Raw genomic sequence first — 71,259 nt, 5'->3', positions numbered from 1 at the left:
CAGAATCCCATGTGTACCTGTGTGCAAGGCATCATCCCTGTGCTGTCTGCCTCCTCCTTCCCTTAGGGGGATGCACTCCAGGAGGAAGGATGGAGAGCAGAGGGAGGAAGGTGATGGAAAGGGTGGGTGTGGGCTGGCTGCACTGTGCTATCCTTATGAAGGGCTCAGAGACCCTCAGTTTATCCCAGAGATCTTGTCAGCCCTCCTGTACTCCCAGAATGCCAGCAGCACATGAGGATTTTTACTCCTTTGGCATTGCTGAGCTCAGTCTTGCTTTATTTCGGAGAGAAGTTTCTCTCTGAGGTTTTCAGAGGCTGGAACTTGAGACCTCTGTGCTGCAGGAGGCAGGAACCAGAGGCTGGATTCCATGGCAATGCCCAGAGACCAGAATGTACAACAGGACACAGGGAGAGGAGCAGGAGCATCACCCACTATGGCTCTGACAGTGATACCTGCAGGGCTGAAGAGCAGCTGCCACCTCTGTGGCACGTCCTGCAGGGGCTTGCAGTGGCATAAATCTGGGAATAAATTTTTCCCCCTTTGGCACAGCTCCCTCCTGGGGAATGCCACAATCTTGGTGCAGGAAGTTGGATTCTGTGCCTGTTGGAGGCTGTTCCAGAGCTCCACTGCTCAGATGGTGCTCAATTCCAAGATTGGACTGGTCTGTGGTCACTTAACCTCATCTGTTCCCCTGCCAAAATTGCTCTTAAATAACTCTTCTCTCTCACAGGCATTATCTTTCCAAATATTTATAGAAAGCAATCAATGTCCATTCTCACTTAGGTAGACTGAGGATGTCACTTCTCAAAATCTGTCTTTTAGGAACTCCCTAAGTGACGTGAGCAGTCAATAGTTCCTTTTTCTGCTGCTGTCTTGGTATTTCCCCTTTTCATGCAAAATTAATGTTTTCTCTTTAGCTAGGGAAATTATTTTATCAACACTTTTTTATTAATGACCCTTTCCCCCAGTTTCTTTGATTTTCCTGGTGATACCTAACCAGAGCCTTTACTGAAATCTTGGTGAGATCTACCACATTCCTGTTCTTTAGGAAATGAGATATCAAGGAAAGATTCTGAGAGTGTAATTGCTGCTGCCTTTGATAACTTGCAATAGACATTCATCCTCTTTTTCAAGATCTGAAAGTGAAATGAGACTTCAGGCACATTCAGGGGCTAAATGTATGGAATGCAGAGATTAAAGTTAGAGATTTGAAGGATATAGATGTGGGCATCTTCCAGAAGATAGATAAAGCATCAGGAAATGAGGTTTAAAGCAAAATGAAAGTGCTTTGGTTGTTAAATTTAAGAAAATCCTCCATTCTGTTGGGTTGTAAGCAAAAAAAATAAAAATCTATTTTTCTTCTTTTGGATTTTCTTTTCATGTAGGACACATGTCAAGACTTGACAGGGTGTATGTAAATCAGATAAAGGAGACCTTCCCCTAAAGGCCATTATTTCTGCCTTTTTCATATGCTCTGGTCACGTTTCCTTCCCCTCTCTAGTGAACTGCCAAGCTGGGGGGTTTGGTGCCAGCTGGTGGAGAGCAAGGAGGAGTGCTGCAGTGGAAAACATGAATGCTCACACTTCACAGCAGCAACATAAGCAGCAGGAGCCTCTGCCCATGTCTGATGAGCCTCTGGGAGTGGAAGGGATGTGATCTACCCATCTCTGGGCAGAGCTGCCTTGTGCCAAAGAGACAAGAGATTCAGAAAGCCCCAGGAACCAGGTTGGGCTCAATGTGGGACTTGGAGGGCTCAGCCCATTTTGCCAGCCTGGGGTAAGTGACAGGGGAGTGTGTTTTGTGTCTCTTGCATTCTGCTCTCTGTGCTGGCCACTCTGGAGATCCTCTGAAGCAAATCACTGTGTGAAGCATGACAGCCCCACACAGCCCAAACAGCTCCTTCTCTGCAGCTACAAACCAAGGTTTGCCCCTGTGTCCTCTTGTGAACATTTTAAGTGTAATAAAAAAACCAAATAATGTCCTATTACAATCCTGTACTTTATTGCTTAAAATCCCACAGCTGTAGGAATAAGTCCCCTCCCCACACCCTCAATACCCCAAACTGACTTAGTGATTCAAATATTCCTGTGCTATCAGCTCCCTTGATACTGCCACAGAATTTATGCCAAACTCCAGCCAGCAAGTGATCACTGAGGGAGGCTTGAACTGAGAAAACAAATAAACCCTGGTGCATTATGAAGCAATTCAGATTTTCACTGCATATGAGCCTTGACAACATACACTGTGTCTGCATTCAGCAACAAATCTGTTATCTCCTGGCCTCAAAAATATGCCACAGATGCATGTTACAGAAAAACAGCTGCTACAAAAAGGGGATGTGTAAGTAGTTACCATCAAAAAATTCACAAACCTAAACAAATGTGAACTACTATGATGTCTCACTGCTTACCACAACAGAGAAAGCAAGTCTGGTTTGGAGGGGAAATGATGCAAAGCACTGCTCTCCAAATCAGAAACATCCCAGCAAGACTTCCCATAGCAACAAAGGATTAAAAATAACAGGGAGAAAACAGGACAGGGCAGCCAGCACTACCTGGGCTGCTCACTGCCAAGCTGAAAATGTTTTCTGTTATGCTGAAAGCATTTTCTGCTTGACCTGCACCCAGGCACTGTCAGGAGTGGCACAGCAGCTGTGGTGCCTCCAGCATCACTGCTGTGCTTGTTGTGGGCTGATTGCATCCCACTGAAGGGGGTCTCCTAGATAATGTTCAGTGCACAACCCAATTACTAGAAACCCCAAATTCTAATCAACCATGTAGTTATGGTTTAGGAGAAGGAGCTAGATCTCAAGCAGAAAAGCTGTGGATTTTAATTTGGCTGCTAGGAATATTGCCTGCTGCAGGGGTTATGGGGTTACATGAGCTGCCATGAGAATGTGGGGCCAGAAATGAAGAGGACTCTCAAGCACACAGAAACTGGGCATTTCTCAATTACAGACTCACTCTTTGAGCAGATTCAATGGACGTGGTCAACTCTTGGCCATGAACTGTTGATGAAAAACAACTGCAGTGAATGAGCTTGTTTATTCTACCTGGTAAATGACAGATCTTCAAAGAGGGATAAGAACTGGACTGTACAGAAATTCTCTAAGAATCAACATACAACAAATGTATTCTGTGTATTCTGTGTCTTGGGTCTTAAAATCTTAAAATGTAGCCAGCTACTTGTACTCTTGGCTTTTATATTATCTTTAATTACTTCAAACCTTGTCTTTCAGTAGACATTTCTGTTGCAAGGTACTGCATGTACTCCCCAGCCCAATTCCTGGTGTGGCAGTAAGGTCTCAGACTATATTTGGATACTGGAATTTCAGGGTGGTAACTATTCACTAATTATTATTTTGGCCTCTGCAGTAGTGTATCAGGCTCCAACATCTTGGTTTCTTCCACTTCAGAAATCAGAGAGTGTCTGCCTCCCAGCCATGTAATGGTTGTGTGCTGAGGAGCTTTCTGCCCAAGACTTTGTGGGCACATGAAGTTTAAAAAATGTAAAGAATAAAATTCCATTTAGCATTTTCTCCTGCCTGTCTACCACACTGTGACTGTAATTGGTGAGCTCTTTGCCGTATAAAAATAAGAGCTTATGAAAATTCAGAGGAAACCTCCCCAATTCCCTAAAGAACCAAAAATGGGAACAACGTATTCTGAACGTTCATCCTCAGCAGCCAAACTCTGATCCAACACAGATGTAGTTGAATATTGTAGATGGAGAAGATTATCATTTTATATATTGTTTCTCTTGCTTTATCATTCTCTACATTTTTATGGGCTGGCCACATCTTGCTTCATACATAAACAGGAATGTGGATGAACTCTGCTGTGCAGAGATTTTCTGGTACCAGCAATGGGAATTTTTCATCCTGGGCTTACAGCACATGAACCTGCACGCTTCTGATTCCTGGGTATTACACTATTTCCTGATAATAAAAGAGTGTGCAACCCCTGTTTATTGCTCTCCATTTAACAAAGGAAATCAATGTTTATTTTGTGTGTCTGAAAAGTACAAACCCAATAGAAGGAATGACCGATGAAATACTGACTCAGGAGCTTGTACACATATTTAATCACACGTGTGGGAGAAACCCCCCTGGAAGGCTGATTGTGCTGCCCATCAAGAATGATGTCAAAATCCATTATCTTCAACAAGAACAAGAACTGGCTAAATCTCCAAGTGGCTCCCCAGGCTTAGAGCCGGCAAGAAAATTCCAGAATCTCCCACAGGATCCTGATTTCTGCACAGAAATGCTCTGCCTAGAAGAGCCCACATCTACAAGGAGCCCCTGCTGCAAAGGGCAGCTGGTTGGATCTGGGTACCCAGCAGAGCAGAGCTTGGATCCCACAAAGAATTCATCTATCCCTGTGGTATTAATTTTACTGTCCTTGAGCAATGTGCGAGCGTGGGCAAAGGTCACAGCTGGAAATGGCCAGTCCTGCCTTGTAACACTGAAAGGGGGATGGAAATTTGGTTGTGCATTTCTCATGCATAAATATGGCAAGTTACAAAACTCCCTAATGTCAGTTATTCAAAATATTACTGACAAATTTTAACCAGGCCTCACTCTAGCAGCCCTGTGCCTGATTTTTAACATGAAAAACAGAAGTTGTTTTTCTGGGAGGGTCTGCATTTTCAATATTGTCACTGGTAGAGCTGAAGTTGCTGACAAAATTTTTGAGTTGTGACATTTTCAGTGTCATTTAGGCACAGCTACTTTCTGATGAAAAAGACATTAGGAAGGGGAAAAAAAGCCACACTGGGCGTTGTAACCATGAGAGTGACCTGTTCACTTCCCTACTACAGATGACTTGTGTAATTTGATGGTCAAGCCTATTGAAACTACAAAATGTACTCTGTTTTTCAATTTCATGGACAGTGATGTAACTCCAAAACAAGCAATGATTAATGAAATATCATTCGTCCCACCCAAAGCAAGAAATGTCACACTACTCCAAGCTTTGCTATTACACTGAAAATGTTGAATAAAATGTCTCTAGAAGAGCTTCAGCAGTGCTGTTTCTCTCCCAGGCATGGCAGTTGGTCTTCTCTGCTACAGAAAATTCCATGTGATATGGTAGGGATGCTCTAGGTACATCTGGAGAATGGTTCAAGTGGTCACAATTGGGTAAATGGTTCCTTGCTCAATATCCTCAGTCATTATATCTGCTAGTTTTTATGTTTTCTTTAGAAACCAGTGGAACTGGGTTATCTCATGCAAGGCCACAGCTGAAAAGGAAGTGTCAGAAAAGAAAATATATGAATTTGGAAATGTCTTGTTTTGTGGAAAGGTGACTGTGTCATGTCTCATGCATCAAAAGCTTCCTTATGCCTGTCTGCTGTGGGAGGGGTGCATGAACCCCACACCAGGAATTCACACTGAAACCTCAGAATTTCAGATAGACTTGTTCACTGCTCAGCTTCATCATCTCTCATTCTCATTAAAGTAAAAATATCATATAAACCAGGAAATCAGTCAGTAAAACTTCCTCCACATTAGCACTGATGGAGTGAGAGATGAAGAAGAAAAAGAGAAGGCTAAAGAAAGGCACACCAAATGCAGAAGCAAAGTTGCCTTGTGAAATGTGTCTGCCTCCAGGGTCATGCAAATCAACAGCAGATGTTTGAGATAACCTCTTGTGGCTGGAACTTGACATGTCAGAGAGCAGTTCTGCCCTACAGACCTTCATTTCTTCCCCCCTTAGGAGGGTAACAGGAGATCTTTCTGTCATCCAGTGGAATTTCTCTTCTACCACCATGCTAACTCTGGTAATTCAATACATATCAGCCTCTGAAACTGAGATATATATCCAGGAGCTGCAGAGGTAGGAATCCCTCCAAGCTCTGATGCTATTTTGGGGATTTATTAGGACACTTCCATGGGACAAAAATACTGTGCTGAAATGTTCACAGCAACCCTGGGGTCTGCAGCAAGTGGTCTCCTGTGGGTGAGCTGCTGTTGTGCAGGAATGGGGAGTTGGGGTGAATGGGGTTCACATGCACAAGATTGATCTCTCTGCTGGTGTCCTGGCTCCTCTTGTAGGTAATATAACTACAAAAGTGTTTTTTTGAGCAGGCAGTTGGGCTCTAATCCCTCACAGCTCAGCAAATGTGATGTGAATGAAGCTGGCGAAAAAGCTTTGCAAAAGCTCAGTCACTCAGCAAGTAATATTTTTGTCACCAAAAAGTGGTAATTAATTTTTCAACCAGAGGATTTTTGTCCTCTCCTTCCCCAGGCAAAAAAAGTTCATGTTCTTATATTCCTGCAGAGTGCATTGCAGAGACATGGCAAAAACAAGAGAGGTACCTTGGATTTGATTAACCCTCATATAATGGAGGCATGGAAAAAATAAAGCCCAAATAGAGGTAAAACTGAAGAAGGATTTTGTCAATATCTTCATCTGTCCAGAAAAAGTTTATCATTTTCACACAGCTGCAAGGGGCAGCCCTGGGGTGGGGAATGTTCCCTTGGTAAAATCACCACTGAAAGAAACCCAAACAAATTCACCTGAACTACAGCAATGCCTGAGCACACCAAAGATCCTAATTGAGTCTTGATGTCTGTTCTAAACTAATCCTCATTGTGTCATTGCTGCACTACAGACACAGGATAAGGCTTCCATCACTCTCCATTATCACATCTTTAATACCACTGCACACATATGAGTCTAAAAGACCTTTATTGCCCACCCCCCCCCCAAATAATTTTAATCAATTTTTTCCTTCAGAGGTTGAGTTTCCTAGCTATCCTCCTCCCTGCATAATGAAAAATACTGCAGTAAGGAAGAAAATGCTCCTGCTTATAATGAAAACCACATTATGGCAGAGCCCTGGGGACTGGCTGGGGGGTGGAGGCAAGGGGGCTCCCTGGCTCTGCTCAAAGTATGATCCAATAAGTCATTTCCAGGGTAAACACATAAATCTGTCTATGTTGAACAGAATCCAAACAATCAGGAGTATTCCCCTTGCCTTATTCAAAACATTTCTGCTGCTACTGAGGAAATAAAAGGAGTGGATAAAAACAAACACCCTTTGGTGGAAGTTGAAAAAGAAAACATTCAGTGTAAATGTTCAGATGGCCACTGAGTAACTTTGCTCAGAGGTAAAGTTCTGGCTGCTGCTGATGTTCCCTGCCTCACTGGTGGTGTCATGCATGCCCTGATGCTCAGAGTGCTAGGATGAGATGTTAGGATGGATGCCCCAGAGAAAAGAAAAAGTGGGATGGGAATGAAAAAAAAAAAAATCAACAGTTCTTTCCCAGTAGCAAATATGGTTTAGCTAATATGTGAGTCTGGATTTGCACAGAAAGTAGAACCTCCAATAGCAGCCTGTTTTCATCAGTCTGCCCTGCTGGGGAAGTGTAGGACTGGCTCAACTGAATGGTAAAGATCAAGGAGAAAATTCTTTTTATGAGGGTCAAAACTGCTTGTAATCTGCAGTGTCAAATTAAAAACCCAACTCTGATAGGCTTTGCAGTGAAAATGGAAGCTACTGAGCTGTCATAATTCAAGCTCTCCCACCCCCAAAATCCAGCTCTGTGTGTAATGTCACTGAAGAAGTCCCAATCTGCTACAATTAGTGTCAGGTATGGCTCATTCAGCTATAAACCAGAGTCTCTCTGAGGAGCTTTTCAGATAGTGACTCCAACCTAGCTTTTAAAAATGGTGATACTTGAAATCACCTCTCTAGCTGTCTTCTAGGATTCATTTCTGCTGCAGAATCCTACAACTACCCAGTTTCCTACTGAGGTGATACAAACAATTCTAAGTTTTCTACTTTAGATCTTCATTAGGAGCACTGGGAACAAAACACAATGTTCAGCTTTAGCTCTTTCCCAAATTGTGCTATTCAGTTATTTTCCTTGGAGGCCCTGTCTTTAACCTCTACTGTTAGTTTAACCCAACTACACTTCCAGTTTGTTTGTTTAGACAGGTTTATGACCCAGTAAAAGGTGAGCCAGGTTCCCTGAATTATGGCACAAAGGCAATCAAGTCATGGCAGCAGAAGTCAGGAAGATGCCACCAGTCAGTTCATCCTTTCTGTGTGACCAGCTGGATCCTGCCCTGAGGTTCTACAGGGAGTTCAGCAGCACAACTACAGGTAATTCTCCAGCAAACACACGCAGGAGACAGAATATCTCTGTGGGTCTTTTACAACTCTTTGGTAGCTGCATGCTTGTATTTGGTCTACTTTCTGCTCATTCTACAATTCTACTCATCAGTCCAAATCTGTCAATTTTAGTTTGAATTTGTTAGCTAGACAATTATTTGGACTTTTTCTAGGTTACATTCTCCCTGCCTCTTGCTCAGTTGATGCCACTCTTGAGCTCTGTTTCTTGCTGGAGGTTATGAAATGTGGATCCCAAAGGTGCAAGGTCTGACGTTGCAGCATGGATGGCTCATTTCTGTCCTGGTCAGCCCCTTCCTGCATTAGCTCAGCTGGATTTGTCACAGGGACACACATGAGCCCGTCACTCCACTGCTTCTACGCACAGGGCAGACAGCAGAGTGAGTAGTAAGGAAGGAATTAAAATTTTTATGTCACTCCCTTCACTGGAGAGAACGTTTAGAGACATTACTGGCATAGTCATGTGGAGTGTTTTCCAGACTAGATTTCACCAAAAGACTTTAAAGCAGTTTAAGGACAGAACTTTAGTATTTAGACAATTTTGCAAGGAACAGATTCATTCAGCCTTGAATTAGAGCTGAAGAAGCTTCTAGCAAAAGTAGAATAGAGCCCATCTTGTGCAGATGGATCTTCATTATCTGAACTCATATGGCTCCTGCAGAAAGTGTCAGGGAAATGGTCACTGGTGGGGACCAGAAAGTTAAATCTGTTCTCCTACATCAAGAAGGAAAAAGACAGAGGATCCACAGAAAAAAGAGCTGGAGAGGAAGTGGGGACTAGAGGAGGGCATGGGGTGGGTTTGGCTGGTTATGTTGGCTATGTTATGTATACACATCTGGGAGAGGGCTCACAGCTGTTCTGGCAGAGGGAACTCTCAGATACACTTATCAGGTCAGGGAGATACATTGGACATCTGCTTTATCATCTGATCATCTTTCATATTAGGTCATTCATGGGCAGATTTGATGTTTCAGTGGGTTTATTTCCCAAGGACATCTTTTCCTCCTTAACTGTGCTCTTCCCATGTGTAACTTTAAATGTGGCTACCAAGGGATGGAAGAGATGCTGAGGTGCTTTTAGAGACTCAGGAGTTAAATTCCCAGGTAGACTAAACATAAAGCATTATAAAACCAAGGAAACTGGTAACTGAGTATTTTAATGGTCCAGACTTTAGTGACTTCCCTACATTTATTTTAAATAAAAATTATGGAGCATGAGATTTAAACAGGATCTGCTAAACCCCATTTAACCTTTGAACCATCTTCCCCTGGTCTAACTGGGGATTTAGAGCTAAAAGAAAATACCACAAGCTTAGTGCTAGGGTTCACCTTGGAGACACCAAAAAAGCAGACTCAATAGGTATTTCATGTCCCTGAAGGGGTACACTGTGCTTTCACAGCTCTTTGTGAAGGTCAGGAAATCAGCTGCTCAGAGCCTGTTCTGAACAGTTCACAGACTGGGAACTCCAACATCTGGGCTAGGGGGATTGTGCTTCAAAGGAAAGTCATGAAGAGTGGGGGGTCTCTTGTAAAATTGGGCTCCTACTCTGCATCCATTGATAATTCTTGTCTTTCTTGTCTCAGTGAAAATTGCTGCTGTATTTCTATGAGATGGCTGCTGAAACTCTGCATGCAGCTGCTAGCAGTGGGATGCTGGGGAATGGAATGCATGTGCTAAGCCGTTTTCTTGGAAGCTTTTTAGATATCTAAGTTCAGTCTGGAGAAGGAAATTATTTCCTCTGAAAATACCTCACTTTTGATACCTTCTCTCCCAACAGTGTCCTTCTGATGCCTCACTTTGTGGCAGGAAGCAGAAAGGCTGGTTGCAAACACTGAGGATCCTGCTTTACCACAAAAGAACTGGCAAAATGTCTTTTGGTTAAGTTTCATTTTGAGCAGGATTAAAACCCAAATTCTTTCTTTTCCTGAATCAAAACATGGAAAGCAGAGGAACCACAAATACTGGAAACAAATGTTTACATAAAATCACAGTCTGAAATTGGCCTTTTAGTGTTATTACTCTAACAATTTAGCCCAAATAAAACACAATCTAAAGGGCAAAAAATGCATCAACCTAACAGAGAAAATGTAACTAATATTGGTTGATAGTTTATTTTGTATCTGACTGCTCTACCAGAACCATTAAATCCTGGTTATCTTAGGATAGTTAATTTGGTTTTGAATGAAATCTCTATCTGTATAATGTATTTTGTTAAATCTAAGCCAAATTTAATAGAAAGAAATTGTATTTTTCAAATGAGAAAAGGACACATTTCCTGCTAATTTTGCAGATGTCCTTTTTCATTTTCTGCCCAGGAAAGAGTGCTCAGATCCATTAAAAGATGGACCATGCCAGTCATTAATGAAACCTCCTCTAGGTTGTCAGTAAATGATATTTATGAGAGGCAGTCTCTCAATACAAAGGGAACAAGAACTGGATGTAGCTTACTAGGAGATACTTTAGTTCTTTCTGTTGCCAAGAGGCCAAAGGTTTTACTGCATTTTGGCACTGCTTCACTAGCATGCACATTACAGCTCAGTAGGAACAGGTAAAGAAGGCATGGGTGCTGGAATTGCTCCTTTACTTTTGTTGGCTGCAAAAAAAAAAGCATTCAGTCTCCTCTTGGATGTGTTTTCTCAAGTGTAGAATAACACACCAGCAAGAATTGCAAGGTAAGAAGTCTTCAGAAGAAAAATTTTTAAAGGGCAAGTCCTACCTGATTAGATCATCTGAGAGAATTCTTGTATGGAAAAATGAAACATTTCATTACCTTTGGTTTTTGAGTGTGATCTGAGAGGTGAGTGAATGACTCTTGTGAGACACCACAGATGCTCCATCCTCAGCACCACACACTGCCTCTGGCCTTCTTTGGGACCTATGAGAATTCCTTTATCCCATGAGAAGGAATATCTATTTATCTCCTCAGCAGATGTTTTGCCTTTTTAAAACCAAATGCCAATGTTGCCTTGTAGGTGCAGTGAATAATCAGTTTTACATACAGCTCTGTTCATTAAATGCCACAGGCACAGATCTGAGATTGCAGCTGTAACAGGCAGCCCTTGCCCCAACCCCAAACTGCATTTACTGCCCCCAGCACTACCCTTCTGTGCTTGGGAAGTTCTAGCAATAAAGACTTGCTTTCTTAGGAATTCTAGCAGCTCATTGCTTATCTAAGGAAAAGTGACAGATATGAGCATCAGCAGACACACACAGGTATTGGATGCAAATGATCAGTGGGAAAAGATTCCCTGAGGCCAACAGCTAGGCTTGGATATAGCCAGTGACCACCTGGCCCAGAGCTGATAAGAAGCAGTTAAACCCAAGAATCCACCAGTCTGAATAAGAAAGGAAGAAATAGGGTCCATCTATTTATCCTCACTTGTGTTAACTCCAGGGATAATCCAGAGGGTAACCCTGGGGCCAGGATCAGGACCTGCTGCTCTTGAGCCCTCCCACCAGAGCTGCTCTGTTCTGAGACACTTTACAGAAAGGCCTGATGGATGCTACATTCACAAATACAGTTCATGCTTCCAAAGCTCAGATCTCATCCTAACTCCTCAAACCATCTCAGTGGCAAATAGAACTCAGGTTCCTGAAGCTGCTGTGTATTTGGGATCTTTCCTTGAAAAGCTGGCAGCTTCCACCTGTGAATTAACTCAGCTGCTGTAGATCAGGTAAATCACTCTGTTGTGTGGCTGCACTTCTCTTATTCATATGACCCTTAGATATATTTATATATTATTTATATACTATATTATTTATTGAGGTAGTCATCACCAATTTTACCTGACTGATTATGCCTATGAAAGAAATATTTATTTTGTTGTTGGTTTTGTGGGCTTTCTTTGTACATTTAAATCCATCAATTTAAAGGATAAAAAGAAGTTTGAGTTGGTTAAGTATTAGCAGATACCAGGTTGAAGGCAATGAAAAAGCTGTGGTTTACACCATTAACAGAGTACAGAGTGGAAGATTTAGTATTGGGGTTTTTATTTTGCTAGTCAGGAAAACAACCAAAATAATATTTATTTCTCTTCATGAAAATTTATAGGAGCTCTGTCCCTAAGAGGAAAGATGTGCTCTATTCAGAGTTGTGCTTTTTCCCAGCCTATCTGGAAAAAATATCTTCATGTAGGCTGCAACAATTGAAGCACAAGCTATTTATGCATTGATGGGTATTTCTGACTTGAAATATTTGACAGGCTCTATGTTAAATATCTGGTTTCAGTTTCTAAATGTCTATCTCAAAGCCTCTCCTTCCCCTGTGCCTTATTTAAAAAAAAAAAAAAGCTGTAAGAAAGGAAGTTAGGAAAGTTGAAAGTTAAAAACATTCTAGCAGCATGTAGGAAGCCTTCCTTGTATCAACTCTCCTTGACCTCTAACTAATAAATTGATTTTGCTGTATTAATTCTGTTGATCAATTAGTTTGTGTTTATTTTAAAATCGTAAATGCATCTACGACCTTTTCAGGAAAAAGATGGCATTAAGAATGGAGCTCTCAAAAATATCAGACTTACCTAAAACTTTATTTACTTCACAATATTTGCCTCTGCAGTTGATGAGGATGTGTTTAATGGGCTGAAGTTAAGAAGCAATTGCTTCAAATGTGTCTGTCTAAAGAAAATGTAGTTAGAGACCACCTTCCAAAGGCAAAAAACAAAGCCCTGAGATACTGAGGAGGAGCAGCAGGCTGCCTGTGTGGTTTGCAGTGGGAAGCTCTCTCACAGGAAGGGCTGGCTCAGGGTGGTGCCTTTGCTGTGGAGTGCCAGCGATGATGCCCAGTGTGTGAGCAGGATCCCTGTGCTGCTGGAGCTGCAGCCTCTGGTGTCTGCCACAGGAAGGTGGGTCTGAACCTCTCACAGCCACTCAAGTCCCTCAGTGTCTTCCCAAAGAGCACAGGGCTTTGTGCAGATGCTGTAATCAGGTTCTCCCCCTCAAATGCTGCCATGGGGGCCGAGGCTGGTGGCTGCTGTTTAGGCAGAGGATGCTCCAGGTGCCAGCAGCACCCCAGGCTGTGCCCTTGCACTCACACAGCCACGAGCAGGATTGGATGGCCCTGATGGCAGCAGAGCTGGACAAAACTGCCTTGTTTGCAGTGTTAATGCAATTAGTTCATTTGAGAGACACCATCAGCTCAATGGACCTTCTAATTGACACATTTACTGTCTCCTTGGAGCTGCTGGGCTGCCTGGACAGCAGGAGAAACTGAGCAGCTACTTAACATCAGTAATGTGCAGCATCCCAATCCCTGCTTCCCAGGCTGGATGCTGAAAGCCCTGGTAGTGCTTTGCCATCTCTTTACTGTAGAATTTTTTAAAACAATGAAAATGGTTTACCTATGTAATCTGTCTGTTTAATGTGACAAGGGTAATTCTGCTGATTTTTGCAAATTTAAAGGTAAAGATAAAACCTTACATTGGACCTGGTGGGTTTCTCTGCTGCTCCTCAACAGCCCTGCAAATCTGGGGGTGTAGAAACACAAGTAGTTGCAATATTTTGTTACCCTTCATACAGCTGTGCTTAGTTGTTGACAACATGACTTGGGAGAAAGCAGATGGTTTTGCAGTCCAAAAGTCTGGAATTCATTAGTGGAAATTTTCAGACGTGGGTTATTTTTCTGGGGTTTTTTCTTAATTATTTTTTGGCTGAGCTGCAAAAAGTCAAAACAAACAGAGCTGAAAATTCATCGTGAGGGGTGTTAAAGAGTTTCTTTGCTCTCTTTCAACTAAGAAGTGAGTGAACAGGAAAATCAGTTGAAAATTACTTTTTTCTGGTTTGCTTTATTTGTGTCAGCAAACCCTTTCTTGAGAAGAGGAGCTGTTAAGAGCTTCTCTGGAATTCAGGTTTATTTGTAGAACACCAACTAAAGCCTGCAGTTGCGCTAACCTCAGAAAGGAAAGGGGAGGAGATAGAGAAGTGATGTTAATTTATTCACTGAAGAGTTCAAACTGTGCATTTTTCCCCCTCCAAGGAACTTTTTCTCCTGCTCAGGAGTAGAAACTGCACAGCAAATGTTAACCTGGGACATCCTGACTTGAGAAAGGAGCAGACTGGTTTGAGTTTGTTTGCTGTGCACTTAGTGAGAGCAGACTACAGGCTTTCAATACTGCAACTGCCTTGAAGAAGATGGAGGTGGAATTTTTCTGGCAGGAGAGAAAAATTCTTTGCCTGAGTAAAAGCACAGGAGTGCTGAGCCCTCCCAAGGCAGGCACCAGCCCAGCTGCTGGTCTGGCAGTGCTCGTGGCCAGGCTCTGCCTTGAGCTCTCCCTTCTCAGAGTCCCATACCTGTTTCCTCCACTTTGTAGGTTTTTCCTCCATTCCCACCATCTAAATTTGTTGCTCTAGGCTCCCCCTTTTTAGGAGGACAATGGCAATGTCTCAGCTCCTGGCAGCTTCCTTCTGGAGTGTTTTCCAAGAGATCTTGTGCTCCAAGCCTGCCCCAGCATCCACCTTTCCCTGCTATTCTTCTTCCCATTATCCTTCAGACAACAAATATTTCCCATCTTGTTACACTCCTTGATGCTGAGCCCTGGGAGAACCTGGGCTCTGGTCCAGGGCCGGCAACTTTCTGACAAGCACAAGCAACACCGTAACAAATAACAACTTGGGAGAGCCGCCTTTCCATAAGGAAAGGGGAGGTGGGGAGACATAACAGGCTTGTGGAGCCTCTCCTGCTAAAATCCTTCAGCACACACTGTGGATCTGCAAAGGATGTTTCAACACCAGCTTCTGGAAGCTGGGCTGCTTGTGAATCACGAGGTGGTTTACACACACCTTAGTCTGGGAAAGCCTTTAAGCCTTAGGTAAATACAGGTTAACAAAAGTGGATTGCCTGGGACTTCAGAAGTGTTAGGTAGATTTCTCTAGAACTGGGGGAATTGGTTGTTTTAAAAAAATAAAATTAAAAAGTCCTGTTTCTACTTCTAATTTTTGGGCTTCTTGGTTTCCAGGCTGAGTTAGGAGTTGCCCTCCCGTGCAGATGGGGAAGGAGAGTTGGTGTGTCACAGCAGCCTCAACCAGAAGTGATGTCATAAGGAAGGTTTGCCCCATCCAGACAGGATGATGACTCTCTCCAGTCAGACTAAGGACTAGCTAAGCCCCTGGCAGCCCTCTTCTCAAATCTAATATGCAGAGAAGGTGCTGCAGCTGGTTATTCAACATCTGTGCTCCTTGTACTCAGCCATTAAACAATGTGACTAAGACACAACAAAACTGGATTTTTTTCTGTAAACTGTAATGTGTAATTATGGCAGATGATAATCCCCCATTTCTTGGAAAAGAGAAAGATCTCTATCTGGGATTTTCTTAGCATGACACAGTTCAGAAAGCAAATGACCTTTCACAGAATTCATTGCAATGCTGAAGGAGCAAATTTCTGGTCCTTGGTGCCAAGGATGTTGGTTCTTGTGAAATGACATGCTTCCTCTTCGTTTCCAACATGGAAATTTTTGTTGTAACTGCAGTGGCAGATGCAGGACAGACTGTGAAGCTGTTTTATGCTTGTTCTTGTAAATGAGCTCAGAAGATATGTTACATGAAATACAATGGTTCCTTATTTGAAATATTTTCATGAACTTATGATATTTTTAGATCATCCACGTTAAAACTGCATTCATTTAGGTTGCTTAGAAGTAATTTCAAATTTTCATGATAGGTGGATTCATGAATGTGCAGACTCATCCTAATGTTGGCCATTTAATTCAACGCCTATCTGTGTTAATTAAAATGTAATCAAAAAGTGTATTATAACAACATATCCAAACTTTGAGCCTGGACTGACTGTATTGTATTCAGATCTCTCTTGGACTGCAGCAATGCTGTGCCTGTAGCTGTACAAGCACCAGTTTGAGCATTGCTATGGTTAGAGAATTTTAGCAACACTTCCCTCCAGAACATGGGCAGAGCTGTAAGGACAGAGGAGGCTTGTGATCCTTCCATGTCCTGCTGCAGGACCCCCAGGTTACAGCCTTGGTGCAGGGTTGATGTCCTGCAACTCGATCATCTGAGGGGGGTGGAGGAGAGCCCAGTGCCTGCAGCTGTACAAATAAGAGATTTAGCTGCTTGGGTTTCAAGTTTGCCAGCCAGTTTTGGTCAACTGAGTTGAAAACTGACTGTCTTTGCTGTCAAAATGTACAGCACAAAAAAAGAAGGTTTCAGACTTAAATTGAAATCAGATGTTTTGACTAGGGGAGAATATCTTTAAGAGTAAATCCCTTCATTTTAAGATGTAACTAAAATATAGTAAACAGAAACATCTATTCCTCTTTAGTTTTCTAACAACTTCTCTTACTTACTTTCCTAACTCTGCCTTAAATTTTGTCCAAGTTACCATGAGTTAGTATTTTTCCTCTTTAAATTGCAGAAATAGTAGGAAACATTTAAGAAGTACATGCTCAGTTTCAGCACACAACTCAAAGAAGCACAATTAAAAGTGGAGAATCAAAACCATCATCTTGTCTCCCATTTGCCCAGTAAACTGTAGGTTTACTGAAAGCAGAAAACTCAGTTTTGAAGCAAAACATCATCCTCAACTTACCCCATCTGGTATGTTCACACCAAAGTACCCAGAGCCCAATGACAATACCACAGGAACTTCAGTTGCCAAAGGCAACTTTGCAGTGCAAGAGCAGAAACACCCCCACAGGGATGCCATCCTTTCATGCATCTCATGGGATACTCTAAACATGATGTTCTAAATCCATTTAGTAACTGGAGCTGTTAGGACTAGATAGAGTCCATCTGAGTGAGGGAAACCCAAAGAGGATTTCTAATTTTACTGCAATAAAAAATTCCTCTGCTTAATAGAGGAAAACTATATTTACAACCAAAAAAAAAAAAAAAAAAAAAGGAAAAAAAAGAGAAAATACATGGAATTTTTACTGGCAGTAAAACAGTGCAATTCATAGCTTGGTCATGAGGGCTGTTTCACTGCTCTCATGTTGGCAGAAGCTGTCAGGGACAGATTTGCTCTGCAGCCCCAGGGGCAGCAGCAGCAGCAGCAGAGGAGGTGCTGTGGGATGTGCACTCGAGGTGACACCATTGGGGAGCTGCCATTTCACTGCACAGCTTTTCCTCCAGTCCAGGCTAACTTAAGGATAACACCCTGCACACTTGCACAGGTTGTAGAGCAGTTTCTATTGATTATCAACTTGTGACTTCTACTCAGTGGTCTCTATCACCCTGTTCTGTAGCAATGCTGTGTGTGTAGTAAACAAACAGATGCTTTGCATTATTTTTTTTAGGTGTTTCCTAATCTCTAGTACAGAGAAACTGCACAAAAAACTGAACTGTTTTTGCATATGGCTGGTGATAGAAAAGTTATCTCAGAATCCCCTGTGTGTAATAACTTTATTTCTACCAATGTTGATGTGCCCAAACCTGATTTTGACAACTGATAGATTATGGCAGATCTAATAACCCCAAACCCCTGGAAACAGAGATGTAGATGAGTCATTAATTGTCAGTGAAAGAAAAGTACTGCTTCTATTTAAGCAGAGTTAATGCCATTTTTCTTTGAATAAGCTGCCAAAAGAACAAGATCACAAGCTGTTAGAAAAACAACTTGAAGAAGCTGTAGCTGTGATTTGTGTCAAGCTCAGAAGGAGGAATATACAATCTGTAGGCAAGAGCAGATATCATCAGAATAACTGTGACTCTGGGACAGAAAATAACTCACCTGTGAAAAGAGTTTTGTTCAATACTGTATCAGTTGCTAAACAACAGCATCATGTATCTATCATAACTGTTTTTTATTTATTAAAGCTGGGGAATTCTTGGCTACCTATGCTTGGACTTAAGGTCCTTTACTTTCACCCTCCTCTGAAATAAATAGTAACACTGAAGCTGCAGTGTTAAATACAGCAGTCCTAAAAATTACTGTTGTAGCTTCATCTGGCTCCCTTCCATTTATTTATTTTAATCACAAACAGGAGAAAAGGTGAAGAGATGTATATAGTCCTTTCATGCCTATCTCAACTAGAAGGAAGTGATAGGGACAGATCAGGATTTGGGGACAGGGACAGATTAGGGGACAGAGATAGATAAAACAAATAGATTTGAATGTGTGAGGTAAAACCAGATGCCTCTTGTTATATGGGCTGCTTTAGAAACTTGGATTTGTTTTCTTTCAGCCTAGAGCTGCTGATAACTGGAGCTGTTTGGAAGCAGCTCCCAGCACCTTGACTCCCTCCAGCTTCTTGCTGGACAGTGGTGACAGAAGCAATGTTAGGGGTGACACAGTGGAGAAAATTAAACTGTTATTCAGCTTGGCTTTCTGGAGAGCATAGGTATGTGTTCTGCAAAAGAACAGGTTTTTATTTTATATCAGCAGCTTCTTGCCAGAGAACTCTTTAAAGGGCAAACCAGAAGGCAGCCTGCAGCAAAATAATTTTCTAGTTTCAGAGGTGTTGTTCTCAAGGGCCAGCATAAATCTTTGAATCATTAAAGCTGTGAAAACAAATTGAGAGAAGAATGGAATGAAATTGTTCTTACCAAAACAGCAAGCCAGGTTCATAGGCTTAGAAATAAAATTACCCAGAGGAGTGAAGAGGTTGCACTTCACCCTGCCCTGCTCTGTGTGCTGAGTGAGCCAGTGCAGCTGGGGCAGAGCACAATTACTGCTCAGGGAGCTTGGCTGCTGCCAGGTGGGCTCTGCAGGGGGAGAAGGAGGTGATGCTGTGGCCTGAGTGGGGTGTGATGGAGCTGCATGAGCCATAGGGAGGAGCTGTAGCAGCTTTTTCGTGCTCTGACCAGTTCCTTGATCAAACACTTTCAGCCAAGCTGTGTTTTGATGCATTACTGGAGAGAATTATCTTCTTGCAATGCTTTTTTCTTCTTTGGGTTTTAAGCTTCTTGGCTTCTCACATGGACATGCTTTCTGCAACTATTCTAAGTAGCTAGCTTTGCTCCCTCCAACCCCATGAAAGCTGAGAGAATCCTGAATTTATGAAAAATACTGAGGAGAGGAACCTGATCCCCAGAAATGGGGCAGGAGAGGCCAAGTATGTGGATATCTGTGTTTGTCTATCAGCATTTCTCACTTCTGACCTGAAGGACCACACAATATGCTGAGAAAACTAAGCCAGCACTGAAAGCTGGCTTGCTTGAAAAATCTACAGACTTTTCCAAGAATTTATTTTTCTCTCTGACACTTACCATCAATTTATTTGCAGCTCCTGTTATGAGGAATTTACATCAAAACCTCAGGAAACCACTTAATGCTTTTCAAAACACAATGCCTTAGATGAATTATTACTAAATGTGCCTTAGTGTTTTTTAAAACATTTAAGATCTAGTTAATTATCTGGATTGGTTTTACATTACACATGCTCCTCACAACACTCAGCTGAAAAGTCACCAATGGATTAAATCATGGTTACTTAATCCTCAGTCATAGGTATGATGTTGATTCACATTTATATGTAACTCCTCCTACCACACATAATTTTTATAATTTCAAAATCAACTGTTCAACAGTGAGAAATGACAATTAACTCTACCCTCTTCTCAAATTAAAAGCTGTTAATTACTATTTTGTACTTTTAAACTGAAAATACCAATCCCTTAGCCCTATACAGATCCTAGGTGAGCAGCTAGTTGACACCTCCACTGAGAGAACCATCAAAATAACACTTTTTTCCTCTCTTTTGAACTTCTCAGCATAAGAAAGATGTTGCTGTTTCTATTTCAAAGGCGTTGCTGATTGTTTTCCAAACTTGCTGTGGAGCTAAGATGGATGCAGAGAGTGTCCTGAAGCTCAGCCTGACCTTCCAGCAAGGTCAGCACTTCATTTTTGTATTTTCTATAGCTGAAATTCAGCTTCACTGGAGTGACTCCTCGTTAAAGCAGTCATCGTTATCAGAAGAAATCAAAGAGATCCAGACCAAACTGTCAGCCCAAATATTCTTGAGAGCCTTAGTAAGGAATAACACTGTGCCATTTTGTTAAAATAAAAGTGATGGTGATGAGAATGTTCAGAATTTGTCCATGTTTTAAATACTTTTTATTCAGAGTAATGTATAAAAATTGCAAAAGTGCAGAAATTTAGTTGAGGGGAGTGATGTTCTGTAATGTACAATCTCTGCTTTTAGGCTCTCAACTTCCACATTTTGAAGCAAGAAACCTCTAAATAAATAATAGACAATTATATGTAATGTATAAATATATAATATAAACTGAAATAATGGATTTCATTGTTACTAAGAACTTTTGCTGTGTATTCTAGTATGAATGTTGAGACAGGCAAATAGTTCTCAGAAAACATTGTAGCCACTCAAACAGCAGTTCAAAAAGGCAATTTAAAAGGAGTTTTATAACCCAGCCATAATTATGGAAGTGCTGGAGTTGGAAGGCAGTGCCATTTGGTCCCCCCTTGTCCTTCACACACACACAGGTGGCTCAGTGGTGACTCCCAGGACAGGGTCTGTTCCAGTGGTATCCCCAGTGAGAGGACCATAACCCAGTTTCTGGGGTCTGTTCCATTGCATAACTGCTCCTCCTAATTTTTTCTTGATATTTATCACAATTCTTCCCTTTTGCACTTCACATCCAATACTTCTTTCCTGCTCCTGTTTACTAATGAAAGGGATTTGCTCCTTTCACTCCCTGGGACAAGGGAACTTACTGAAACTCCTGACCAGGGAATTCAGTCCCCATGGGTGCAAAGGAACAGAGCAGGGTATTCAGAGATGTATCTGGACCTCTTGAGCATGCAAATGCAGTTTGAAATAACTGCCCTTAAAATGCTGATGGCTGCTTTTCAGGGTAGATCATAAATGCTGTGAGAACTAGTACCTGGATTAGGCTCAGAGGGAGTCTAAACATAAATCTCTCCTCTTTCCAGCCATACGCTCAATGATTTTCCTTGCCCCTCACCTTTTCCTATTGGTGCCCCAGGCAAATTCCTCGTTACCTGACACTAAAAACAGTGGCACAGTGATCTCCATCCTGTACCCTACTGTTTCCTACTTCAATCACTTGTGTAAACACAGGAAAAAAAAAAAAAAAAAAAAAAAAAAGAGAGAAAGATGTAGTTGGGAAAAAATTCCTGATTTTTCAGGTGCCCCTTCAAGTATGGGTTCAGACCTTAGTGGGAAGTTGCACCACTTGACCTCCTTACTGCTCATCAGTTAGCTGTCTCTTATGACAGGATAATTGCAACCTTCAATTTACAAACTCTCTGTCAAAACTGCTCTGTTTTGTTTTGGATTTTTTAATGATCTTGTGAGAAGAGCTCTTTACCAAAGCATGGAAGAATTTCTGGATGCTTATTATGTTGAATACTTTCAAAAGTAGTAGGTAATAACTTTCAAATATTTGGCTTTTAGAATTTAGCACTCCCATCTGAGTGCAGTAAAATCTGTCCTTCAAACAAACCCACCAGCAAAAATAATTGGTGTACTCTCTAATGCAGTTCCAAAAAGTAATGAAAAAGCCAAATGGCATCAGACAGATGCGTCTGGGAAGTGTTGACTGATAAGTTATCAAGGTTATGCATTAACCACTAATTAATGCAGTTCTTACTAGCAGTTGAATCTCATTTTGTTTAGTTTTCTCCCTGGGAATGTCACATGGAAACATGAAATGTCTTGCATGAGTGGAATTTTGGGCTCTAACTCGTGATCTTTGGCAATTAGTATTGCAGTGATGTTAAAAAAAAATGTGTTTCCTACTGTGTACATCACTCATTAATTAAAATGTTCCACAAGGAGCAAATAAGAAGTTTTCCTTTATTGTATATAATTTAATATAAATAACAATGCTACTTAACACACAGAGCTGTGATTAGGAATGTTCCTTTTTCACTCAGGCTGGGCTGGGGGAAACAAGATCAGAAGTTAGTTTAGAGGAGGAGCAGTCACCTAAAGAGAGAATAAGAACTGGAATGGAGTGTCAAAATGACTTGCCTGATGTCATATGGCAGCTCAGAGGCAGAGCTGGGACTGCACTGGTGACAAATCATGTCCTGTTTGGTCTTATTCAGGGAGACTGGGGGAAGGAAAACAATATTGGTTTTTAAGGAGCACAGTGTGCATAACTATCCACACATTAAGTGAAAAATGCATTTAATTTATCCCTTTTTATAAACTTATTTAAAAGAGAATTTAAACGCTTCTATTTTATGACCTGAAAGTATTTTAAATCTATTTTTAACCTTTAAATTGAGACAAAGATTCTCTTTCTTAAAGTGGCACAAAAAGGAGATTTTTTTTGTAATTGAAATATTAATGTTCCAATCTTTATCTTTTATTCAACTTCTCCATCAAGACAGAAAGTGATAGAGTTTGAGGGAATCACTACTTTCGGTAAAAAATGACCTGAAGAATAAATGCAAGAAGAAACGAATAATTAAATTTTATCTTGAATAAGAAACCTTGCACTTGGATTTCAAGAACTCAATGAGATAACTAGGGTCATGTCTATAAAATATTTTGGTACTTTTTAACAAGAAAGAAGAAACTATTTCATGAAACTTTGCATATTTTTAAAAATCGTGTTTGTTCCAATAATGGCTTCAGCTGTTTTGTGAACACTGTGAGTCCAAGTGCTCTGCAAAGCATTCACTTTAAAAGCCACCATTCATTGGTTTTGTTAGCTGGAGGCTCTCTGAGATGAGATGACTTTCTTTAAGAGAAGACAAAGCTCGAGGCTGTGCATGTGTCTGCAGGTGTGACCCCATGCCAGGGGCTGTGTCCCTCCTCCCTGCAGTGCCTGTCCCCAGGAGAGAGCCTGGAGCAGGAGGTAGAGGCTGGACAAGGCTCCTGGAGCAGTTTCTGGTTTTCCAGGTACATGGAAGAGAGCGCAGGGGCTGAGCAGGAGTTTGGCTGCCCCTCAGGTGACCTGGTGGCCACTGGTGTCCCTCAGGTGCTCCTGTGCAGCCGCAGCTGGCTGCTGAGTGTTTCTGTCAATTCTTGAGGCTGGAGGATGGGGGACATTCCCAAGAGGGGCTGGTCTGACAGGATAGACCTGACCTGTTCCTTCACGGCACTGCGAGGTGGAAAAGCAGAATCAGTGCCCAAAACCTGCTCCTTGTGCTGCCCATGGCCCCACAGCCAGGTGTCTCTGGGGTTCTTGGCACCCCGAAAATCCCTGAGCCCATTTGAGACACCCAGGCATGAGTTGGACATGGGATTCATCCTGTCTTGACATGACTGGACAATGTAACCTAGAGCTGTGCCAGAGAAGTTGGACATCAGGTAGAATTTCCTCACGGAAAGGGTTGCCAAGTATTGGAACGGGCTGCCCAGGGAGGCGATGGAGTCCCCATCCCTGGAGGTGTTGTAGAAATGATTGGACGTGTCATGTAATGCTCTGTTTGACCAGGTGTGATCGGTCAAAGGCTGCACTGGGCGATCTGGGAGGTCCTTCCCAAGCTGAATGGCTGTGTGACTCCCAGGGCAGGCAGGGCGGGAGGCACTGCGGCCGCACCAGGCTCGGTCCCCGCCGGGCTCGGTCCCTCCCAGGCTCGGACACCGCCAGGACTCGGTCACCGCAGGATTCTGCCTCTGCCGGGCTCTGTCCCCGCCGGGCTCTGTCCCCGCCGGACTCTGTCCCCCCCGGGCTCTGTCCCCGCCGGACTCTGTCCCCCCAGTCTCTGTCCATTCCGGGCTCTGTCCCCCCAGTCTCTGTCCCCGCCGGCCTCAGTCACCCCCAGGCTCTGTCCCCCCCGGGCTCTGTCCCCTCCAGTCTCTGTCCCTTCCAGTCTCTATCCCCCCCGGGCTCTGTCCCCTCCAGTTTCTGTCCCCGCCGGGCTCTGTCCCCTCCAGTCTCTGTCCCCGCCGGGCTCTGCCCCCGCGGGGCCCCGGGCAGGGGGCGGGGGAGGCAGGCCCGCCCGGCCCGGCCCTATAACCGGAGCTATAAGAGCCGCAGGCGGCGGGGCTGGCCCCGCGTCAGCCGCGTTCTCCGGGAGCGGGAGGGACCGTGCGCTGCCACCATGTGCGGTGAGTGACGGCCAGCCCGGCCACCAAGGGACAAGGGCCGCTTTGTCCCCGAGCCCGGCGGTGTCGCTGCTGCGGGCTCGCTCGGGACGGACCCGCTGCATCCGTCTGGGGGGTGGGAAGGACGGGGAGCGCCTGGCAGGTGAAGATGAAGCCCCTCCGCCCGCCCCTCTCCAGAGAGCGGCGATCCCCGTTCCGTTCCTCCCTCCCCTTGCCCGGCGTGTCCCCGGCTCTCGGGACGGAATTCACCCCGTTCCCTCGGCCCCGCTGCCCCGGGGTGCCCGGGTCGGGGGTAACCTCTGCTCCTGGTGCCGCTGCCTCTGATGCGCGGGATGCGCGGGGCTCGCTTTCCTAATCCGGGACCAGGGATTGATTAATCGTGACTCACTTCCGAGTTGCGGCGATAAGGAAGAGTTTGTGGTTTTCAAACAAAGGCAGTCAAGGACCTCATTTCTTAGCTGTTGTGAGTTTATTCACCTCTTTTTATCTAATAAAGATGAGGTGGTAAAGATAATTCCTACAGCGTGTACGCAATTGATTAGATATGCTTCGGATCAGACAGAAATCCAAGTGTGGGTTCAGTAGCTGCTAGTGCGATTGTCTTTGGTTTTGGAAGAAAATTTAGTGAAACTTTGCCAATCTGTCCCTGAGGTCTGCTCTGAGGTCTGATGAAAGTAGAAAAATTTGCACTTGTCCTTCTTAGTCATCATTAACAGAACTTCTTTTGTGGTGATGCAGGCTGAAAGTGAGTTGAGTTACTGCTCTTAAAATTGTACTTTCTGAATTAGGTATCTTTTCCTTGCCTCCACATCCTTTTAAATTGTAACCTCAAAAAAAGCAAGGAGCTCAGGAATCTTCTTTCACTTGAATGGGAACACGAGGTGATATTGTTTCAGCTCGTATTGTTTGAGCTCCTACGTGACAGATCACTATCAATGAGACAAACTCGGTGCCCTCTAAACAAAACCCCTCCAGGTGAGAGACCTGGCTCAGTGCCTGAGCCACCCTCGGGGATTCACGGCAAGCCCTGAGACACGTCATGGTAATATCGAAAAAATTGCATGTGAGGTTGTGTATTGATTGGGAAGTGAAGGTGTTAACAGTGTTCAAGGAGTTCGGTAGAACTCGGGGTGGAGCAAGTGACTCAGTACGAAATGGCAAAGAGCAGCAGTTCATGAAGGGTGAGAGCAGAGCTGGTTTTTTCCCCATCAGAATTTAGAGACCTTTTATATTACATTTGTTTTCCTGAAAGATAACCCCAGCCTGCTATGCTGATCTCTGTAGGGAGTGTAGGAGTTCTTGTGACTGCAACTAGCAGTTTCAAAATTACTTTTTCGTTGTTGCTTTTAGTTTTTTCATATCTTTCCAGGTTTAAGTGTTGATAATATACCCCTATTGTGTTTTCCTTGGCTTCAGGTAGCACGTGAAGATTTATAGCCCTGGGTTTATGTTTTGAAAATACATAGGTCGTAAATACTGCTGTAAACATGCTCGTAAGGAAGCAAAGTTGAGATGTTATCATTCTCACATGTAGGACAGTATAGCAAAAGTATTCAGGGTTTAAAACCAGTCAAGATGGACTTAAACTGATGATCTCTTTTATTTAAAAGTTTCATCAGGATATGAAGTTGAGTCTTTTTCAAAGCTAAATTTCTGGCATCAATAATGTGCTTACCCCAATAGAGGTATCCTTTTATTTTTCAAAAAGTAAATAATTTTGTTCAAACTTCAAGTATAGGCTGCCCCCTTCTTGATTTTGGCGAAGTCTTGCAATTGCAAGAGTTCTTGTGGAATTTTCCCACAAAAAATAATCAAATTACTTGCCCTCCTTTTGATGCTCTGCTTGTAAATCCTGAAAGGGGAAGCTCTAAAGACTTGATAAGCATGTAAAGGGAGAGCCTTGCTTTCTGTGTCTGCCTGTGATTGAAGCTGGTTTTAGTAATTTAGTTTTACCAACCTTCTCTTTCCGTTTTCAGTATCTGCTTCTAAAGGTAAGCCATACATGATTTACCTGGTTCATCCTTTTAGGCAAATTCAGATTATGTAAAGTTATAAACTAGATTTAACATTCAGATCAAGAATGCAGTGTCCTAGTAAAACACTTCTTGGGTGCTTTTCTTGGATTTTATGTTTTTGAATCTTCTAAGGGAAGCAAGATCTGGAAATGGTATCTAACACCTTGGGGAGGCCATCCTACAGGAACTTGTTAGCATCACAAAACTCTTATCATAAGTATGATTCAACTGAGATTCAGTCATACTGGTGTGCTTCCAGAAAGAATTAAGATACAAGGAGTCTTTATCAGAAGTTGTTTCTACATGAGTTGAGTAATGTGCTTTAAATCTCGCCAAAATGATGACTGAGGAGGGAAAAAATATGCAAGTGGATAAATCATGAAACAGAAACATACTAGAGAAAGTGTTACTCTCAGTGTTTAGAGTAAGATTTATTTCCCTTAACTGAAAGAGTTTATAACATGTTCTTTGAAGTCAGGCTGCAGCCATTGTTTTAATTTTAAATGGCCTCTGGTGACTTCTGCATCTTCTAATGCACGTGTGTGGAAATGCAGCTCCAATTCCCTGGAAACAAGGATCTTTTTAACAATTGCAGCACACTGGCAGCATTGTAAGGATGGTCCCAGAGGAAACTTCTTCCTGGAGCTCTGTGAAGTAAAAGATGCCACATGGAACATACAAGGATGTTGAGGCTTAAATTCATTGTGAAATCTGGCCTAGAAAGTAGAGCTGGATCTGAAATGAGGTGTGTGGCAATGTTTTGGAATGATGTTGAGAAATTTGTATTGAAGAAATTGAAGAATGCTGCTCTTGAAGTTCGTGGTTAGTGCCAGCAAATGGTAAATATCTGTCTGGAAAAATGATCAACGGGCTCTCAGTCTAAAGTGGCTGCTGATGACCAGAGGCATTATTTTTCAAGGCATCCATGAAGAACAGTACTAAGTAGTTCAAATTCCCAAATACCTCCTTAAATGCAACTATTGTCTTAATGTCTCTGTTAATGCTGGATGTGCTAGAAATAATTAGGCTGAGCTCCTCATAAATCTCATTTCTGAAGCAGAAAAGTATTATCCACCCTTTAATCTTTCCTAAATAAATTCAGAGGCAAATGTAATACTCCCTTTGTCTCACTGTCAAGCCAACAGTATTAATGTCTTATAAACCAGTGGACTAACCAAATTCACAGTAATATTTATAAGGGAGGTTTATTGGTGTATTCTTATAACAGCTTCTTCACTGTGGCCATTTACAGTTCAAAAGCCTTAATGGAGGGGGAAGAGGGTGTTACATTTCAAACAAAGGCTTTCTCTATCTAAAACACTTGTCTGAACTACTTATCTGTTGAGCTCTTACAGTCTCGTTTTTTTCTGTGGTCTCCAGTCCTGACTTCTTGCTTGGAGAAACTGTTGAAACGGTGAAATCAGTTGTTCCTGTTGTATTGGGGCACATATTTGCAAGAGTTAAAGGGTCTAATGTATCCATATAAATACTGGAGTCCCAGGAGGAGCAGTAGGCAGAGTAAAAGAATGGCTGTTTTCCTTTGCAGGTGACTCTTTTATTTATCTAAAGATAAAACAACATCCCCAACATCCTTCTAATTAAAAAAATGCCCGTGTATTAAAAAAAAAATTGTTTTCTTCTCCATTCTCCTTCTGCTGAAGTGACTGTTGCATACAGGATTAAGCTGGAGCCTTTCAGAAATAGATGTTGTGCCTTGTACCTACCCATGGGTATTTAAGGCCATGACTTGGATTACAAAAGTCTCCTTGTGTTAGTACTGGTGAATATATTCCTTCTTTGAATGCCTGGATATGAAATAGATCACAATGTTCCCATTTTCAGCTGTGGTTTTCGTGAAAAGTAGAGTTTTTTAACCTCTCCTAACAGTTTAACTCTTGGTGGGTAACATGAGGAGGGTGAAACTCGCCAGTAAATTTTATGTGTTGTGTGTTGAAATGAAGCTTTTGAGTCCTTTATTGTATTTGAATTCTTTCCATTTAAAAATGCTTTAGAGGGAATTGTACTAAATGGGCAGTTGGGTGCTCCTAGGACTTCTCCCTGATGCTACTTTTAAGGAGTTTTAAATTGAGTCTGAAGTGATGCACATTTTAAAAATAACCCCCTTGTTTCTTTTCCCCCCTCCTTCCCCCTTTCTCTTTAAACAGGAATTTTTGCTTATCTAAACTACAGAGTGCCTCGCACTAGGAAGGAAATATATGAAACCCTGATAAAAGGATTACAGAGACTGGAATACAGAGGATATGACTCTGCAGGTATGTTAACCAACTCAATAAATTTATTTTAGCAACTAATAGCTCATTCAATGACTTTTTGATACTTTCAGTGTTTGGCCTCTTGGATTTTTCTTTCTTTATTCTACAGATTAACAGATCAGAAACTAATTAGCTTGATTCTAGGAGTGCTACAGCTTTCCTCAGGACTTAAAATTGAGTGCTTAGCTCTGTAATTAGATGGCTGAGGTTAGTACACGTAAGCAAAACAAACAGGGTGTGGAAGATGATCTCTATACAGGGCCATGTAGTTTGTGCCTCAGCCTTTTTTTTTTGTATGTGAATCCCAGTGAAAGATGGGGAAGATTAAACTTGTCTTAAATTTGAATTAAATTTGGCTCATTTCATTAGGCAAAATATTTCAGTCTGTTGTCAAATGCAATTTGAGATGGCTAGTGTATGTTTTAATCTGTGCAATGGATATAGACTTGGTGTAGTTTCATTTGAACACGCACAGGTCTAGCAACAGACTTCAAATATATCCCTTTAAAGGGTTATTTAAAAATCCTCATATTAGTGGTATGTGCTTGTGTATATTTTCTCAGCCTTTTCCTCATTCTAGTGTATTTCATGCTTGAAATAACACTTACGACTGTATCCTGTGCTGTAGGAGTGGCAATTGATGGAAATAATAATGAAGATAAAGAAAGATTCATCAAACTGGTTAAGAAAAGAGGAAAAGTAAAGGCTCTGGAAGAAGAGTTGTACAGTAAGTGTTAAAAATGACCCCTTTGCTTTGGCCTCCCAGTCAGATACCATCTGCATCTCAGCAGAAAGTCAGACCATAAAATTGCACTTATTATTTTTGCATCAGCAATAACTGCATTGGGAAATCCAAGCAGCCAAATTTTTTGTGCCACTCAAATCTGCACTTAAAAAGCAAGCTGATCTTCAGATCACTGTGAGATAGTCAGTCTATACTCTCTTCTTTTGGTTGCTCCTTTGTTCAAAACCTGGGCTCCTTTGGCACTTTTCTCATGTGATTTCTGTGCTGCATGGCTGAAATGCTGAAACATGCACTCTGACAGAATTTATGACCATTTAAGCAGCTGGCTGTCATCACAATCTGCTTTATGCAGTGCTTCCATCTGTGAAAGGCTGAAGTTGTGTTTTAATACGTTTACATTATAATTTGTAGTAATGGGGTCTCTTAGCTTGGCTGTTAGTATTGGCTAAAAATGCTCATGTCTTGGCAAACAAGGTTTTAATCACAGTAGCTTGAACTTTCTGAAATGTAATGTCAAGAAAGCAAGTGGTTTAAAAAACCCCCGGAAGATAGCTTTTAGATTATTGCCTGTAGGAATTGTCTTTGTTTTACTAATTGTGTGTGTGTGTGAGAGAGAGAGGAGGGGAGAGAGGCAATATTAGCTATTCAGTAAACTGAATTTCTCCTGTATAGAGCAAGATGATCTGGATTCAAAAACAGATTTTGAAACACATTTTGGAATTGCTCATACTCGCTGGGCAACCCATGGAGTACCAAGTGCAATAAACAGTCACCCTCAGAGATCAGATAAAGGGAATGGTAAGTAATCTCTGCAGCACCTGAACCACATAAATCTGAAATTACTCAATCCACAGAGCACACATGTTCTTACTATTGTTATGGTATCTATTTTTTATAGTGGGGCTAAGCTGTTGCCATTCTATTTAGCTCAGGCACTTTTAAAATTAAATAGCCTCTTCTCAGGCTAAAGTAACACTAAAAATTAATGAGATCTGTTCTCTGAAATTTGCAAGTTCATTGAAGTACAACATTCTTGTTTTGAAAGGTAAGACTGGAAATATGAATGTGTAAATATTGACTGGTCCAGAAAAGGGAGATTTCACATAATTCTTTACTTGAGATAGCTTGGTGCTCTACTAAGTGTAGTTTAGAATAATTTGGAACTGCTTTTGTATACTTTCAGAATTTGCAAGCTTCTTCAGTTGTCCATATTGTGATAAACTGTAGGTCTGAAAGCTATAGCAGGTGGTTTCATATGTACTTCTAAGCTTTTTTTCCCTTGTAATTTTGTGCTTTGAATTAAATATCTTATTTTTGTTGCCCATGGAAAAAAAAAAACAAAACAAAATTTTTTTTTTTCTCCTAGAATTTGTTGTCATCCATAATGGAATCATCACAAACTATAAGGACCTGAGAAAATTTCTGGTGAGTCTGTGGCAATTCAACTCTAAACTCAGAAAGTTAATACTCCCCCAAATTAGCATCAGATCTTTCATGACTTTGGTGGAACATGAATTCAAGTTTCTTGATGTCATCTATAAAAAAGCTGTGTGAAAGTGTCTGCCTAATAAAGATACTCAGGAGCTGGTGAAGTGCAATATGTTCCTGTAATCCTGAATGCCAAGTATTGATGAGTAGAGTAGCAGTTTGTGCTGAGATTCTCTGACAGGGTGTGTGGAGTGGGCTCCCTTCTGTCTCTTGGTGCTTGACAGATGCTAAATAAGTCTTAATATGTGTTACTCCAGTATTTCCCAAAGAGTATCTGTGAGATAAGTCCTTATTTTTTATTTGTACCCATATATGATATATATATCCAAATGATTCTATATCCACTGGTCCAATGTAATGCTCTGAGCTCTGGCTGCAGTTTCTGGTGGGAGGAAGCTGAGATGCTCTTCAGTGTTTCTTGCCTGAGGATGGACACAATTTTTACTCTTCTATATGATATTTCAGGAGAGCAAAGGATATGAATTTGAATCTGAAACAGATACAGAAACAATCCCCAAATTAATCAAATACATGTATGACAACAGAGAGAGTGAAGACACCAGTTTTTCAGCCTTGGTAGAGAGAGTTATTCAACAGTTGGTAAGTGGGAAATTATTTTTTTTCCCTGTAAAACAGTATAAGCTACTTGTGGGGGTTCCTTAGCATTCTGCCTTATACATTTATATCTTCTGCAGGAGTTCTTAGAAGGTGCTGCAAATAACACTTCTAAGCTTCTAAATAATGCTTAATAGACCAAGAAATGAGATTAAAATTTTGGAGGCTTCAAAGGCTCTTCACTGTTAAATCTTTAAATTGCAGTAGCAGTGGGTTTTGTTTGTTGAGATTTTGTTTTGTTTTTAGCAAGAAGTTAACACAGCTTTTTAATGAAGCAGTTTAATTAAAAAAAAAAAGAAAAAAAAAAAAAGTAATAGGAGCCTCTAGGGGTTAACATCTCTCATAAATGGCAGTGTGTTCCTAAAGGTTATTCTGATCATGTTGAAACACTGCTGTGATTCAAGTTTGGCCAATGCTTTGGCTCTCCTATTTGGAAATAGATCTAACAAGCTGGACTGGTTTCCAAACTGTGAAGTGGGAATCTACTGTTACTCAGTATGTGAATGCTTAAAAACTTTGATAGATGCATTGCAAACTTGGAGAAAGCTGGCTTTGTTTTCTCCCCCAGTCTCCAGGCAGATGTTTTTCCTCCCCTTCCTGCAGTTTCTTACACTCTTTTCACCTCCCTGTCTCCTCTTTAAAGCAGCTCTGTAGGATTCCTTGGAGCAGGGCTGGAATCCACACCAAGTCAAGGCTGTGTGGGTCAAGAGGGAGCAGCCACAGAGCTGAGGGGAAGGGAGGCTTCACCTCCAGAAGAGGGGCAGAGGTGAAGGGAGAGGAGGGAATGTCACCATCTCTGTCCTGCTGGCAGGGTGGGGGCTCCTGCTTTGGGAATCCTCCTCCAGGAGTTTGTAGAATTGGTTCTGTGTTTTTTGCTGGTGGTGTGGATGTTTTTGTGTGTTTTGTTTTTTAAATGCATTTGACAATTTGCTGCCTGAACTGCAAATAGTAACTCTAGGTTTTTAGTTGAAAATACGTGGTAATGCACTACATGCAAATTCTGATTGAAGGCCTGAGTGAAAGTAAATATCTAACAGTCTTCATGTTGATTATGATTAACATCTCTGACATTTTCATAACCTTTGCATTAGAGTTTATTGTTTTTTATTTATAAAGAGAGGCTAAGTGCTCACTTTCTGATCTTTCAGCTGTTGCATCTTTAATGTGCATGTCAGCTTGCTCTGCTCCATGGCAAATTCCTTTAAAGGTGCAGTCTGCCCTCCAGGAAGAGACTCCTGATAGCAGTTCCTTCAGTGCCTCTTCAGAGAGGGGCCCCAGTTTAATGAGATGCAACTATTTGAGATAAGTTGTTTAGGGGTTTTTTTTTTCTCCTTTGTGTTCATGTTTTCCAGGAAGGTGCTTTTGCATTGGTTTTCAAGAGCATCCATTACCCAGGTGAAGCTGTTGCTACCAGGTTAGTAAAAGTCAATTTTATACATAATGCATGGTTTTTATTAGGTTAAAAAAAAGCCAGCCTCTCTTAAAGATACTAAAATATTGATGTTTTAAGTGCTTAATTACCCAAAATCAGTGAGTCAATAAAGAATCTCAGTGTATCTTGTGTTTCAAAATTTGTATTAAGAGCATGCTAACAGTTTTCCTATATCAAAAAGGGGAGAGGGAAGGGATATTGTTCAGTTTTAGTTCCCATTGAGTAAAGACTGAGATCAGTGTATTCATGTTGGCTGAAAGACTATCATAGTAACAGGTAATACAAACAGTGTTCTATAGCTGTCATAGCACTTATGATGTCTTTCTGTGTAAGTTCTACTTTTATTTACCACTTGAAAAACAACTTTCAGGAAATGTAAAGATATTAAAATAGCAAGTGACATAGCAAGTGATTAAAATAGCAAGTGATGGGAATAAAGACTGTTTTATATTACAACCCAAAAGCCCATTGCTTTGGTGGTCTAAAATAAGACTACATTAAAATTTCGAAAAAGCCAGCTGGACCATCACTCCAACTGAAGAACATCTTCTCAAATGAGCTATTCTATATGTGGTTCAGGTTTGGGTTTTTAGGGCTGAGGGATTTAAGAGAAGTGACTCTCGTAATTTGAGTGTGACTTGTTCTTTTATTCCTGTGATACTTTTAAAATAACATTTTCAGTGACATGTAACACATGTAATTAAAAAATGGTCTTAATATTCTACAGTTTAAGAAATGCAATAGGGATGGCTGGTGTTTCTGAGTTTGAAAGGCTAAAGAGTGTAATGGTACTGTAATTCTAAAGAGCACACTAGCTTGTTGTCACCTCACTTCAGAGGCAAAGTAAGCTTTGGTTCAAATTGGCCCCTGTACTAAGCTGTTTTCTGATCACTGGAAAGATAACAGCTGGTTCTTATACATCTTCCTCTTTCTGGATGTAGTTTATGGATGAAGAATCACCAAAGCATGTGGTAATTATTTATATAATAATATTTGGAGAATCTTACAGAAGAACCAAGTTTATATAACTCCTGCCATGTAATGACCTTAGGATCATGGTTGAAGGAGGCTCTTTCCATTTAGGAAGCTAGATGGGATATTGTCTTTTCAGCTTCACTGATGTCTGGTAACTTCTTTGTATGCACATTTCTCTTTATAATCTTGAGTGTTTTCCTTTCTGTAGGAGAGGGAGTCCTTTGCTTATTGGGGTTAGGAGCAAGTACAAGCTCTCAACTGAACAGATTCCAGTTTTGTATAGAACATGTAAGTTGATAAATCAAAATACATTATTTTTAAGAACTAAAATTACTGGTACTTTATGAATAGAAATTAGGTTAATTGGTTTTTGTACCATAAAACTACAAGCTGATGCCCCAAATAGCTTATTGGCTGGGGATATTTTTATACCACTGAATGTGTAGTTCATGTGAAAGTCCCACACCCCAGCCTATTTCTGTAACTGCAATATCCTAAACCTGTATAGTCTGTAATCTTAACTGAAACAGAACTGTTTTTGCATTTAGAATGTTTCATTTCTTTAACAGGCAACATTGAGAATGTGAAGAACATCTGCAACTCCCAAATGAAAAGATTGGACAGCTCAACCTGCCTTCATGCTGTTGGGGATAAGGCAGTAGAATTTTTCTTTGCTTCAGATGCAAGGTAGTAAAAGTATTTCAACTTTGCTGAAAATACTGGGGTTTTTTTTTAAAAGTGTCTGTAAAAGTGAGATAGTTCTGGAAATCTAAGCTGACTTGCTCTTGTGCAATGTCTTTCTGAAAGAAGAGCTTTTAATCCAGATAACATCAGAAAGCTCCCAGGCTCAGGTGCTTGAAAAATGTTTGCAGTCCAAATGCTGCTGACAAACCTTCACAAGTGCAATATCTGCCAGTTGCTGATCTCTATGTGAAATACATCCAGTGTAGGAGAGTAATTTGGGTACAAATGGACACTCATCAGCTGAGCATTGGGCAGATTATAGTCAGAGTTGTGATGTTTTCAATTCAGATATCAGAGGAGGAAAATGGTGGTGTGGTTCCAAGCTGGGCAGGAACCTGGACATCAGGCACACATTTATCTTGGAAACAAGAGCATGACCTTAGCAGGATCCACCAAGGACACTGGGAGGCAACTTCAGACCTGCAGGAATAGATGCAGTGGTTCCTGAGCCTCCTGCTGTGGGTTGCTGTGAGAGTGCAGGAGGAGCAGCAGATGGAGTCATTGCCTTTAGGATGGCTCTGTCTGCAGTTATGTCCAAAAGGAAGAGAGAAGCAGGGCTGGAAGTGCTCTTGTGGCATATTTAATTGCTCTGCTATTGCCAACTCTGACGTGTCAGGTTTGTCTTGCTTCTGTTTTTTCCCCTGTAGTGCCATCATTGAGCACACCAACAGAGTGATTTTCTTAGAAGATGATGACATTGCAGCTGTAACTGATGGGAAGCTCTCAATTCACCGCCTGAAGCGTTCAGCTAGTGATGATCCTTCCCGGGCCATCCAGACCCTGCAGATGGAACTGCAGCAAATCATGAAGGGTGGGTTGAAACATCTGTAAATGAGTATTATCAAGGATGGGTAGTTGCTGTTTGTGTAGTAGATGAGGCAGAAAACTGCTAATTTGTTGTGATAACAGCCTTTTATTCAGGCTGTTTCTACTGGGAGCTGACAGAATGGGCAGTCTGAGACCCTATTCATTTCAGCCTTGGAAAAGTCATAGATACTTCTATTCATTTAGTGAATATGTAACTAATGTTAACATGCTTCCGTTGCTGGCAAGGTTTGACTAAATTAAGAATTGAAAGGGAACACAGACGTTTCCTTATGAAGGAATTTATTTACCTTGTCAGTGTTGGGAAATGGAACCAACCAAATAGAGTGACCTATTCATTCTTCTTTTCTTCTTGCTTATTCTAAGCTTTTATTTAGGCTAACTCAGTCAAGTTAGTATTAAAAGTTCTCTTTGTAACTAAAATAGACTTAAAATAACAAACCTAAGCATTGCCATGTCATGTTTTTGTAAACAGGTAACTTTAGTGCCTTCATGCAAAAGGAGATTTTTGAACAACCAGAATCAGTTGTCAACACAATGAGAGGCAGGGTGAATTTTGAGAGCAGCACAGGTAAGGATGAACAGCTCTCCAAACTGCATTAAGTTTGAAATTTGTAAATATCTAGAAAATTGAAAGCACCACTGATATATGTGTATTTATTTGTTTGCAGTTCTGCTGGGAGGGCTGAAGGATCATTTGAAAGAAATCAGAAGATGCCGAAGACTGATCATTATTGGCTGTGGGACCAGTTACCACGCTGCAGTGGCTGTATGTTCCCGGCCTTGCTTGAAATGCACCTATAACTTAATTGCTGGGGTTTCAGACAACAGTTTTTCATCTGCTTTTTCTTCTGTCTAAGACTGTCTTTCATTGAGGGGTCTCACCCTTTTATTTAACTTTCCTTAGTGCCACATTCTTTATTAATGCTTCAATGCCATTTATTATCATGCTAGAATCCACATTGGTTTTTAAAGCTCTGGTGAGCTGTAATTAGCAGCTTTTCTAATAAGAATGCATTTAGATTTTCTCTGACTTGTAAAATGTCCAAATGACAGTGGGCAGCAATATTAACAAATGCTGTGTTCTGCTTGCATACAGACTCGACAAGTCCTGGAAGAATTAACTGAATTGCCAGTGATGGTGGAACTTGCCAGTGACTTCCTAGATAGAAACACACCTGTATTCAGGGATGATGTGTGCTTTTTCATAAGCCAGTCAGGTGAGCTGCATTTGCTGTTGAGTTAGTGCTGTAAAATTCCATTCCATTGCACTTTGCATCATGTAAGTGTGGGTGCAGTTGTTTAGAACACACTTGTGTAGAATTTGATGCTTTTCAGGAGTCATTATTATCCTCTGCCAACCTGAAGTCAAGGTGTGAATGTTTTCCAGGTGAAACTGCAGATACACTGATGGCCTTGAGGTACTGTAAGGAACGGAGGGCTCTGACAGTTGGCATCACAAACACAGTTGGAAGTTCAATATCCAGGGAGACTGACTGTGGTGTGCACATCAATGCAGGGCCTGAGATAGGTGTGGCAAGCACAAAGGTAATTGCTGTTCAGTGTTTGACTTTCACCCTTTCAGCCCTGTGGAATACAATTCAAATTTTAATCGCAGCATTTCAAACTGTGATCATATTCACTCTCTGCAGAATTAGCTGCTAAATGTTTTTGTTTTGTCTGCAGGCATACACCAGCCAATTTGTGTCTCTTGTAATGTTTGGCCTAATGATGTCTGAAGACAGAATTTCCTTGCAGAAAAGGAGACAGGAAATCATTAGTGGACTAAAATCATTGCCAGGTACATTGATATTTTGGGTTTGAGGAGGCATAGGGGATCTGGCAGTGTAAAATACTACTCAGGGATATTTCTTTCTCATTTAAGTTTCACTCTCCCCCTCATCCTGAAGGCAGACAATATGACAAAAATGGATTGATTGTTTCTACACTATTTGCCAATTTTACAAATGCCCTTCCAAGAAACTTGGCAGGAAGATCAGAATTTTCATGGGTTGGGTTTTCTAATTACAAAAAGGTAGTTTTGTATCAGAAATATTACTTGATCTCATAATTTCATCATTTGAAATGGTTAAAACTTTCTACTGTAAAATAGGATAGATAGAAGGAAACTAATTCAAGATGATTTTGTAGTGGATATTTCATAACTTCATTTAGAAATTCAAATGGGATGTATGAGGACTGCTTAAACCAATAGTTGCTTTAAATTTATTATTATAAGTAAGGCTGGAGAAAATATTCTTAAACTCCAGTCAAAGTCACTAAGTTAGTGGCTGGATTGTATGAAGTGCATTTGTTCTGTTGAATAATTAGAACACTCTAATTTGCTAAAAGCAAACCATTTTTTCTAGCTAAATAATTGATTTTTTTTTTTCTGTGCCTCAATAGAAATGATTAAAGAAGTCTTGTCCTTGGATGAGAAGATACATGATTTGGCTCTTGAACTGTACAAACAAAGATCATTGCTGGTTATGGGTCGTGGGTATAATTATGCCACTTGTCTGGAAGGAGCTCTGGTAGGAACTTCTCAATATTGTTTAATATTATTTAAAATGTGATTTTTTTTTTTTTGCTTGTTTGTTTCTGCTAGATAGTTTATTTATTGTATTTCATTACAATTTAATTTTGCTGCAGCAGGACAGTTGTGTATAACTAGAAGCATTTAATTAAGCATGTACATAAGGTAAACCCAGATATTATATCACTTTCCTGCTTCTTTCACATAATAAACACAGTATTTAATGAGTCTATTGTAAAACAAGAAACTAAGAATTTAACTTGCTGACAGATTTGAAAACAACATCAGAAAAACATAATGTGTTGATGTTGAGAAGAGATGCTCATGCAGCAAAGTAATGAATTGTATTATGAACATTGGGGTAAAATGAACACATTTCCATCTCTCAGAGGAGTTTGTGTTACACTGCAGTAGCCAAGGTTGTGCTTGGTGTTTGGTTCCTGAAGTTCCTGTTGGTTAATCTGTGTGCATGGGCAAGCTCTGCTGCTGCCCACAGCCTGCTAGAAATCCCAGCAGCCACCCATGTCTTTTCACTAATACCTGATACTGGGTACAAGTATTTAAGTGGCAGAGGTACAGCCTTGGTGTTTTGCTTCTTGTGACTGTTGTTTTTTTAGCTGATTTAGTACTGACTTGAAGCATTTCCTGGTTTTTTTTCCAGAAAATAAAAGAAATCACTTATATGCACTCAGAAGGTATCCTGGCTGGTGAGCTGAAACATGGGCCCTTAGCCCTAATAGATAAACAAATGCCTGTTATCATGGTGATCATGAAGGATCCTTGTTTCACCAAGTGCCAGAACGCTCTGCAACAGGTCACTGCTCGGCAGGTACAGTGTTTAACCAATTAACTGCTACTGTGTTACAGGAAAAGAGATTGTGCACTCTGCATTGCTGCTGACTGTGCACCTGGAAAGGGATGTACTGCTGACTGTTGTTAATTATTAAGTTATAAATAAGATGCTACATCTGCATTGCAGCTTGTTATTACAAGTTAACATCAACAGTGAAAACTGTTTTTTATATGGCTTGTTTGTTTATTTTGGGGTTTTTCTGTTTTGAACCAAATGGAATAATGTTAAAACTCTACAGGGTGAAAACATTCAAATCTTGCAATATAGTGAAAATTGACCACCATGCAAGATTGGCATTGCCTTTGATAGCTGCTTGAGTGTCTTCAAACACATACAGGCATGCTGTGAACAATATTTCAAAGCAGTTCTAGGCTAGCTCTTCAGTTAACAATGCAAAATATTATTTTTCAGGGTCGTCCAATCATTCTGTGCTCTAAAGAAGACACTGAAAGCTCAAAATTTGCCTACAAAACCATTGAGCTGCCTCATACAGTTGACTGCCTTCAAGGAGTGTTGAGTGTCATTCCTCTTCAGTTGCTCTCATTCCACCTGGCTGTTCTCAGAGGATATGATGTAAGTGTTTTCTATATTTAACACTCCTTTTAGTGCAGTTTTGAACTTCCTCCTACCAGTGTAAAGTGAGATACCCAGTTATATGGCATATCTAAGATTCACTAGCTATGAAAATAACTAGTGAATCTCATAGGGAGTGTGGTTATAGAGGTGGCATTTCAGTGCCAATTCTTCAGTTTTGTCTTTTTTAATGAGTATCTTTCTAAAAAAATTATAAAGCCCTTTAGCTTAGTTTGATCAGTTAAAACTGCAAATGGGACTTTTTCAGAGAATCGAATTTTGAAATATGGTATTGTACTTTAACTTAAAATAGGTCAGTGCTTTGTACAGCTTGGTTTGTTGATGTGTCGGTGTGTCAGTTTGGTAATGATGACTCCTTTGGAAATGTACCCTGTGCAAAACAAATATGTATTTGTTAGGAGGGTTTTGGAAGCACAGATGAATTCAGCTGCGAGTCATTATCTGCAGATCTATAGCCTGTTGTGTGTGTTAATGTGTCTAGAATAAAGCAGAACTCATTAGGAAGTCTGAGAAAGCACACTAAATGAACTGTCAAATGCAGAATGTCAGTGTTACTCTGCCATACTGAAAGCCTGTCTCTTCATTCTAGGTGGACTTTCCAAGAAATTTGGCCAAGTCTGTTACTGTAGAGTAATAGCCAAGAACAGCTGATGTCTTTGCCACCAGACCTCTGAGTTATGCTTGTAGAATGTGTTGTTCTGAATTCATAGGTAAACGTGTTTCCTAAAAAGAATGACAGTGCTAACTGGAAAGTGTCAGAAGGATTTATCTCGCAGCTTTAAAAGCTTTTGATGTGCCTTGTACCCAAGTGCTTTTGCTCACAGCAAATACTCCTCCAAGTCCTGAAATTGCCAAAGAAGATAAAAATTGTTTACACATGGTATACTGAATGAACTTTTTTACTGTGCAATATATATATATGTACAGCTCTCTCCAGAGTAACTGTGAACATTTTTTTAGCCTACACTACATAACTACTTTCAAAGATATAGTATTTATAAGTACAATTTGTATAGCTTTTTTTAAGTTATTTTTTTAGTACACTGCTTATCTGTAACATTGGAAATGCTCAGAATGTAAATACTGAGCATGTTGATACTTTGTACAGTTGTTAGGGATTTCCTTCTTCAGCCTCAAACTGGAAATTGTTGTCCCCTTTTTTCCCAGCTTCCCTTCCCCCGTTGCATCTGTGTTTCATATTTAACCAGTCATTTGCAAAGTTCTTCTGTGGCTGTAAATTCCCAGCTATGTTTTAAATTTCTGTTTTGAAAAGCCAGAATGACATTTGTTTTGTATGCCACCCCAGCTCTTATTTGCATAACATGTATAGTGCAACAGAATAAGGGAACTGGATGTCTTTCAAATGATATTTTTGTTTGAAGAGGGTACAATGAAAAGACAATGCAATTAAAAGATTATATAATTCTTATTTTGTGGTTTGGGTTTTTGTGTGTGTGTTTGGGTTTTTATTTGTTTCATTTTTGTTGATTTTTTTTTTTTTTTTAACTTGATGACTTCTATCTCACATCTGAAGAAAGTCTTATTTTAGTACCATATGTATTTGCAAAAGCACACTTTGCTAGTTGTGAACCAACCTGCAGTAGGGGAGCACCTATAAACCTGCGCAAAAAAAAAAAAAAAAAAAAAAAGGTAGATATATACAAGAAGTTTTCTACTCATTTGTTTGGTTTTTATTTCCAAATGGCCAGAAAGTATAGTATTTAATTTTTCTGCATTTTATTAACTAAATACTTCACTAGCAAAGTTTTCTTAAAGATATTCCTCTGCAGCCTTGGTTCTAAATGGAGGTGTTTAAATCTTTACTTAGGTTAAGAGCTTAAAAGTGTAACACCAGCTTGTTATAATAGGAACTACTTACTGAAAACTGCTCTAGTACTTTTTATAACCACATAATAGAACCAAAATAATAATGAAAAATATAGGACTAATCTGACCTAAATGCCAAGAATATGTAACTCTGTATATCTAACATGTTTTGGTGGATGGAAAGGCCCCTTTTAGTCTCAATCTAGAATTAGTATTCTTTTCATATTAAAAAGTAGAACCGTCAAAGCATATTGATGTCATCTAGTCTATTTGTGACATTAAATTGAATTATTAAAAAAATTACAGGTGCATTTTTCTAAAATCATCTGTGAGCACAGAAATCACAGGAATGAAAGCTCTCATCAGTCCTAGGAGAGGTGGAAAATTAAGTTTATTTTTAGACAGCACCTGTTTTAAAAACAAGCAGTCCATGTCAATGCGGGGGGTATGTAATGGATAGAAGGCTGATGATTTTTGAGTGGGGTTGAAAATGTCTTGGGGAGGGAATAAATCCCTTCTCTCCTGAGCCATCCCGTGGGCTGCCCGTGCTCCAGGGGCTGTGGCAGGAGCAGCGGGTCAGGGCCTGCTGTGCTGTTGTGGGGTGATTCAGCCGCCACCGTGTGATGTCATTGTGGCACTGGGGGCTCCTTGTCCCCGACAGGTGTTTGTGGCACCGAGGGTTTCCCCCGGCCTGCCGCAGCTGTGAGGAGCCGGCAGCAGGGTTGGTGCCACAGCTATTTGTGATATGGCACCGCTGTGAGCTGACGTCATGATTGTCGTGACAGGCTGACGTCACGCAATGACATAACTCCCATGACTGCCTGACGTCACGCGATGACATCACGGCTATCGTGACAGGGTGACGTCACACACTGACATCGCGCGGGGGCGGAGGCCGAACTGCCCCGTCACTGCGGGCCTTCAGCGCCCTCCCTAATATAGCGGGCAGCAGGTCCCGCCCCCAGGTCCGATTGGCTGAGCTCTCCCGGCGGGGCCTGCGATTGGTCAGGGCCGCTGTCAGTCAGGGCGGCGCCGTGCGGAGCACCGGGAGGCCATTGTGGCTGGGGCAGCGGGAGGCGGCGGCCGGGGCCGGTCCCGCCGCGTCCGACCAGGTGAGGGGGCGGCCGCGAGGGGCGTGCTGGGGCGGCGGGGCTGGAGCCGGGGCGGGACGAGCCCTGCGCCGGACGGAGTCCTCGGCTTGTCCCGCGGCGCGGGCAGAGCCGGGGCGCCCCGCGGGCCGCTGCCGGGGCCCGGCCGCGCCGGAGGGACGCGGGGGAGCGGCGGGGCCGGGCCCTTCCTCCTGCGGCCGAGCCCCCCGCGGTGCCGGCCCGCGGCAGCCGCCGCTGCTCGCCCTGCTTTCCTCCCGCTCCCGCTCCGTGCCGCCTCCGCCGCTGCCCGTGCGCGGCCGGCCCGCGCTCGGCGGCCGCCGGAGCCCCGTCCCGGGCGGGGAGCGGCACCGCGGCCAGCCCCGGCTCTCTGCAGCCCAGCGATTTCCTAGCAGAAGTTTTAGGAGAGATGTGAGAAGACTCTTTTTGCTCGGTTCTTCTATAAACAGCGAAATTGCTTACAACACGTGTATATTTAAACTTTTTCTCTCTTTACACCAACTTGCCCTGGCAGACTTCTGAGATTGTTTCACTGTTTGCGTCTGTGTGTAACAGCTGAATGATACTGTAACAGGTAGTGGTGAAATCTTCATTTGATCAGTAGCAATATGGGCTGCTTAGGGAAAAAGGTCTACTTTCCAAGAGTTTCCAATTGCAAACTACCTCTGAACTGCTGTAATGCATCGCTGGTGCTTTGTTACACTTTCGTTTAAGGGTTGTGAACAGATTAGTGAGGTGGAACTCACTTGATTTTTGTAATTGGACTCTTACCTTTTGATATATACTGTTGTAAAGATAAAAAAAAAACCAACCACTTGGCACTATTGGATGATAGTCCTTAAAAGGGTACACCTGAATTAGAAGTGCTTTTGCAAAGGTGAATAAAAATAGGGGAGATTTTCTGCACGGAATTTCCATATGTTTTCATAAATCCGTGTGTGTGTGTATATATATATTCACTGCTACTATTGTCAGCAGTAGAATTTTAGCTAAAGGCTTAAAAATTAAGCCAAGCTTCATGTTGTTCTTGTGTTTTGTTGTCAGTAATAACATTTCTGTAACCAAAACAACCCTGGGAATGTGTTCCAAATCTTTCATAAGCTTTTGACTTGAAGATATCCAGAGTACAGATCTGGTTATTAATAAGTTGCTATTTTACTAAATATATTTTAGGAAAGTGACTGTTTAATGCAGGATGTATTCTATAGTGCAGTTGCTTTCTATAGATTTCTCACTGGAATTGTGTATAAGCCTACTACTGGCAGATTTAGTGTGTTGGTTATTTTTCTAGTAGAATAACAGGTAAGTGCTAAGAAACTTATTTGACAGATATACTTCTCCCTTGCACAACAGGAAATCTATTTTTATTTGGGGACTTTTGACCCCAGAATGGATTATCTGAAGTCCTGTGAACAGCTACAGTCCTGTGGCACCTAATTTTACATTAATGTGTATGTCTGAAGTAATGATATATGTCCTGATTCATTCAAGCTATTTGAAGTCTGAGTGAAAGTCAAGACCTTGTGGAGAGGTGCTTTGCACAGAGAATTGGAAATGTGTTGAAATACAGAAAACTTGTGTATTCTGATACTCCCTTTCTCTTTTTGGGGCTTTTCTAAAGAGCTTATCCTCATCTCCAAGTGATTTTTGAAAGGTGGCTTTTTGCAATGATTCTTAAAGGGAAGCGTTTTTCAGGATCAGGATAATTTTGTTTTCCTTCATTTTTTTATCCCTGTTACAGAAGAGTGTTTCATTAACTCGAGAAGAAGTACATCATAGTTCTTGTGTAGCTAACAAGTTGATATCTTGTAATTTGTTACTCAGTTTATGCAAAATCTGCACTTTTTTGGTTTTGTCTCTTAAGTCCTTGCAGAGGGAGGATCTTGACCTTCCAGCTGTACATTTCTTACAATATTGAAGATTCAGTGGAAGTACCATAGCTGCTCAGGAACTGTTCATCAAAACACTTGGTGCTTCAGAGTGCATAGCTTTGGAGTAATGAAAAGGGCTGGAAAGAGTGGGATGTACTAGGAAAGTCTGGGAGCTCCTCTTGAGGCATCCTTTGGTCTCATGTTAGTGCTAGCTGGCTTTGGAGCTGCATATGACTGCCTCTAATATTATTGTGTAGGAAATACCATTTTCTTTCTTTTCCCTGTGACAGAGGCAGAAAGTCAGTAGCCCACATTTTCCCTTTGCTGATCCTTTTTTCACTGCTTTACTTCTAAAGCATCCAAGAGGAAATATCAAGTTAAACTGAATGTCTAAATTGCTGCTGGAGATGACCCAATTGAATATCTGCCTCTTAAAATGCTGCATAGATTTTGAGAAACTAGAAGGTAAAAGGACTCTAGACATTTCTTGAGAATCTCTTAAGACTGTTACAGTTTGGTTTAAATTCAGTCTTTACTAGGGCTTGGAGGTCTTCCATCTATTTTACTGCAGATTCCTTGAGTTTGTCAGCTGACTTAAAACATGGAAAAGATGCTGCTTCCTCCTACGTGCACTGAGGAAGAGAGAAATCCAAATTCTAATTCTTGAAGCAACCAAAAGTTATTTGTGTGGCTTTGTGCCCTTCTAGGGTGGGTTCCTGGGTTGCTCTTGAGGCTTTTCTGTTTTGCATTGGCTCACAGATATTCGGTGGGGCCAGCGAGGAGAGAGACAAGCTGTTCTTTCTGTAACCAAAGCAGACAGCACAGAGCACAGCTGCTCTGGGGGAAGGGGCTGCTTGCATTTCCTGTTTTAAGGAGCAAGTTTCAAGTGATTTGCCTGTGCAAACCACTCTGGGTTCTAATGGCACTATCTGTCATAGTGAATGTGAATTTGTTAGAGACATCTTCAGTAATTACTGAGGTAATTTTCTTGTAAGATTTGGAAGAGGGATGGACACCCAGGAAAATTGTTGGTCTGTGCTCTCGTTACTATAGCACTTCAGAGCTAAAGGGGGTGAGTCCATTACTGTGCTCTCTGATGTAATTACCCACCTCTGATTCATTCTTGACAGATGAATAGAACTAACTCTATATTATGACAGGAAAGTCTCTTCTGAACTGTGGTACTAAAGTCTTTTCTGTAGTACTACAAGGACACTTACTGATAGTGTAGAGTGTTGTGGTGTGTATAAAATGGGAAGGAGAATGTGTTTCCATAGACCTGGATCAGGGAAGGGCTGCCTGGCAGAGGTGAGAAGGCAGAGCCCTCCTTGAAATTTCCTGCTGACCAAAGCTGAAGGGGATATTGGGTAAATAGTAGCAGCCACAGGGATTTGGGGGCCAGTTTGCTTTTAAACTTGCTGTTTTAATCAAGTCTGTTATTGAAACCTGTTTCCTTCTGTCCATGAACTCCATGGATGTCTCTAGTCACTTTTATCTGTGTTCTCAGTGTTTGAATAACTTTTTTTTTTTTTCTGTAATACAGAAATTAGTACAGTTCTAGTGCATAGCAGTAGTTCTGTGTTATGTCTGCTCAAGGAGTAGAGTTGTATTTGAGTGGTTTTGTTTTTAGAGTTGTTTACTTATATGCTTTTTGTTTGAGGATTGGAGTAGGAACATGCATTTCCTTAAAGCTGTGAAAGCTGTAATTGCTATTTGTCTGCAAGTATTTTTCATTAGCAGTGGTAATGCACAAAACAGAAAGCATGTTTGTTTAATGGTGTGCTGTTGAAAAATTAATATGTATTAAAATATGTATAATGTTTCCCATCTCGTCTGCCTGAAATTAGTGAGATACTGAACATTTGTTTTCTTTCATTTTCTTTAAGATCTTGAAAACTTTGCCAGGTCTCTGAGAGAGAAAACTACATGACACTACACCATGACTGACAGTAAATGTGATAGTCAGTTTTACAGTGTTCAAGTTGCAGATTCAACATTCACTGTGCTAAAACGCTACCAGCAATTGAAGCCCATAGGATCAGGGGCACAGGGCATTGTGTGGTGAGTAATAAATACTTTATTTAAATATGAAAAGCTATAAATACAAAGCAAAGTTTGCCTGTCTTTTTGATAGAGGTACCAGTACATAAAACACTGTTAATAAATTCTCTTGTTACAGGGTTATGGACTAAATAAATTATAAACCAAATGCTTGCTATAGTTCATGTGCAAACCTATTTTTTTTTTTTTTGTTTTTAAGGATTTAGTATTTGGATAACTGCATAAATTAGAATGGTCAACAAATTTCTTCCTTTCTCATTAACCACTTTATTTCTGTTTCTAGTTCTCCCCTTGCCCTTGTAGTTGTGATATTGCAGTGTAAGGTATGACAATGGTGAGAGATTCTGGGTTTTACTCGTTTCTTCATCATGGCCCCCTTTCTTCCCCTTCTTTTATTCCCAATCACTCCTGTCCATTTCTAGGAGCCATCAATGCAGTGCCTTGCCATTAACTGGCAGGATGAGGCAAATCAGTGTCATTGTCACTCCATGGATTAACCAGAAAGGGATGCTGTGTGAGGGGCTGGGCTGCCCAGCTCTCCCTTGGTGTGTCACCCCAGCTTTGTGTCCAGTCTCCACTGGCCCAGGACGTGGGAGTCCTTAGGCTGATCCTGAACCTTAGTCTCTTGTATGGCACCACACCTCTGGGCCAGCTAAAGGTAAACACTTTCAAATGTTTTTTAGACTGCAGCAATCCATTCTGCACGACTTAGTGCCAGCCCATATTCTGTTGGGCAAAACTTACTTGGTAACAGCAGAAATGTTTATTGATGTGGGTTTTCATTCCATAAACAGGGGAACAAACAGATGTACCCAGGAACTCTGTGATATTAACTTCATCACAACACATGGTGGGCTGTTTCTGCTCTGAATCCAGCTTGCAGTTTGTCTTCATCTATAGAATCTGCAGAATAAGTGTGATGACTCATGTACTGTGAACAACTCCTTAACAGCACCTGCCCAAGTCTTCTTGGCCTTTTCATGAGCATAATAAGTTATATAAGTAGGGAAAGAGTGCTTTTTTATCTGAGCATGCCTTTATTTTAAAATTTTTGAGCTACCCCTCTTGCCCTGCTGATAGGTGACAAACAATCAAAATGAGAGCACCATATTTCATTCCTCTTCAGTGGGTTGAGTGATGAGGGGGTCCTAGGTCTTGGCCATTAGGATTTGGGACAGATTTAGTATAGTACTGATATTTTCCAGGTGTTGGTTCTCAGAGTTATGCTTGATTTTGATGGTGTGCAGGAATTCAGGGTGCTTGGAAGTGTTTCTCTTTTCATTAGAAGCAGAACATTTTTAATTCAAATGACTTTGACTGGATCTCTGCTTCAGAATGTATTAAGGTCAGTGTGTTGGGAGGAAAAAAATTCTTTGATTTATTGACTTGCTTTGGAACTACTTGATTTATGGAACAGAGTGAAACATTGCATAAATTTTCATCTTCCTGTGAAAAAGTTGAGCCAGGTGTAACATCTTAGTTTCTCCTAAAATCTTTATCCTAGGGGAAGATACAAAAAACTAGGAAGTAAAATGTAGAAAACTCATTTTATGATGAGTACTATCCTGCTGTGTTTGGCTGAAAAAATTAAGTCATTGGGGTAACACACAGATGTGACAGGTTTTTTTTTATCATCCCCTGTTTAATTTAAAAATAATGAAAAGTTTTTCTGGAGTTTTCTGTCTGGATTTAATTTCTTCTGTGAGAAGTTTTTAATACCACCTGTGTCACTTTAGCTAGGAGAGGTCTAAATTTGCAACTTTTTTTCTCATTCTGTTAGTGGCAAACTCCATTGGTATTGCTCCATGTAGCTTTATCTTTGATATTAAAATGTAGGAAAATAATTAGTTCTAAAAATATATGCTTAGTAAAAACAGTAAATGAGAGCTTGATGAAGATGAAAAATTAACTCAGTTGTTATGTAGAGGACATTTCTAACTCACACTGAACACAGGCTAGGAGAGAAACTGGATATGCCTTTTGTATTTTATGTAGAAAGCACACACATTTAACTTACTGCACTTCTTTGCTCCTAAGTATTAATACATGTGAAGTCTGGTAATCTATTTTAGATTGAATCAAAATAACTTTTGTCTTTAACTTCCTGACATGTTTTTTTTTTTCCTTTCTTGTCTTTGATTTCCTAAATTTTCTAGTCAATCTCCAAAATAACAGGTTCAGGTGGAATTCTTAATGTATGCTTAGACTGAGGCTTGCCATACATCTGATTTGTCAGATCACAGAGGGACACTTCCCATAAAATTATTCCTCTATCCACTGCTGCCCTGTGATTTACAGCTAATTCATGCAGACCCTGTTGGTTACTGATTTGACACTAATTCACAGGTATAACCATTAACATATGGAAGTCATTAAACATTAAAGGCATTAACATATAAAAATTAATTTGCATATCACATTTTTTTGTGTGAATACTGAAATATCATTGCTTTCATGTTTGGGAGGAAAATAATTTCTACAACTGTCTGGCCAGTTGCTTTCCTCCCACTCTGTGTTTCCTTTTGCACAGGCATAAGGGCTCTCATAATCAGAGGCTGATCATAACATTCAGTAATGACTTGAGCATTTCACAGAACTAAGCTGAAGTAAATGCTGGCTCAAATTGGGAGGCATGTCCCAAGAAAACACATCTCCTGGGTGAGCCCTGCTTTGTGGTGGTGTTGCTTTTTTCCAGGAGGGAAAACAGTGACTTTGTGCTGGTCAACTTGATATAATTTGAGTATTGTTGTACTCAAACAGAGTACTGTAGTGTGATGGCCCTTTTAAGTCTGGTGTCACATATAACTTGATGAGATAGGAAAGGAGCTCACAAAGAGCTTAAATGTGCTTGGAAAAAATGTGAATGAGAATTCTTTCCTACCCTATGAAAGTAGCATTAAATGGAAGTAGGGTAATGTGGGAATCCTTATTTAAAATTGAAACTGTTTCAAGGCTGGAACTCCTGAGCAGCATGTGCTCAGAATTCACATGTATTTTGCCAAATAGTCTGTGTTACTTATGAAGACTATTCCCACTTCAGTCTTGTTTTGTTTATGCAGATACTCCAGCTTTAGATTCTTACAGCTGTTAAAGCAAGTTTAAACTTTGACCTCAAACTGCAGGGGGAAGCAACAAACACAGGTGAAAAACAGGGTAAATTTGGTGGTCATGGTCACTTTTAAACTCTTGTATTCCTCCCTTCAGTCTGAGTTTCCCCTATTTCTCAATTCAATGTGTTGTTTTTCACCCAGAGGAGATGATGAATGTCATTTTCTGCTAGGCACTACTTTTTTTTTTTTTTTTTTATCATTGCAAATTATCCATCTACAGGAGAATATTGATCCCTACAGAAGCGATCATGGAGACTTTGTTGTGACTCTTCTTTAGCAAAGAGAAATTTCTGCTGCAAATACTAAATGATTGTCAGTCAGCAAAAATGTCCAAAAAATATTCCATATATACAGATTAGGCAGCTGCAATGCTTCTTGATTTTAGATAAGCCTGAAATATTTTTAGATCTTGCAATTTTGGGTGTGAGTCTTAAGTCAGCAGTTTCAGTCTAAAGACTGAAAGGAGAGCAGGAAGACCTCTGATGAATGTCAGTGCTTCTGTTTGACTTACTTTTATTTATTGAAGGTTGTGTAGTTTTTAAAGGATGTTTCTTTTTGAATTAAAATCAGGTGTAGTACCAACAGGTTAGTGGATATACTTTGTCTTAAACCTTGATTTCTTTCCTTCCTCACTTCTGCCTCCGTTTTTCCCCCTCCTCTCCCTCAGACAGACTTCAACTTGTTTGTCTTTGAACACTTGTAGTGCTGCGTTTGATACAGTGCTTGGAATCAATGTTGCTGTGAAGAAGCTGAGTCGTCCTTTTCAGAACCAAACCCACGCCAAAAGGGCCTACAGAGAGCTCGTTCTTTTAAAGTGCGTCAATCACAAAAATGTGAGTCGGCCTTTGTCTTTCTCTCCTTACTCTGGCTTAGCAAAAAAGCTTAGGGTTTGCACTCTCACTTGCTGTTAGTAACCATAGGAATGGAAATAGTGACAGGCTGGAAAGATTTGCTGTAGGCAATGCAGCTCTCCACAATGTGTGGCTCAGTTTTTGGGGTCTGAAGTACCAAGGGGAAGGAGGTGTTTGCTGTGTTGCTGGCACAGGGCTGCCATCAGTGTCAGCAGTACAGACCAGGCCTTGCTCTGTTGCATTTGTCCTTTTTAAGCCATGTGCAGCAAAGCCTGTTTGGCACTGGGATGGTTTGTGGGTTTAACCATAGTAACTTCACTGTATTTAAATCTTCTGAGATTAGGCAAGATTTGTATTAAATACAGTGTTTAATTGGTGGGGGTTTCAGGGGTGCAGCACTGTCTGCAAAAATGAAATGCTGTGGACACTACTTGTGAATTTTGAAATCTTTAAACTCTAAAGTGAGCTTTGATGTCAATACTTCATTGTTCAAATACAAGAATATCAGGTTTATGTGACTGCTGTGTGCTGGTACTAGCATGAACTGGAAACACTGCTGATCAATGAAGTTGTGCAGTCAAATCTCCAACTTCCTGCAGCCAATTAACCTTTCAGTGTTGCTTTTTAAATAAGTTTTTGGTGGGGCCCAGATGTAGCAGAATAAAAGCAAGGTGGCTATTGAAAATGGCAGTACAGCAATTTTAGCAGTTCTGGGAATAGTACATCATAATCTAAGTTTAATGGGATGGCATGGGGCACCTCTGTGCACGTGGTATTGGACAGCCTTAGTTAAAATTCCATGCACAGCATGTGATTAAAATAAGAGGTTATTATTTATGGGGGAAAATGGGATATATTTCAGACACTGGGAAGGGAGCTAGAAGGTGTCATATAACTGGGAAAAAAAAAAGTTATTTTGTCCTATCTTGGTTCCCTTGGCACACATGCTGCAGTTCAGAACTATTTCTGAATTGGCAGTTTTTCAGCATATGTGAATTAAGTGCAGCCAAATAACATTCAAATTGTGTATATAGTAACAGTGTGCACTTCATTTTACATAGTAACTTCTGCAGTAGTGGAGTTTCATGTGAATCAAAGCAGAATTTTCTTCTAATGTTTGTTTTTATTTTATAGATTATTAGTTTATTAAATGTATTTACACCACAGAAGTCCCTAGAAGAATTTCAGGATGTGTAAGTACAAGATGTTTTTATCCTCTATCAAATACTGGCCTAAGCCCTAGAGATGGATTTCCAGTATCCTACAGACTTCATGCTTTGAAAATGGAGAGTAGCTGAAAGCTGAAGTGGTTAGTAAAGAAGGGATACTTACCTTTTGTTTACCTGACTGCCAAACTTTGCTTGCACATGCATCTGGTTTGTGTGCATGGTCCTTCATCTCCATGGATCACCTCAGGATAATAACTTGGTCTGGCTAACGTGACAATTTTTTACTGTATCAGTCACATCAGCACAACAGTCTTTTGGTCTCAATTCAGAACTGAATATATTCCTTTTTTATTCAAGCATTATCAATTGGTCTAGAAAGTTTTCATGGCCATATGATTGGTGGGGTATCCCCAGGTTCCAGTGAATGTGCTCTTATGGTTTGTGAATAGGCTGCTTAGGTAAATGAGGGAGTGTTTGTGTATGAAGAGGGAATGTAGATGACAACTGAAAATTATTTGATGATAGGTAGTTTTCACTGTGATTATCCTAATTTTCTTGTTTTTTAGAGTAAAATACAATGAAAGAGAGCTTTTATGTTGCAATGTCTGCAATCTCTGTATCAACTTCATTCTTAGTTTTTTGTGATGTATAAAGATAGAACAGTTCTCTGTATTACTGTTTATAAAACTTGTGGAATTTTAATATTTATGATGGGATATTGAACACTTAATTTTTAATAGTAGGACTTTTTGAATAGATAATTTTACTTTGTAATCATGCATGGGTTTATTATCATTGGCTTTTTGACACTTAGGTTAGCAAAGAAGGTAATTTTTCTTAAATATCTCTTATGCTAAGCTTAAACTCATGTGAAAAGTAAGACTTGAGTTTTCTTAATGCTTTCTTTTTTGTGCTTTAGATATTTGGTTATGGAGCTGATGGATGCAAATTTGTGCCAGGTTATTCATATGGAATTGGATCATGAAAGAATGTCTTATCTTCTTTACCAAATGTTATGTGGGATCAAGCATCTCCACTCAGCTGGTATCATCCACAGAGTAGGTAGTAGTAGATCATTAACAATACTCTCTGTAGACACAGTTTTTATGAAGCAGGGAGGAAGGGAGGGGGTTGTAGAAACAAGCACATACACCAGGGCAGGAAAATGGAGTTGTTAGTAAAGTGAATTTTTGGCTTATCCTGCTTGTGGAGAGGGGGTGTGTATATTATTCTATATGTTAATACTTCCTTAACTGAAGTAATTTCTTGTTAGGATTTGAAACCCAGCAACATAGTAGTAAAATCAGATTGCACACTAAAAATCCTTGATTTTGGACTGGCAAGAACAGCATGTACTAACTTCATGATGACTCCATATGTAGTAACACGGTATTACAGAGCACCAGAGGTTATCCTGGGAATGGGATACAAAGAGAATGGTGAGTGCTGGAGTAATGCTTTTAATATTCTGTCTAAAGTATGTCTCTCTTGAAACATAAGAACTTCAAAAAGAGAAGGGAGGGCTGCTTTCCCCCTGTCAAGATTGTTGTTAAAGTATTCTGATCGTGGTTTTGGAAATCAATATTATTATAGTGTAATTTTTTGTTGAGAATGTAATAGTTTTCTGTGTACTTTTCTTCATTTAACATTAACTACTTACTCTTCTCTGCTATATTTATATCTTGTCATATTATCTTTTTATCACATTTTTAATTCTCAAAAAACTGTTGAGACACTGATGCTAGCTGGTATTAAAACAATGCGAACCTGAAAAATCAATCAATGTAATTTTATTCTAAAACATATTCTCTTGACAGTGTGTCTCCTTTTGCCTCTGTGATTATCAAAGTATGCTGCAAATTCCTACCATAAACCATATCTTACATTCTCTTAAGTCTGCATAGTGCTCAAAGAGCACTGGGTGTTATAAAGCCAACACAGCTGTAATATATTGAATATTCAGCCAATACAATTGCTGCCAAGGAAATTGTCCTTGCATTGTTGGGGTTTAACCTGCTGATTTTTGCTAGCACTGGACTTGTATGCTCTTTGCTTTATCACAAGGGCTTGTGGATGCCATGGTTTTGTATATCTGTAATTTTGGCTGTGTAAGACAAGGGACTTACAGGACCTTGCTGGGTCCTTGATAATAACACTTTGTTTAGTTCAGAAGGCAGCTTGTTGTACAAGTGCTGATGTGGATCAAAACTTCAGCAGACATTGTTCTGGTTGGGACAGAAATAAATTATCTGCAGGACTGTGGGAATACAGTGTGAGCTTTCAAATAAATAATTGTGGTATTTAAAAAAAAAAATCTCTTTAATCTTTTGTCCTTGTTGCACCTAACATATGATAGTGGATATCTGGTCTGTTGGGTGCATTATGGCAGAAATGGTCCTCCATAAAGTCCTGTTCCCAGGAAGAGATTGTATCCTTCTTCATGGTCATTTCACAAGTGTAAACACTGACTGTTTTACAAAGTACAAAATTCAGGAACAGTCAGTTGGTGTTGATATGATTGAAAATTCATGTGAGCAGTTTGGTTTTCCACATTGTTGTGTTTTACTGTAGATGCAGATGGTTTTGTTTGTTTTCCTCACGTTTGTTCATGATACTTCATGATTTGATCATTTCACTTTTATTTTCAGTTGATATCTGGTCAGTTGGGTGCATCATGGGAGAATTGGTGAAAGGTTGTGTGATATTCCAAGGCACTGATCGTATCCTTCCTTAGTCAACCTTGAATCCCATTCCACTTCCAACAGAAACAATCCTTTAGATCTGTATAAAAGCATAAACAATATTTTCAATAATGTTTTCCTAGATCCACTGTACTCTTTGAAATTAGTGTCATTAAGCAAATTCTTGAGCTTTCCATTTTATTTTCTTAGCAAACTACATTTCATGTGATTTATAGTGGTTGAATCCAATGTGTTATGAGCTTCAGCTTTTGTAGTTTAATACTGCTAGGTTTGAAAAATAGAAAATAACTGCTTTTTTACTCTTGTTTTTTGTTGATAAGTGTTTTAAGCAAAAGCCTATAAAGTTACTTCTTAACTATGCATGGATTTTGCTTATTATTTGTTCGAAGAGTAGACTAATTTTTTTTATTGCACTATATTTCGAGTTTTAATCAGATTTTTTTCTTGTTTATTAGTGCTTGCTGAGCTAAGGTAATGTAATGGCAAGCACACTGCATGAGATTTTTTTATTATTACTATTTAACATAGAAAGAAAAACCTTCTGAAAGTTCTTTTTTTTTTTTTTTTTCATTTTATGTAAATTTGATTTTGGACTTACTTTTTCTATAAGATTATTATTCTTCCATTTCTCCCTCCAATATTTTTGACCAAGATTTCATAGAACCATAACCTCAGAATGGTTTGGGTTGGAAGGAGCCTTAAAAACCATCTCAATCCAACCCCTCTGCCAGGGGCTGGGACAAGTTCCACTGTCCCTTCAAACCCATCTAGCCTGGCCTTGAACTCTTCCAGGGATGGGGCAGCCAAAGCTTCTCTGGGCCACCTCTCTTGATAATTGTGCTCCAGGTTTTTGAAGCCAATATAATATTTTTGCTCATCAGCAAGGAGCAACCACCACTAAAACATCAGGTGCCTGTTCACAGATACCCATGTATCTTATAGAGGAGGATTTCCAATTTTAATGCTAAATTTCATGACACTAATCTCCAACAGTTGATCATACATTATTTAGTAGTAAAATGATTAAATGTTAAATAAGTATTTTTGTTTCTACCTTTATTCTTTTCTATATTCATTATTTTATCTTTTGAAGCCTTCAGACCAACCTAACACAATTCTTCATGGATGTTATGTGTCTTTCACCTGCATGTTATTAGCATGGACTATTTTCATATTTTTCATGAAAAAATGAAGGAAATTTTGTTCATTCTTGTTGAATATACAAGTTATCATCTGTGATTCTCTCAGGGCCACTGAAACTCCACCAGTCTATATTTCAAGGAGTCTCCTCTCCTGACAGGGAAGTGCATAGCTCACAGAGATGTTTGTTTCTTGTAAGAGTTTCAGTTCTCTTTAATGGGAGATACTGACAATTGTTTGTGTTGTTGAGGCTTTTCCTGGGTGCTCACTGTGTGGTCAGGTTGTCACCTTCAGCTGCAGGATTGTCTTGGCTGGGTGGTTTATGGGCAGTGCTGCTGTGCATGGCCATGAAGTTTTCCTTTTGTTTGATTGTATTTGGGGTTTCTTTTGTTTGGTTGCTTTTTTAAAGTTAAATTTTAAAATGTCTTGATATTTGGGCATTTAGAGAAGGGAGTCAAATTCAGCATATTGCCCAATACTTTCCCTTGACTATCTTCATTAAAATCTGCTCTTAGATTCAGTCATTTTTATTTGCCCAGATGGTGGATGGGAATTTCTGGGATACTTGCAGCAGTGCTCTGGGTGGAATGAGATGCTCTGTGTTGCCAGGGTGATGGATGACAAAACCTGCTCCTGCCTGTGCTGGGGAGGCCTGACTTACTGCCAGGTGCTGTTGGAAGTGAGAAATGGAGAAAAACCAGGGAATGTAGACACCCAAGGTGAAATAGTGGAAAAGCTGGCAGCAGCTGTGTGCTTTTCATGTTCTTGCTGCCCATATGGAGAAGGAAATTGATTGCCTGACCAATGCAAAAAGCATGAGGAGTATTTGTGCTTTCTTGGGAAAAGTCATGCTTTGTTGTGGTGGTAATAAGGACTCTGTTTTCAACTTCTTCCAGAGTCCCAAAAGGCAAATAGACTTGGCATGGATTAAATGCCTGTTCCTTCTGACCCTGAAGTCTAGAATGGGGAGAGTGGCTTTGTGTGAAGGCTGCCAGGTCAGTCACAGAGCTTACTCTGCCTGCTTTATACTGAAATCCCACTTGGGTTTCTGATAAGAGGCTTATTTTAAGTCCATCCTATATTGAGAATTATTTTTTTCAACTTTCACCATCTGTAAAGCACTTTGAAACTGAGATACTGTTTTTTGCCTGTTTTTACATCTAAAGTGGGATAGGTCATTAAGTTTTCTGCCCTTCCCTGCAGTTTTCTGAGGCCTCAATAAACTGGACTCTGATTATCTGACTAACCAGGCTGCTGTTACTCAAAGTAAAAGCATCTTCTCAAATCTAGACTGGTGGAGATCTCACAAATCAGTTTTTCAGCTAGGAACAAAATTTCCTGATGCATGTTAATTTGCTCTCTGTGCTTTGTTTTAGCATGACAGTTAAAAATACTCAGTTCTAAATTTTGATTTTAATTAGCTTTTCCATTGGATGCATTTGATAAGCAAATAAAATTTTCAATCTTTGTATCAGAAGTCCTAGCATGGAGCAGTGACTATACATATATTCATAGTTGTATTGACACACTAACTGGAATAGAAGCATCTCAGTGTTTTTTTAAATAATTCTTAATTCAGAGTGTAACATATTTGTTGTTTAGTTGCATAGTCTGTCTATGAGAATGGATAGGTTGAAGTGCTAGATGGTGAGTTTAGCTATGAATGTTTGCAAGGTCAGTGGATAGGCTCTGCTGGAATTGTATATTCTTTTTATCAGGAAAAACTAGGATATGTAGATGTGAGTTGACTTAAATATCAGGAATATTAATGCAGTGTCTCCTGAGTGTGATAAATGAGCTTTGTTTCCCCAGCTGGGCTGGTTCAGAGCAGGCTCTGGTATCTCTGTAACAAATGTCACCATGGCTGAGGAAATGCCATCACTTGAGAGAGGGAGAAGAAACTGGAGGCCCAATTTCAATTTGTGACTTGTAAATACCATTCCTATAAAATATTTAAATTTTGAATTATAAGAGCAAAGTTATCTGTATTATCATGGTTGATAGACTTAAAAGAACGTTCTAGAATATGGATTTCCTGTTCAGAACTTCTCTGGACCTTTTCTGAAGTTGAAAATTGAAAATAAACCAACCCCATCCAAACATCAACCAAAAAAAGCCCCCAGCCATCCAACTACACCCCTGCAAAATGCTCCAACTCAAAGTTTGATTTCCTCAGGAGGCAGGTACAAACTTCCTTGCTTTGGATGAGATGTATTTGTGCTTAGAAGTTTTTTTGTATTTTTCTCTAACTTCATGAATCTTCAGTGTTCCTGATGTAACATTGCACTTCAGAAGATTCCACAGCAGCCTTTCTTTTCTGACCTTGCAGTTGTTTTGCTATGGATACAACTGCCAAATAAAGCTTCTTTTGGATTCTAGAAAAATATTATAATTAGAAAAGGATACTTAAGCATAATGCATTGTGCAGCACTTCCAGCCTGTCCTTCAGAATACAAAATCTGAGTCTTATTTTTGTGTCAGTGTAGCTTTTTGCATGGCAGCTCAGAATACTGCTGATGCTACAGTGAAATTCATCTTTGTGCCCTCTGTTCAAGTTTCTGTTAATTTCTCAGATTTTGTAAGTAGTGTTTTTGTAGAGTGCAGACTTCAGATTCATCAGCTGATTTTCCTAAAGATATGGTGCAGATATTGATCAATGGAATAAAGTTATTGAACAATTAGGAACACCATCAGCAGACTTCATGAAGAAACTGCAACCTACTGTGAGGAATTATGTAGAAAACAGGCCAAAATATCCTGGTATTAAGTTTGAAGAGCTCTTCCCAGACTGGATATTCCCATCAGAATCTGATCGTGACAAGTTAAAAAGTAAGGTGACCTTTTTTCTTCCTTCTCTTCTATGATGTTAATTTAACATATCTGCAACACACTTAATTTAAAGCTTAATAAAAATATTTATTTCAGTAGGTGTCAACATTAAATTTTGTTTGTTTCATTCATGGCAAGTTCTCAGATCTTAATAGTAGTTACTAAACACAGACAGTTTCCCTGTCCCAGGATTCTGTTTAGTTCTCTTAATTTTAATCCACTGGATAATGTCTGTCACTTAATGTTCTCCAAAAGTAATAGTTTCTATTGAGATTCTTGCTGATCATCTTTTTCTAAGTGCATACAGCTCATGTGGGTTATATTTTATCTTTAGGTAATTACTGAGAAAATAAAAAACCACCAACAATATATCTTATTATATTCTGTAGAACAGAAGTGAAATTTTGCAGTGCATGTCCTGTGTTCCCAGTATTTTTTTCCTGTGTCAGACATTAAACTCTACAGCTCTTTTACATGTGTGTTCTTTTCACCTTTACTTTCTAGCCAGCCAAGCTAGAGATTTATTGTCAAAAATGCTTGTAGTAGATCCAGACAAGAGAATTTCTGTAGATGAAGCCTTACGTCATCCTTATATTACTGTCTGGTATGATCCAGCTGAAGCAGAAGCTGTAAGTTTGCAATTAAAATAAATTTCTAAGATTCCAATTTAATAACTTTAAAAATAACTTTAATTTTAGTTAAGAGCATGCTTTGAATTCATTGGTTATCAGGAGTCACAGGAAGCCTTCAGATGAGCATTAGGGGCAGAATCACCTGAAGGACAGCTGTTGGTGGGGAGTTGATATAATTTTGAAAGTGGTTGCTAATATTTCATTTTATTTACAGAAAGAGGTTCCTGTTTGGTGGCAGTCATGGGCTTTTTGAAACAAGGTCTTGCTCTAAGGCTCTGTAAAGCCTTAAAATGAATTTAATTTTGGTTGATGCTTTTAAACAGCCTTTCAGTGTGAGGCAGGACTTAGAAGCAGATTCTGGAGTTGTAAAATGAATGTGTATTTGAGATATAGGGAATAAACTGCCAAAAGTTAAGGTAAAAATGGTTAAAATTGTTAGATTTTTTAGTTAAGATTGGGTGTGTTAACCTGATGTAGTAGGCACTAAAGACTTTTCTTTTCTTGTAGCCTCCCCCTCAAATCTATGATGCACAATTAGAAGAAAGAGAACATGCAATTGAAGAATGGAAAGGTAAGGAGTGAGCATGAGAAATTACATTTGTTGTAGTATCTTGTGTTAATAATGAGTGGCTGCAGCATGTGCTGGATTCTGTAACAGGCTGGACCCCAATATTCCAAATAAGCAACACTGCCTGTGGCAACAGGAAAAAAAATCAGTGATGGAAACATTTTGTGTATGGAGTGAATACATACCTAGGTGTGTGAATGCTCATATATACATGGAACATTCTGTTCAACAAAATGCTGCAGTTTTCTTTTTTCCTTTCCCTTTTTGTTCTTAAGTGTTTGTAATCTATGTAGTTTTTTTCCTTGATAGAGAGTTCTCTGAAAAAGAAACATGCCACTTCTCAGTGTGCATTATTTAAGCCATATCTCTTGACAATATTTACTAGTTCATTTGTTCTGGAAATCTTAAATTGCAGGAGAGTCCTCTGGTGTAGTTTTTTTTCTCCAATCTCATTACTTATTTATTGACCAAATAGATTAAACTGTTGACTTAAACAAAAGAATAAACAGCACTGTGGTATTAAAATCAATTCCACCTTACAGTTTTAGTCAAAACCATTAAATGGTGAGGCAGTTAAAATTTTAACATCTGTCACCACAAGACCAAGGTAATAGACATCTTTTATGACTACTTTGAAAGCTGTTTGCTTTTACAAAACAGCTTTATAAATTTCAGGTATTGATTCTGGCTGATCTATACATATATATCATCCTTAGGGCATGCCTGCACAGGTAGGTAGGTTTCAAATCATCTTTGATTACTGCAAGGTGGAAAAGTAAAATGGATCTGCTAAATGTAATTAAATGCATTTGTAAACATTGTTGCTCAAAATTGAAGAGTCCTTAATCTATTTAGATACTGTTATCTAAGTTACATGAAGACTGTGGGTACATACACAAGCTTCTTTGATTTAGGTTACAGTTTTGGATTTTTCTGGTGTTGTTCAGGTGACTGTATCCCAAGTTGTCCTTGATTAGTAAATGAGAGGTTTTATACAGTATGTTAACTGTTTACCCTTCTTCAAAAAATCCTCAAGACACCCATGGAGATGATTTTTCTAGTATAAATATTCGTGTATAGTGTTTTTATCAAAGTAAAATTTCCAGGGATGTTTATATAGATCAGATTTTTAATCCAAATCTGATTTTTAATCTTTTTTTAAAAGTTAATGTTAGTGCATTGTAGGTATACATGGAATTTTGGGGGGGAATATTTGTTATTTTTAGGTGGACAGCTATTCTATTTATATGATATGTTGATTTTGGTACAGTCCTGATGTATTTCTGTGATGCTTGAGAAAATCTGTATAATTCTTTTACCATTGCTGTAGGGCTAGAAAGAGGGCAGATAAATACTTCTAACAATTCTACTTCCAGACTGACCCTTAACTATTTCCTTGTACCTTGATACAGATGTGAATTGCATACAAATCCTCTGTGATCTTACAGTGCTTTTTCTGTCTCCTCTTTCTTTTATCCCATTGTTCTGTCATAAGAATTAATATACAAAGAAGTTATGGATTGGGAAGAAAGGAGCAAGAATGGTGTGGTAAAAGATCAGCCCTCAGGTTAGTCATTGTTTCAGTAGTTCTGTAACTGTCACACACAGTGCTGAGAATGAAGAAATCTGCTCAGTAATCCAGGTAGGCAAACTTTTTGTTATTGGGACTTTAGAGGCTGATCTGCCTTTGGAGATCCACTTTTGCTTTTTAATTGTTCTGAACTTGTGGAAGAACTTCACTGGTCAGGGTGTCCCACACCCTGAGCTGCCTTCTCCCCAAAGGGCTCAGTCATCAAATGAAATTATGAGCACCAATTCCCTCAGCTGCCCAGGTAACTGTGCTGAGAGGTGTCCTGAGGCTCAGCATGAACCCCTTTCCTCAGGGTTCAGCAGCAGTAGGGCTCCCTCAGGATACCTAACAGTGCTAAGGATTTCTGCCTGTGATTGAATCCTTGTGTTTGCTGCTCTTCTCACAGCTCAGTACTCAGAATATGGTGCTGTCTTTTATTAATTATATCAGATTTTTAGGCACTCAAGTCACTATTCACACTATGCATTGTTAGTTTTTTTATTTCTTTCCTCCACAGAGAGGGAGAAAAATAAAAATCTCTTAAAAGGTTGCCTCAAATTTTGAGTTCTAGGGCCCTTAGTGCTTGCTTTTCTCCTTTTTTATTAATTCCTTGATTTTTCTAAGGATTTTTATGGGGAAAGTGCTGCTCACAGCCCAGAAGCATGGTTATTTGTGACTGTAATATTGTCTTGCCTCAGATTTTATTATGTTTGGTTTTCTTAGCACAGATGCAGCAGTGAATAGCAACACCAGTCCTTCCCAGTCATCATCTATCAATGACATTTCATCCATGTCAACAGAGCAAACTCTGGCCTCAGACACAGACAGCAGCCTGGATGCCTTGACAGGACCCCTCGAAGGATGTCGATGATCAGCCACGATTGCAGACTTGACTTTGGAAAAGAACTCTTGTTTCCATTGGGCCTGAATTGCTTGTAAGTTAATGGAACCAAGTAGAAAAACTCCATGTTCTGCATGTTCTGCTAAAGTAATGCCTGTTGTTTTTTTTTACTCAGTTGTTATGAAATTGCCTGCTTAATGTTGTAGAATGGAAGCAAATCAATGTCTAAAGAACAAAAAAAGATTAAATTTAGACACTATTATAGGCTTTTCTTTGTTTCAGCCTATTTCAGGTGAGCAGTTATTATAGACTTTTAGCCAATAACTCCTCTTAAGAGGGTTCTTCAATCTCCAATCCCAGCTGGCAGGCTTCTGTGACACAGTGGTTGTTTACATTTTAGTACAGTATTGCTCATTAGTAGGTTTTTTGAATGTATAGTCCCTATGAAGTTTGTTTCACTGTGTGACTGTGGCAGTTTATTTAATGACCAGAGTGTTGTGTGTAAGTGTGAGCTCACATGGGGAATGCTCTCAGTACTGTGTTTAAAGGGCAGTTTTTCTTCCACATAGCACTTTTCTTTTTTTAATCAAAGCCTTTCTAGCTTCACTTTTCAGCAATTCTCTCTTCTTGTAGAAGAGATAAATGTGAAGTTTAAAGCCTAATTACTTTGTATTTCAGCTGAATGTCTCTAACTCTTTCAGTCTTTTAAATGTGGATGGAATATATAGTGGCTTAAATAAATCTTGAGGAAGAATGAGTGACTTTTCTGTGAAGCAGTGCCTGTTTAGAAGAGGAGAGTGCTAAAATATTCTGCATTTTCTAGCTTGTGATACTCATTCTTTAACAAGCATAAACAGAAAAAAGTTTTATCTGTGATGCTCTTTATTCACTGCAAACTGATATAATGAGAGATGACTCAGAGATACTTGCAGCCTCTAAAAGCTGCATAAATATTTTCCATTTTTTTAATGGGTCCATTCTGTCTAGTGAGTAATTAAAGAAATAAAAGTACACTAGTTCTGAGTCACTTGTAAATTAAGCATTTAGTTAACAGAGCTTAGCTCTATTCTTACCTTAGGAAAGTCTCTATTTGTAGTGAGAAGAAAATCATGTTTAATACAAATTTTCTAAATGCAGTGTCAGACAAGAGGAGGAGGTTATTTGCTATTTCTATACAGATTTATCAATACAGTTTTCAGAATCAGATAATAAATTGCCTGTTACATTGCCCAATTTGTTGAATTAGAAAATGCATTTGTAGTAGAGTAGGCCTTAAATTGCTTTATAACACACACTTGTGACTTTGTGCATGTTCACTTTGGAGTGCACAGGTGTGAAATTTTGCTAAAGAATCTCATGTGTGCATGTGTGGGACTGAACTATAGAACTGTAAGAGTAATAGACATGTACAAGATGAGGTAAAGCACCACTTTCTTAAAGGCACTATATTTAGCAGTTGATCAGATACTCTTGTCTTGAATATATAAATAGAACCTGTAAAATATACTGGCCCAGACAGCCACTGCATTACTGACATACTTCTCTTGTACAACACAATTGTCCATTGTTCCAGACCTTATGACTTGAAATGCAGCACTTTCTCCTTATGCAAACATTGCTTTTATGTTAAAAATTTGCCCCTTTTTAACAGCTTAATTTGCTGTGGTAAAAATACCAAGATTTTAGTGTCCCAGAAGATGTAAAAAAAAATAAATGAAGTAGTTAATGTTAACTTCAGAGTTGCAGTCTGGCATCTCTGATTTTTAAAATTCTGTTTAATTGAATTGCAAGATGTTTGGGGCTTGTGTTTTTTTCTTATTGTTTAGTTTTCAACCTATGGATTACTAACTTTCATCTTTGGATACTGATAATATATGTGAAATATTTTGAGTGCGTTCTTGTCACTGGAAAAACATTTAAAAATACCTATTTACCATATAGCAGAACAGTACACTATGCTGTTCTTTTGCTTTTTTTATTCCATGTTATTTGTGTAGGTTAAGATAGCTGAAGACACCTATTCACAATGAGCAATTAGTGATTCATTATGGAAGTTATCTGCTTAATTTCATTTTTCAAGACTTTTAAATTTTTTATCTGAAGTTACCCTGCCGTGTTCATTTTAACAGTTTCTGCTTTAGAAGACTTAAGGATTTGTTTCTTTTTCCCCATGTGATTTCAGTACATTTTTCCTGTTGGGCTTGGGCTGCTCAGCACAATGGAGGGTTGGACCCAATGACCTCCAGGTCTATTCCAACCTAAATTTATTCTGTCATTCAAATTGTCTTCTAATGCTTTTAACAAAACTGTCTTGTCCTCATTACTTTAACTGGTATCTGACCTTCTCCTAGTACATACTAATAGCTTGAGCATATACTCTTGGAACATGAAAAGAAACCCCAACCTTGAGATTTAATGAGTTCATTTGTAAATCTTGTAGGAAAAGCTGTCTCATAGCTATTTTTTTTAATGTCTTCATGCTATGGCATACATTGAAGCTTAACTGCAGAACGCCTTCAGAGCATGCATGAAATATCTGTGAATATTGTGGATTTTGACTCCAGTTTAATTGCAAAGCAAAAGTGCAAATGCACATGGATCTCCAGAGGACACACATGCAGAGCACACCCAGCAAACCCAGCCAGGTGCATGCTGCAGCTCCCACCTACCCCAGTGTGCTCATGTGGGTTCAATGCACTGCATGCAGCTCCTCCCCTTATCACTGTCCTGGCTGCAGGAGAAATTCAGTGCCAGGTTTGGGACAGGGCTGTCAATGCCACGAGGACCTCCTCACTGATGGAAAGTGAAATGCAATGTAACTTGACAGGGGTTTAAAAATTAACAGAGTTTGGTGTGCAATATAATCACTTTTATTCCTAAAAAAAATTATGTATGTAAAGTGATGCAATTGACCATTGTTTTGCACTTTGGCATTTATAGGTATTTATATGTATTTAAAGATTAAGAATATGTGTGTGTATACATATATATTAAGAAAACAGCTCAGTTTTGTAAACATGAATGTTACTTTCCTTTGAGAGACTTTGTATAGTGTTAACACTACTGCAGCATACATAGACAATTTATGAACTATGACTAAAATAAATAGTGGTCAACATAGATACAATCTGTAATCTTAACTGCTCACCTGAAAAAGAAAGGGATCTTTGGCTGTCAATAGATACTTTGCCAGAAATTTGTTAAACATCTGAACACTGAGTAGCTGAATGGCATTGCAGAAATGGAGTATGTTTTAAACAGTTCATTTCATCTGTGCTCATATCTTTTTTCCTCAAAAAAGCCTTAGAAAGAGAAGCTTGGCATTTTGCAATCTTGGTAAGCAGCCTGTAAGTGTACTTTGAGGAAATACTGTGATATGACAAGTCTAGGTCTTTATGGAAAAAGACAAGAAATGGATGTCAAAATTAGGGCTTTGTCTGCATGGATCATACAAACTAAACTAGTCTTAGGACTGGAAACTACAGATTGCAAACAGCCTTTGAAGTTTTGTAATGTTTCCAGAAAGGGCTTGCATTTTCTTGTCAAAATAATGAAAAACTCAACCTTGACTAGAAATTAACTAGTTGGTTGGAGAGTTTCAAAAGCTGTTAGGAACCAGAGGGCTTTTGGGGTTTTGTCTTTTTTTACATCCTAACAGAGCATATGTGTTTATTCCAAATTAATGAAAAGAAAAAAAGCGATTCCATATGTTTAATTTTTCTTTCTTAAAGGAAGGACCTTAAATGCTAAATCGCTTTCCTTAAAGTTATAATTTTATGAATGAAGTAGGATTTGGCTATTCCAAACACAGATGACATTGGAGTCTGCAAGGACAGGGTGAGCCTTGTGTTGTCACAGGGGCCACCCTCCAGCTGGGAGTGAGCTGGGAGGTCTCAGCTCCAGGGGCAGACAAACCTTTGTGGTTGGGGAGGTGGGTTCAGCCTTGCAGCAGCACAGAGTGTTGGGGTAAATGCTGAACTGCATTTGTCTGCATGTTCTACATGTGTCATATGGGTTCTAGCAGGGCTTGATGCTAAATGTAGTGAGACCATATCCTGGGAACCAGGTTCTTTCCTGGGATGTGTGTTGTGTCATTCCTGCTCAAAACTGGTTTTGATCCAGGGACACCTGCATCCAGATGCAGAATTTGGATTTGAGTTCTATAATTAATCTAGTGATTTTTTTGCTTTTCCAGAGTGTCTTGAATTATTTTTTTAATGTGTTGAAATATGACAAAAAAGTGTATTCTTGCTCATTATTTTACATATTTTAGATTGTCTTTAATATGAGTAATGTTCTAAAAGCTTCTTACACAAGTTGTCCAATCAGTTTTGGTTTTTGCCCGCTCTGCATGCTAAAATAATGTTTTAAGTAAACAATCTTTTCTCATATTAGCTTTGGAGGAAAGTGGAGAGAGAACCATTTATTCTGTTTGTGTTTTATAAAATGATTATTTTTGCTAAAATTTCAGTTGTTGGATTTCAGTCTCACAGTGTTGCTTTGTGGATATCAATTTCCTGGGTCCGCTATTTCAAACGTGTATGACAAGTCCAGTATAAAATTAAACTAATAAAATGCACTCTTCTGCAATTTGTTATTGAAAACATGGCAAATCATTTCAGTCCAAGAATTCAAAATGAAATAGGGAAAATACATTGAAATATTTAAATTTATTCCTTGATGTTGCTGCTTATTTTTTTAAAAGGTGCTTGCAGTTTTGCACAAAAGAAATCAACTTTATTAATTGCTGGGTTTGAAGCACTTTAGGATTCTTCTAAATGCAACCATATATGGTGTGAAAAGGAATGACATAACATGCTTAATGTGTTTAAATTTTGGTTGTGGTCTTTGCTATTCTGATAGATTTGATCAGCATGTTTCTTTAAAGCAGTTTTCAGAGATTAGAAATCAGAGATCTTTTGGGGGCTGAAATGTAACACATGGTCAGAAATCATTTGAGAAAAACCTTCTGAGTGGGTGACTTGATTGGCAATGTGACTACCTGGCCATCTATTAGAAAAGGGCACAGCAATGTCTGCTCCTGTAGCAAGGGCAGCTCGCTGTGAGCACTGGGATTCTTTTTTAAACAAAGAAACTTTTCTTAACTCTTGGCTATGCATCATCCAATGGTATGTGCTGTGCTAAGGCCAGGACAGCTGCTCTGTGACTACCATGGGGAGACACTGTCCCTGCTCTGCAATGCCCCACATACCAAATTCTGGGATTTCTGGGGCATCCCTGAGCAAGTCCCTGTGTTTCTGTCCCATCTGGGCAGTAGCTCAGCACTCCACAGCTCCTTGGGATAACAAAAGCAGAGGAGAAAGGAATCAGGTAGGAAGCACGTTTGGTGCTGGCTGCCTGAAGCAGAGATTGTGTTGCTGATCACAGAGCTCTTTACACCCCTGAGCATGTGCTTTTGTCTTGTCTTCTAATGGGGAAAATCGTTTTTTGAAAACCCAAGTGTGTCACAAGCTTTTCTATGAATTCAGATGCTTAAATTGGTGCTAATTTTTTAAAAGAAAATGTAACAGATGGTTAGCACTGTATTTGTCTGTTTTTGATACCTATATTTTCTTAACTGGTAGCAAGCCAAACTTTATAAAATGACTAATGTGCATTTTCAGCTTCATCAAATTCCCAGATTTTCCTAAAGTAAAATGCTTAAACTTCAGTGGTAGCTACTGCTTCTTTGGAGCCATTGCTTTCAGGTGTTTTATACACTAATCAAATGAACACAATTAGAACAGACAGCAATACCTGACTATCCCTTTCTTTAAATCACAATGTGGTTCCCCAGGTGGTTTTAGCAGTCTAGTGTGATCAAGATGCCTAATTAAGAGCAAATTAGAGATACCTGTGTGCAGTTAAGTCAGTACATTGAAGCCTTACCTGGTTGTTAAGATAATTTATAAAGATTATACAAATCTTCATCTATTTTAAAGAGGGAATAACAAGTAGAAATAGTTAATTTTTTTCATACAAATTAAATGTAAATTCCAGAAAATATATTATTTAATGTATTACAGAACACGGGCTATTAAAGAGTGTAATAGACTCATTGAGTGATTAGTTATGAACTCCAGTTTTATCAAATGACTCAAAATAAACCCCCTCCAAAATGTAGTTTTTGAGAATTTCTTTTGAATGCCTTCAAGTTTAACTCCCCTCAGAATCCTTTGTTGGTTTGGTCCTCTTCCCCACCTTCTGTTAACCAAATGTCACCAAAAGTAGCATCAAGCCCTATCACTTGTTACAGTGTTCTGGTTTTATGGCCTTAACATTAGTTATAGTCTGGTATATCATTTCAGAAGGAAGATGTGCTTTGAAGTCTAACTACAGATACATGTGGCCTCTTCTGCCTATGGAATTAGGCTCTGATTGTCATATCTCATCCTTGATGCTTGTGCAATAGGAACATATTCCTCTCAATGCAGTGGCTATTTTGTCTGATGCTGGACTTTGGTTTCAGGATGACTAGAAAGTTTGTTTAGGTTTGTTTTAGTTTTTTTTTTTTACAGACAGCAGTTCATGCTTCATTGGTTTTTTTGGACTGATATTCTTTGGGAAACTAAGAAAACTGTCAACTAGTTCTGTAGTTCTAGTTAAAGCCTTGTTCTGAAGCTTTTTGGTTGTTTGTTTTTTTTTTTTTTCTTTCCAAAAACGTTATCGTGAAACAGTACTAAAGCCACTGTAAAATTACAAATAAATATGTATACATAAAAGATTCAAGCAGTCTGTCTTATTTACTATATTTTTTCTTTCTTCTTCTATCTATGTTGAAGTAGAATGTTTTATGTAACCAATGATGTGTGTTTGATGTGTAGATTACTTCTTTTAAGCCACAAAGTTTTAGTTACCACTTTATTTTCCAATTAACCAAAACGTAGGTGTTGGGATGAAAAATGAATGAAAAAAACTTTAAGAAATTGATTGGAGCAGCTTTTTCTTGAATAACTGGAGCTCTGGACACATTAACAGCACTTGGTTTTACTACCAAGTGTTTTTTGAAACTTACTTGGGGGGTTTTGTTGTTGTTGTTTAAATGGCAGAGGCTTGAAAAACATCCACTGTGCTTCTTTAGAGGGCAATGTGAGTATTTCTGCAGACAGTGATGAGGTTTCCAGGCACCTTGCAAAGCTGTCTGCTCTGACTCCAGGGAATGGGAAGTAAAACTGCTTTGATCTACTGGATTTAATGAAGGGTTTCTGATATTAAAGGGAGGATTATCAGCTGCCTTCCCAGATGCAGGGTGAGGACTCTCAGACAGCTTTTGCTGTTGAATGCTTCACCTGGGAGAATCTGAAATTCTTTTTACAGCAATGTTTGTTTCTTGTGTGGAGAAGGTCGAAGTTTTACCTCTACTCCACAAGGCTTTGCAACAGAGTACCTGGATAAAGCAGGGATACCCAGTACATCCCAAATCATCTTTATATTAGATGATGAGATGTTTTTCAGGTTGCTGTTTGAGCTACAAGGAAGATCTAATCCATTAAATACACACCAACAGCAAAAAAAAAAAAAAAAAAAAAAAAAAAAAAAAAAAAAAAAAAAGGATGATGTGTGAGCAGGGAAGTGCTTTGCAAAGCATTATCCAAGAACATTCCTCACTTATGCAATACCTTTTCTTTATATTTCCTGCAAGTTCTTGATGCTGGCAGGACAGTTGTTAAAAAGTAAGGAGGGAGTGATGTGATTAAACAAGACTCAAGTACTTTTTAAGGAAAGTGAGATTTCAGAAACTGATTTTTCTCATACTAATGAGGTCTAAAAAGAGAGCAGAAAAAAGAAGAAGAATGCAGGTGCTGGAATTCAAATAATTTGTGATTGCTTGGTGTGAAGATGGCAATGAAGCAGGCTCCTGTTCAGCAATGCATTAGCAGCAGGGATTGGCCAGAAGCACTTGGGAATGAAGAGTTGCAATGCTGCCTGGGGCTTGGAACAGAGCAGAGCTGTCTCATTCCATGAGCCTTGTGAGGTAAGACTGGGTGTTTGAGTCATTCATATTTGATCTTAGAAGAATCTGCTTGCTTTTCTCTGGGGAAGAAGAAAAACATCAGTGTGATTCCTGCTGACACACCGCTGGCTGCTTTGGTGACACTCAGCTCTCAGGTAGGTGGCCACTCACATTTAATCTGGCTGGATAAGCAGATAACAAACCACACATTTTTATCCTACAAAGTATAGTTTTGGTACAGGTTTAAGTAACATGGTATTTGTTTATGTGAAAGTCCTGCAGTGGGTTAAAAGAACAGTGGTTAATTTGTTGATACTTAACTGTGTGTCATAAATGCTGTATTAAGGTAGTTACTGTATTTCTTAAGAGTAATGTGTAATATGGGAGTTCTGTAGGGAGGCTGATTATAATCCAGAGGAGCAAATGGCTTTGTAAGAGACCTCACTCTCCATGAATGAAGAATATCCCTCCAGTGGGAGGGTCAGCAGCTGTGATGCCAGGCACAGTGCAGGTGGGAGCTGTAGGGAGGTGCACTGTTGTCTCCTTGTTTCTGTGTTTGTCTGTACCTGAAAGAGCTTCTTTGGGGTGCAGGTAGGAGCTCAGCTCTCTCCTAAAGCCCAGGTGATATCTGTGGCACCCCTGGGATGGCTGCTAAAACACTCCAGCAAGTGTGACACCCTGAGACTAAAACCACTTGAGCATTTAGAGCATCATTCAAAACCACCCAAAAAATACCAGAGTGCTGCCCCAGTGCACTGCACAGGCTGGCTTGGGAGGGGTAGTGTCAAAAGTCCCAAAGATCTTTCCAGTGGTAAGAGAAAGTGTCCCTGACATCAACAGGGTGGTACAGAGCTCCTGGGGGTCCCATTGTGCTCCTGTTTGGCCTCAGCAGGAGCATGTGCTGACCCTGGGACTGGCCTTTCTCCCCAGCTTAGCTCCACTTCCAAGTGACATACTCCTGCTTATTTCCACCTGTACATTTCTCCAAAGGTTCCAAAGAGCTCCTCCATTTCTCTTCCTGAGAAATTTCATTTCTTCTCTCTGCATCTTCCTTTGCTCTCCTGTACCACTGACATTGCTGTCCCAGTTTCCCAAGCATCCCCTGAAACTGCAACTGCAGTGCTCTGCTCTGCTCCAGGCTGGTAGAAACACAGATACTGTAAAGCACAAGATTAATTTCCCCCTTAGAAAAGCTCTAGTCTTTTAAAGTTAGCCTTTTTAAACATATGTTCCTATAAATACAAGTATTGGCACCCCCAATACGTTTCCAGTCTTTGGTGTTATGCATTAAAAGCTGCAATTTTTAGTTATCCTAATTTATAATAAGTATAAATAACCATATGGCCAAAGGAGTCAGTTTGTGGGTTGATTGGTTTTTTTAGGGTTTTGTTTTTGTAGTGGAGTACTCCAGTAGTGTAACAGCAAATGGCAATGCAACATATTTTAGGAGACATTGGTGATTCTGCCTAAATTGCAGTTCCCTTGTACTGCAGGGGAAAGTAGAAGAAGAATACAGCAAAGGTATTAAAAAATACTAAAATCCTACAAACAGTTCCTTTACTAAGAGGAAATTGATGAATACGTCAAGAAATTAAAGATTAAATGGATCTTTTTCCTTGCACAAGGCACAGTGTAATTTGACATTAGCCACTTGCCATCTGTTGAAATGCAGCATGTTGAGGTATTTTCTGGTTTATGTCAATTTGCATGACATACTTGTAACTTTTAACTAATTAACAATGTTACATTTAAAATATTCATTCCTTTTAACTACACAATAGCAGAGCAGCACTCTTCAGAAAGTGAAGCCTGGAAATGTTGCTGCCTTTTGGCTTTGATAACAAGCTATGGGTAAATCT

General features: G+C 39.8%; 2 protein-coding genes across 6 annotated transcripts; both read left to right on the top strand.

Annotated features, from left to right (window-relative positions):
* Window positions 1-24,017: 24,017 nt before the first annotated feature.
* GFPT2 (glutamine-fructose-6-phosphate transaminase 2) lies at window positions 24,018-40,598 on the top strand. Its single transcript, XM_079320187.1, has 19 exons — window positions 24,018-24,077; window positions 28,255-28,362; window positions 28,991-29,089; window positions 29,780-29,905; window positions 30,474-30,532; window positions 31,061-31,195; window positions 32,563-32,624; window positions 33,826-33,905; window positions 34,187-34,304; window positions 35,009-35,172; window positions 35,662-35,757; window positions 35,858-35,955; window positions 36,286-36,406; window positions 36,577-36,734; window positions 36,873-36,987; window positions 37,593-37,720; window positions 38,384-38,551; window positions 38,987-39,148; window positions 39,759-40,598. The coding sequence occupies exons 1-19, from the start codon at window positions 24,071-24,073 to the stop codon at window positions 39,801-39,803; spliced, it is 2,049 nt and encodes a 682-aa protein (XP_079176313.1). The 5' UTR covers window positions 24,018-24,070; the 3' UTR covers window positions 39,804-40,598.
* A 984-nt stretch (window positions 40,599-41,582) lies between these two features.
* On the top strand, window positions 41,583-68,170 carry MAPK9 (mitogen-activated protein kinase 9). 5 transcript variants are annotated; one of them, XR_013776159.1, is made up of 13 exons: window positions 41,583-42,108; window positions 45,860-46,034; window positions 49,848-49,977; window positions 51,130-51,188; window positions 52,084-52,222; window positions 52,438-52,603; window positions 53,813-53,884; window positions 57,653-57,835; window positions 58,340-58,464; window positions 58,975-59,038; window positions 60,531-60,602; window positions 61,334-61,540; window positions 63,945-68,170. XR_013776159.1 is itself a non-coding variant. In XM_079320208.1 (12 exons), the coding sequence occupies exons 2-12, from the start codon at window positions 45,913-45,915 to the stop codon at window positions 61,474-61,476; spliced, it is 1,275 nt and encodes a 424-aa protein (XP_079176334.1). In that variant the 5' UTR covers window positions 41,583-42,108; window positions 45,860-45,912; the 3' UTR covers window positions 61,477-68,170. The 5 variants fall into 5 exon arrangements, 4 of the variants coding, with proteins under 4 accessions (XP_079176334.1, XP_079176335.1, XP_079176337.1 ...); XM_079320208.1 differs by having other exon boundaries at window positions 61,334-68,170; XM_079320209.1 differs by having other exon boundaries at window positions 61,329-68,170.
* Window positions 68,171-71,259: the final 3,089 nt, after the last annotated feature.

This window comes from Erithacus rubecula (genome assembly GCF_903797595.1).
Source record: "Erithacus rubecula genome assembly, chromosome: 16".
Taxonomy (NCBI): Eukaryota; Metazoa; Chordata; class Aves; order Passeriformes; family Muscicapidae; genus Erithacus; species Erithacus rubecula.
This window is presented reverse-complemented; position numbering and strand designations above follow the sequence as displayed.

Coding starts and splice junctions, on each gene's coding strand:
- GFPT2 (XM_079320187.1), top strand. Junction 32,625..33,825: donor GGTGAAGCTGTTGCTACCAG/GTTAGTAAAAGT, acceptor TCCTTTCTGTAG/GAGAGGGAGTCCTTTGCTTA. Junction 36,735..36,872: donor TAGGTGTGGCAAGCACAAAG/GTAATTGCTGTT, acceptor TTTTGTCTGCAG/GCATACACCAGCCAATTTGT.
- MAPK9 (XM_079320208.1), top strand. CDS start 45,913: ATGACTGACAGTAAATGTGATAGTCAGTTTTACAGTGTTCAAGTTGCA. Junction 46,035..49,847: donor GGGGCACAGGGCATTGTGTG/GTGAGTAATAAA, acceptor GAACACTTGTAG/TGCTGCGTTTGATACAGTGC. Junction 58,465..58,974: donor ATCCAGCTGAAGCAGAAGCT/GTAAGTTTGCAA, acceptor CTTTTCTTGTAG/CCTCCCCCTCAAATCTATGA.